Source organism: Nicotiana tomentosiformis, chromosome 7 (genome assembly GCF_000390325.3).
Source record: "Nicotiana tomentosiformis chromosome 7, ASM39032v3, whole genome shotgun sequence".
Taxonomy (NCBI): Eukaryota; Viridiplantae; Streptophyta; class Magnoliopsida; order Solanales; family Solanaceae; genus Nicotiana; species Nicotiana tomentosiformis.
Window position 1 is genome coordinate 75,225,620 of NC_090818.1, and position 72,089 is coordinate 75,297,708.

The 72,089-nt window shown below is 40.9% G+C and overlaps 2 protein-coding genes and 1 non-coding gene across 3 annotated transcripts; 1 reads left to right on the plus strand and 2 right to left on the minus strand.

Annotated features, from left to right (window-relative positions):
• Positions 1-40,976: 40,976 nt before the first annotated feature.
• Positions 40,977-41,669, minus strand: LOC138895826 (uncharacterized). Its single transcript, XM_070180563.1, has one exon. The coding sequence runs from the start codon at positions 41,667-41,669 to the stop codon at positions 40,977-40,979; it is 693 nt and encodes a 230-aa protein (XP_070036664.1).
• A 356-nt stretch (positions 41,670-42,025) lies between these two features.
• On the minus strand, positions 42,026-42,556 carry LOC138895827 (uncharacterized). The gene has a single exon (XM_070180564.1). The coding sequence runs from the start codon at positions 42,554-42,556 to the stop codon at positions 42,026-42,028; it is 531 nt and encodes a 176-aa protein (XP_070036665.1).
• Positions 42,557-49,227: 6,671 nt separating this feature from the next.
• LOC117277371 (small nucleolar RNA R71) lies at positions 49,228-49,334 on the plus strand. The gene has a single exon (XR_004507643.1). It is a non-coding gene; the product is annotated as a small nucleolar RNA R71 (small nucleolar RNA).
• Positions 49,335-72,089: the final 22,755 nt, after the last annotated feature.

Here is a 72,089-nt window from a genome sequence, read left to right on the forward strand (position 1 = left end):
ATTTGCAGCGGGACACCACAAGTAATAACACAGTATAGTAAGCTGGACACAGTTTAAATCCGGTAAAGAAAAACAAATAAAGGAAAGACAAGTAGCAGCTTGATAAGAATAACCACTTTCGCACCAGGTTTATTCAATAATCCTCACTAGGTACCAAGCCTCAAAACTCACACAACTCACGGGTCCCAATTCATGAACCCTAATCACTTAGCATCTTGTGCCCTCATTACAACTGATAACTGCACGGACGACTCATGTGCCAATAGAATAAATATCACATAGGGTGATAAAGTACGTGTATTCTTGTGCAAGTGTTCTATCACAGTTCGGGCCAACAAATAAGAGTAGAGAAAATGAACGACACATAAGGAACGTTCCCCACAATTTGCACCAAGTAAACCTCACACAGGTTAGGCACGCCACTACACAAATATCAACAACAACAATGATCCAAGGCCATTACAATTCATCACAAACCAATCCCCGACATATCCCACCTTGTCTCGCCATGCGCAATAATAAAGTAAATACCCGCCTTGTCTCACCGCACGCGTATAATAATATTCCCACCTTGTGTCGCCACATGTGCAAACCCACATGTATAACCCACCTTGTCACGCCAAATGTGCGTATATCAATAGTAATAACATCATGGCAGAAACCTCGTGCAAACACCCGAACAAAACCTCCCAACAATATCACGTGCCAAAAACATAACATCACAATAGAATGACATTCACAACCTTTCATCTAAGCAGTGTCAGTACCACCACCGTGCATAGCCCCGGTTCAACAAACTGAGTACAACAATAATAACAACAACAATAATAGCACGAGAATACGACAAGTAAATCAACTCAAGAGCTTTGGATCACTAAGAAGCGGTAGAACGAGCTCACAAATAATAAACGCAATAGAGAATACTAGCCTCAATAAGAATGGCTCAACAAGGGAGAAATAATATGTGACATACATATTATTTCTAAATAAGGATGAGGCAACTACGACAAAGGATAAGTCCAAAATCAGCATCCAGATCTTTTGGAACCGCCAAAATTCTGTTCCGGAGTCATGTACACAAAAGTGTCCCATTTCTATCAACTAAAGACTCCAACTTAGGGACTATGTGTCCCATTTCTCTTCACCCGAAACCAAAACAAAACACCCCGGAAAGTTACATAACTACAATATAATATAGAGGAGGCAATAAATAGGGGATTGGGGCTAAAATACGCAAAATAACTGGTCGGGTCGTTACATCCTGTCCCTCTTAAAACAAAAGTTCGTCCTCGAATGAGTATAGAGAAATATCTAAAATAATGAAAAGATGAGGATAACGGCTACGCATATCATGCTCGTTCTCCCAAGTCTCCTCCTCGACTGGTTGACCCCTACACTAAATCTTCACTGAAGCAATGTTCTTCGACCTCAACCGTCGGACATGCCTGTCCAAAATGGCCACCGACTCGTCCGCATAAGACAAATCCTTATCCAACTGGACTGGGCTGAAATCCAACAAATGAGATGGATCACCGTGATACCTCCGGAGCATAAAAACATGGAATTCTGGCTAAACTGCAGATAGGCTAGCTGGAAGTGCAAGCTTGTAAGCCACCTCTCCAATCCTCTCAAGAATCTCAAAATGTCCGATATACCTAGGGCTCAGCTTGCCCTTCTTCCCGAAACTCATAACACCGTTCATGGGCGAAACCTAGAGCAAGACCCGCTCCCTAACCATGAATGCAATGTCATGAACCTTCCGATCTGCATAACTCTTCTGTCTAGATTGGGCTGTGCGAAGCCGCTCTTGAATCAATTTCACCTTGTCCAAAGCATCATGAACCAACTCTGTACCCAATAGCCTAGCCTCACCCGGCTCAAACCAACCCACTAGAGACTGACACCGCCTCCCATACAAGGCCTCATACGGAGCCATCTGAATACTTGACTGGTAACTATTATTGTTGGCAAACTCCGCAAGCGGCAAGAACTGATTCAAGAACCCCCAAACTCCATGACACATGCACGAAGCATATCCTCTAATTTCTGAATAGTGTGCTCGGACTGCCCGTCCATATGAGGGTGAAATGTTGTACCCAACTCAACCCGTGTGCCTAACTTATGCTGTACGACCCTCCAGAGTCGTGATATAAACTGTGTACCCCGGTCAGAGATGATGGACACCAGCACGCCATGAAGTTTGACGATCTCGCTAATATAGACCTGCGCCAGCTGCTCTGAAGAATAAGTAGTCACCGCTGGAATGAAATGAGCCAACTTGGTCAACCTATCCTCAATGACTCATACTGCATCGAAACTTTCTCTGAGTCCATGAGAGCCCAACAACAAAATCCATAGTAACCCGCTCCCATTTCCACTCTGGAATCTCGAGCCTCTAAAGCAATCCACCTGGCTGCTAATGCTCATACTCCACCTGCTCACAATTTAGACACCGAGCTACGTACTCCACTATGTATTTCTTCATCCTCCTCCACTAGTACTGTTGCCTCAAGTCCTGATACATCTTAGCAACACCAGGATGAATGGAGTACTGCGAATTGTGAGCCTCCTGAAGAATCAACTCGTGCAACCCATCTACATTGGGCACACATAGCCTGCCCTGCATCCGTAACACACTGTCATCCCCGATAGTGACCTCCTTGGCATCGCCATGCTGAACCGTGTCCTCGATGACAAGCAAATGAGGGTCATCATACTAAGGCTCTCTGATACGATCATATAGAGAAGACCAAGAAACCACACAAGCCAAAACTTGACTCGGCTCTGAAACATCCAATCTAACAAACTGTTGGCCAAGGCCTGAACATCCAATGCTAATGGCCTCTCTGCTGCCGGTAGATATGCTAAACTGTCCAAGCTCTCCGTCTTTCAACTCAAGGCATCGGCCATCACATTGGCCTTCTCGGATGATATAGGATGGTGATATCATAGTCCCTAAGAAACTCTAACCATCTCCGCTGATGCAAGTTAAGATCCTTTTGTTTGAACAGATATTGTAGACTCCGGTGGTCGATATAGACCTCACAAGGGACACTGTACATATAGTGCCGCCAAATATTCAAGGCATGAAAAATAGCTGCTAACTCGAGGTCGTGGACATGACAGTTCTTCTGATGAACCTTCACCCGTCTAGACGCGTAGGCAATCACCTTACCATCTTGCATCAACACTGCACTACGGCCAACATGTGACACGTTACTGTACACAGTGTAATACCCTGAACCCTTAGGCAACACAAACACTTTGGTTTTAGTCAAAGAAGTCTTGAGCTTTTGAAAGATCTCCTCACACTCCTCGGTCCACCTGAATGGAGCACCCTTCTTGGTCAATCTGGTCATAGGTGTAGCAATAGATGAGAAACCCTTTACACATCGCCTGTAATATCATTCCAAACCAAGAAAACTCTGGATCTCAGTAGCTAAAGACAATCTGGGCAACTCTGAACTGCATCAATCTTCTTCGGATCTACCTTGATCCCCTCACTCGACACTACATGACCCAAAAATGCCACCAAATCAAGCTAGAATTCACATTTTGAAAATTTTGCATACATTTTCTTTTCTCTCAAGGTCTGGAGCACGTTCCTCAGGTGCTGCTCATGATCCTCTCAGCTCCGTGAGTACACCAAGATATCGTCAATAAACACAATGATGAATGAGTCAAGATAGGGATGGAATACAATGTTCATTAAGTCCATGAATGCTGCTGGGGCATTGGTCAGCCCAAATGACATCACAAGGAACTCGTAATGACCATACCAAGTCCTGAAGGCAGTCTTCGAAATATACGGCTCCCGAATCATCAACTGATGATACCCTGACCACAAATAAATCTTTGAGAAATCTCTGGCACCCTGTAGCTGATCAAATAGGTCATCAATGCGTGGAAATGGATACTTGTTCTTCACTGTTACCTTGTTCAACTGTCGATAATCAATATACATACGCATCGAACCATCCTTCTTCTTTAGAAACAAGACCGGAGCACCCCAAGGTGATACACTGGGCCGAATGAAACCCTTATCCAGTAACTCTTGCAATTGCTCCTTTAACTCCTTCAACTCTACTGGGGCCATACGATATGGTGGAATGGAAATGGGCTGAGTGCCCGGCAATAAATCAGTACCAAAATTGATATCCCTATTAGGCGGCATGCCCGGAAGATCCACCAAAAATTTATCCGGATAATCCCTCACTACCGGAACTGACTCAACGGTAGGAGTATCAATGCTGGCATCTCTCACATATGCTAGATACGCATCACATCCCTTCCCAACCATTCAATGTGCCTTAAGGAAAGACACCACCCTGCTAGGAACATAATCCAAAGTACCCCTCCACTCTAACCAAGGAAAACCTAGAATAGCCAACGTCACCATCTTGGAGTGACAATCAAGAATAGCATGATAGGGTGACAACCAGTCCATGCCCAAAATAACATCAAAATCTACCATACTGAGCAATAATAGGTTGGCTCTAGTCTCAAAACCACCAAGAATAACTAAACAGGACTGATACACACGGTCAACAATAATGGAATCCCCTACTGGCATGGACACATAGACATAAGATCTAAAGGAATCATAGGATACACCTAAGTATGGAGTAAAATAATATGACACATAGGAATAAGTGGAGCCTGGATCAAATAAGACTGATGCATCTTTATGACAAACCGGAACAATACCTGTGATAACTGAGTCGGATGCAACCGCCTTCGTCCTAGTTGGAAGAGCATAATATTTGGCTTGGCCTCCCCCTCTAGGGAGACCTCTACCCGCTCGACCTCCACCTCTGGCTGGCTGTGTAGGTGGAGTGGCAACTGGTGCGGTAACCACTGCCCGAGAAGCCTGAGAACTCTGTTGAATACGTGGGGCCTGAGTAGTCTGTGGAAGTACACCCTCCTGAGTCTGGGACAGTCCCTCACCATATGACGAGTGTCAATAGACTCAAAATAAGCTCTCAGAGGACGTGGCTACTGGAACTGGCTCAGGCCTAGTCGGATGGCCTGATCGCTGAAAGCACCCCGTGCAGGAGGTGCACTAGACAGTGACGGTGCATAATGGGCAACATGAGACCTGGGAGTGGCTGGAAAACTGTTGGAAGTTGGAAGTGCTGAATGAACAGGACAACTTACATAGCCTCTACCATGATGGGCTGCAACTAGGGCACGTGTACAGCTATATATGCCAGAATCTCAAGGCCTCTTGGCCTCCTTCTCCTCTCACTCCCGGGCCGACATACCCTCCAATCTCTGAGCAATCTCCATCGCCAGCTGGTATGGGATGTCAGTCTCCAACTCTCGAACCATATTGAATCTAATACCAGGGTTGATCCCCTCGATAAATCGGCGAACTCACTCTCTGACAGTGGAAACTAATGCAGGTACATGTCTGGACAACTCACTGAACCGGACTGCATACTCCGATAGGGTCATAGCACCCTGGCGCAACTACTCAAACTCTGCGCGCTATGAATCCCTAAGACTCTTGGGAACAAACTCCGTCATGAACTTCTCTGAGAACTGAGCCAAGGTGAGTGAAGCTACCTCGGCTGGGCTACCTAACTCATACGCTTGCCACCACTGATAAGCCGCTCCTTTAAGCTGGAACGTTGTGAAAGCAATCCTACTCGAATCCATAATACCCATAGTATAGATGATACAATGGCACTCCTCAAGAAAACCATGTGTGTCCGCTGAAGCCAAACCGCTGAATGTATAAGGTTGGTACTTCTTGTACTTCTCGAGCCTGAGCTACTCCCCCACAGAAGCTGATGCACTAAGCTTGGGCTGAACTGGATAACCGGCTATACTGATATGACCTATGGGACCTAGTCAACCTGGACTCGCTACTATGGGGTGTGGGTGGCGGGAGTCTATGCTCCTCCCCTTGCCTGGGATGTGGCAGGAGCAAGTGGAATCAACCTCGCCCTAGCTAAAGTGCCAAACATGCTCAAAAACTAGCCGAGAGTTTCCTAAAGTGCAAGGGTAGTAACATGCATCTCAAGTGTCTGCCCTCCACCTGGAGCTACTAGTGGCTCCTCTATAGCAGCTCGGGCAGGTGCTCTATCTGCACCACATGCCCGTCCTGGACCTCTGCCCCGGTCCCGGCCCCAACTTATCACTACCCTAAATTTCCCTCCGTAGGATGTCGTGATGGCACCTAGTCTCTAAGACTAGGTAAGCCTAACAAACATGCAAAAAATAACCGAAATAGCAAATAAACTATGAATACTCAAAAAGTTTAATAAAGAAAACTCCAAAACTCAGCATATACATTTTTCCCAAACCTGGTGATATCGAGTCACAAGCTCTACAACGGTGTCATAATCATCCCTATACAACTGTATCTAATAAAAGAAGGAAGGCATAGAACTAGGTAGAGGGAGACTCCGAGGCCTGCAGATGCCGACATGTGTACTTTGAAGTCTCTAAGTAAGAACTCAACTCACTGATGCCTGGATTGGTATGAGGTACCTGGATCTACATAATAAATGGGCAGAAGCGTAGCATGAGTACACCACAACGGTACCCAGTAAGTGCCAAGCCTAACCTCGGTAGAGTAGTGACGAAGTCAGGTCAAGGCCCTGTTGGAATAAATATGAAACATGACGAATAATTTAATGGTGCAATAATAATAACAACGGAAATGAAACAAGTAAGGAATACGAAAAATTAACTACACACAATAAAGGCAAATAATGCATCACGGAAGAAAACAAGAAATGTTAAGTCAATGAAACAAAACAATCAAACACAAGTGAAGTAATAGAGAAGTTCCAACAAGAGTCACTACCGAGGTACCGCCTCATAGTCTCAAATCACAAAAATAATCCACAATCTTTCCTTATATCACTATGGGAGCCTTGCATTTAGTTTTGAAAATAATTTTTCCGAAATAGCTTCCCGCATTTTAGCCCACCTTATCACACCGCGTGGCTTCTAGTAGTTCCCCTACTAGCCACGCGTATCAAGCTCACCTTATCTCACTGCATGCGTTTCAACCCCAAAACCTTATACCACCACATGCGTATCAATATCACAACGTATCACAAATCGCACCTCAAGTGCCCAATATCACAATTTGCCAAAGAAACAAACAACAACGGTGTTTTCACAATAAATAACCCTTGGCTCAACCACAATGTACACAAGAGTCTCAACAATAATAACCGGTAGTGAATAACTCAACAAGAATAGTATTTCACAACTTAACACTTTGCCTCAATGTGAATCACGACCTTTATAATGCAATACTAATTTAACAACAAAATATTCCAAGAATAGCAACTTCAAGTAGAGAGTTCAACGGTTAAATAATGAATATGGAATAAAAGAAACAAGAACTTCAACTAAACATTAGAGCAATTAGAAAGTAAGAAATAAGACAAGTAGATCATGTGAAAATAGACTAATGATGATGAATATAACATGTAAAGATAACTCAATTAAGGCATGAAAGGAATCTACATAGCTAAAACCGGTAAATTTCAACATTTAGCCCGTGTACACACTCGTCACCTTGTGTAGACGGCTTTCACACATTACAATTATCACAAAACAATACCAATCCTAAGGGGTAATTCCCCCACACAAAGTTAGGTAGGACACTTACCTCAAAACACGGTAACTCAATCCACTAGTAGGCCTTTCCCTCGATTATCCAACTCCGAACGACTCGAATCTAGCCAAAACAACTTCATACAATAAATATAAACTATAGGAAACTATTTCAAACAATATAATTACGATATTTGCAAAGAAATAAAAAGTCAACTCAAAATGGCAACCCGAGCCCGCGTCTTGGAACCGGACCAAAATTACAAAATCCGAACAGCCATTCCATAACGAGTCCAACCATACAAGAATTACTCAAATACGACTTCAAATCGCCTTTCAAATTCCCAAAATTTAGTGTAGGAAGTTTTTCACAAATTTCCAACTCAAATCACTAATTAAATGATAACATTAACAATAGATTCATGTAATTTAACCAAAACCGAGTTAGGTTTTTGTTACCCCAATGATTTCCTTGGAAATATCCCGAAATATCGCCACAAACCGAGCTCTCTAGGTCCAAAAATGGATTATGAAACACAAACCCTTGAAGACCCCTTTTCTGCCCAGTGATCCTCGCTTCTGCGGGCCTGGGGTCGAACCTGCGGAAAATCCATAACAGGTATGGTTCCCACTTAAACTCTGAGGTTCTGCTACTACGGACAATGGCTCGCACCTGCAAGCCGGCTTCTGCGGAGAAAGAGACCGCACCTGCGATCTTTCCCAAAGCCTTCTCCAAATTCCGTTTCTGTGAAGGCAAGTTCGTGCCTGTGGAGGCGCACATGCGAGCCCATACCTGGGCTGCCCACTCCTCTTCTGTGCTTCATCTCTCGCACCTGCGAGTCCGCACCTGTGGCAAATCCCTGCGCAGGTGCAATGACAACAGAAGGCTGATGCTTCAGCAACATGATCAAGTCCAATTTTGATTTGGATTCAATCTGAATCACACCCGGGGCTCCCGGGACCCCGTCTGAACATACCCACAAGTTCCAAAATATATAACAGACCTACTCGAGGCCAAAAATCACATCGATTCTACGAGTCGCAACCCAAATTCAAGCCTATGAAACTATGAACTTCCGAATTCCCAAACTAATGTCGATTCATACCAAAACAACTCTGATTGACTTCAAATTTTATACACAAGTCATAAATGACACGGGAGACTGATTCCAATTTCCAGAATCAGAATGCGACCCTGATATCACTAACGTCAACTCCCGGTCAAACTTTCCATCCTTCCAAACCTTCAACTTTCTAACTTCACAAATTCACGCCGGAACAACCTACTGACCTCCAAATCAATATCCTTATACGCTCCTAAGTCCAAAATTACCATACGGAGCTCTTGGAATTGTCAAAACTCCATTCCAGAGTCATCTACATAAAAGTCAAACTACGGTTAACTCTATCAACTTAAGACTCCAACTTAGGGACTATGTGTCCTATTTCACTTCGAAACTCACCCGAAACAAAAAATAAATACCCCGACAAGTTACATAACCACAATATATCATAAAGGAGGCAATAAAAAGGGGATCGAGGCTAAAATACTCACAACGACTGGCCGGGTCTTTACACAGGTATAAAAAGATGATTTCATCATCTTTCTTTTTAGCTCTATCTCTTGCCTGTGTTTATCATTTTTCCTTTTTGCTTCTACCTCCAGTTGAGGTACCAATCTTTCAAACACTTCTTTAGACACATGCTTTTTAGGTAGAACCTCCCCCAATGCTCTCCCACTTCATAGATTAATTACTTGAACTTGTTCAACGGGATTCTTCTCAGTACCACTCGGAAGTGTTCCATTAGGTCTAATATTCTGAGTGGAGGCGACTTGCCCAACTTGCCTTTCTAAATTTCTAAACTCTGTCCGAAGTTACTAATTGTCAAGATGGAGTTGTTGATTATATAGTATCCTCTGTCTGTTGTGGTGGCACCTGCGGTACGTTGAAATTTCCTTGAGGTCTGTTACTGTTCTAATTACCCACCAAGGGAATTTGGGATAGTTTCTCCAGTTTGGATTGCAAGTGTTCCCATACTAATTATTCTGGTTCATCGGACCCTACCGTGCTGCCCCACATAATGAATAGATTCATAATTCAATGGACAATGGTTACTCGTGTGGCCTTCTCCACATATCTCACAACATGTAGCTATATATTGCACCTACTACATTTGATGTGCTTGTTGCATCGTCATCTTATTCAGATGGTTGGCTAACTTTGCTATATATGCTCTTATGGCTGAGAAGTCATCAAGCTTAATAACACATGCTACCTTCTGTTTAAGTGTTTTTCGTGGTTCACCCTCACCTTGCCAGTTATAATTATTTGCAATGAAGTTGTTCAGTAGAGTCTGAATCTCACTGTATGGCTTTTGTATGCAACTACCTCTACAGGCTGAGTCTAGACTCAATTTGGAGGTCTTAACCATAAAAGTATGACCCAACACTTCATTAGTTTGACAGTGGTGTAGACAATCTCTTAGTAGCTTTTTATATCTCTCCTAGGCTTGACGTAGAGTTTCGCCAACTTTTTGTTGAAACCCTAAAATTTGGCTTCTCAGTGACTTTGTTTTCTTTGTGGGAAAGAATTTGATGAGGAATTTTCGTGCTAGATCATCCCATGTGCGGATAGAGTTTGTTGGCTCTTTGTTCAACCATTCCTTTGCTTCCCCCAATAGAGAAAACGAAAACAAGGCCAGTCTGACATAGTCCTTAGAGACGTTCGGATAGTTATATGTATCTGTAATCTCCAAAAAGGTTTGTATGTGCCATTGTGGATCTTCACTTGACAAACCCATAAATTTCCCAGTGGATTGAATTAGCTACACCATTTACTATTTTAGCTCGAAGTGACCAGTTATGTCAGGCTTCACGATAGCCTAAGTCATGTTTGCGAGTCTAGGACTTGCGGCCTCAATCACCGGTCTCTCATCATTTTCTTCCATCTCGATTAGCTGTGGTTGGACTACGATGCCCAACTCTGCATTTCTCGGGTCCTTATGCCTCCCTCCTTAACTTGTGAAAAGATCTTTCGGGTTCAGGTTCAGGGGAAGAAGATTGTTCAAACTATTACTTTTTCGTAGCATTCAAGGTGAACACATGTAGAGTTAGAAATAGTAAAACAAATTAGAACTCGAATAAAAATAATTAAAACCTTATTTCAGATAAGAAGCTAATTTCTAAATCCCTAGCAACGACGCCAAAAACTTGTTGGGTCCAAACACACACGCAAGTATACGCGGTCGACAAGTAATAAAGTGATAAAAAAGTATCGTCCCACGAGAATTTATGATTAATTGTTGTCCAGTCTAAACTACTTATAAGTTTATTGCTCAAGTGGTTGTGAAGAAGAAAATTGTGATTTTTACTACTAAAATTATTTTGAAAATACTAAACAAGCAAGAAATTCAAAGATGCAACTCAAACAAGCAAACACTTGGGAAGAATTCAATGAGATGGGAATATTCCGGGGTTATAGGACTAATATCTCCCCTATTATGTTCTTCCGGGTGATTTAAACACTTGATTTATCTAATTTATAACATGGTTTATTATGCTCGCGAAATTCTTTCGTTGCTTCGCTCACCTATTCAAGGAAACTCAATACTATATGTCTATAGAATTAGAATTAACACGAATGCATGAATATTCCTTCAAAATAAACCAAGTAAGGCAACTAGAATATGCCTATCATAATCGTGAATCTATTCTCCGATGCCCGAATTCAAGAACTTACTCTACTCAATCTTATATGCAATCTATAGTTCTACTTTCGAGTTCAACTATAAATTCATAGTTAGTGTCCTACTATTAGCTACACAATAGAATAATTAAGTGCAAGATTGAATAAACAAATTAATATGATAACTGAAGCAAAATAATCAGCCGTCAAACAACAATAGTCAAATACAACCCATAGCCCCAGAATAATGAGGCTTGTAGCCACTCATGTTCATACAAACAATCAAAATATTATTTTTAAACATAAAAGCTATGAATACTAGATGAAATATGGAAGAAGCAGTGCTCTATTAGTGTTTCTATGCCTTTTCCACCTTCAAAATTGACCAACCCCCTCAATAATCACGTTTAGGGGGTACTTATAAGCTAGGGTCGGAGTCTTCAAGTCCACAACTGAGTAGGAAACAAGTTATTCGCGTATCGGGGGACCAAGCCTCAGAGCTCATGAGGCCTGGTCTATAGCGTGCCATAGGCCAGGCGGGGCGAGGTCTAGGGAGAGGTTGAGCGCGCCTTAAGCCAGGTGGGCTAAGGCCTGGGGCAAGGTACCCTTGCCTTGGCCCGATTTTCTCACTTTCACCCTCTTTTCTTGTGGCTTCAACATCCTTTTCTAAAACTTTCATGCCTTTATGAATTCCCATGGTCCTGCACATAAAAATAACTCAATTAAGCTCAAGCATCGCACAATTAATCATTAAAATACCAAAATCTAAGGTAAGTAATATACTAAAAATATACATTTATAGCCAATTATCAATATGCTTGTAGGCTTTACATGATTTGCATGTCTTATTAGTTTAACTTATTGCATGGATACTTAGAATCTTCTCCATACTAGTATAATGTTATAAGTATCATTTACATGCTAGTTTAACATTTTTTTAGATATGTATGCCGAATTACATATAGTCTATCACAACCCAAACCACATGGCTGCGACGGGCACCTAGTGCCTTACTCAACCAAGTACCAATGTAACATATATTTATTATCATACTATCATGGGTAAGTGGTCCATAAGGTCCGTCGTGAGATAACTAGAATAAAATATAAGGGAGTACTAGACATAGGACGACCCAACATGGTATACAAACTCATATATGTGACATACGGGCCTATACGACCGAAATGATCATTTGTACACTCAAAACATAGGCCGACAAGGCCATACAATCATCCATATACATGACATATGTCTACAAGCCTCTTAGAGTATATAAACATCATAAAGGTTGGGACAACGCCCCACCATACCAATCTATACATGTCCAAAGCACACTGACCAAATAGGCAACTCAGGAGCAAGTAGAGTACACCAACAGCTTCCGCTGAGGTCATAACCTACTAGGAGGACTGTCAGCATATCTATCGGGACGTGCGAGTATAAAACACAGTGTCCCCAAGCAAAAGGGATGTCAGTACAAATAAAGTACCGAGTATGTAAGGCATAAAAAGCAGTATATAAAAGACATCGAAGAAACATGGAGTAATGAACTAACGTGTAAGTCTGAATAGCTCTGTGAATCATGAAACATTTATAATGTCATGCATATGCATATAAATGTAATATGATGCATAGGTATATATGTACAAACATCATAAAGCCTCTGAGGGAATCCCATCATATCATCTCGGCCTCTGTGAGGGAAATCATCAACGTATACCAACTGATCAAGTGGTGGTGCTTATATAATGCCTTGACCTTTCCCCATACTCTATGTACATATAATATACACGTATATAACACCATCTGGTCATGGGTCAATATACATGTATAAATAAAGGCAATGCATAATAAAGTAAGTCAATAAGATCTCTCGGAATGGCATAAGATCATTATGCCTTCGGATAAACTTTATCAACTTACGTATTTCTCGAAACCCATGAACATACAATATAATAATAGGACTCATGGGGAATCAAGAACACATGCAACCCTAGTACTTCTAAGAATAGAGTCACATGTGAATGTTGCGTGTTTGCTCATTTCGTTGTATCATACGGATCATGCCAAAAGGAAAGAAAGGATAGTCTTAACATACCTTAACTCTGTTGAGAGCTTAATACCTTCCAATCAATTATTCAAACAACTCAACTCAATCTACCATAGCATAAGGAGATTCAAAACCAGTGCTGAGTAAAAGCTAAGTCCGCAACTTAAACTAGTAGCTTGTTTATGTAAATTTGGGCAGCATCTCCCCTGTAACCTTACTTTACCAAGTTCATCAACCAACACAAACCCATACAACCTTCACCTATATACTTTAAGCATCACAACACAAATCAAACTACACAACAACAAGTGCATAAACATCACCAACGAAACTACTATTTAACACGACAAATGGCAAGCTCGGATTGAATACCTTTTGAACCCTTTAACCCAAAGTCATTCATTAATTAACATAATAACATATCCAGCATGATATTAAGTACAATGGGAGGACTTATTACCTCCTATTCATCTCCTAATTCGCCCTCAAACAGCCCAACAATCTAACAACAACAACAAGTACAACTTTCCATTGTTATGTTGTCCTTTCTCTTCATACTCACAGTACGAACAACAAGTTTGACATGTAGATAATATTTTATAATAAAAACATCATAAGATATTAATTTTCAAGGGTTTTCAACCATTTATAGTTCATGGAAACAACCTTTGCAAAATAGTCCATTAAAAACAATAACATTTCATACAATATAAAGTTTCCTCTTGTAGTATTTGCTCAAATAATACAACCAACACACAAAAATATTTGACCTATGTTTCAACATATTATGAATGTAACTTGTGATGACCTTTGCAAACTTTTGTTCCACGACTTGCTTGACTTCCAAAAATAACACACGACTATCATATGACTAAGGTAACTCATAACATAACTTCTTATCATGTTGAGAAACATAGTCTCACCCCTAAAGTATATGTTATAATATTCCCAACTTGTCGACTTTTGACAAAACTTATTTTCTTCAATTTGTGTAGCTTCTAAATTTTCCAACACCCTTGGTACTTGTTGCTGATCTTAAATATTTTTAGCCTCCAAAGTAACATGATTAACTTACTTTATGTATGTTTAAAGATGATCCCATTTTTGAGCTTACATCAATTGACTTACGACGTACTCTTACGTACGAAAACATGGGGTGTAACATCATTCCCCCCTTTGAAATATTTGTCCTCGATTGTTGATTGATGCGCTTATCAGTATCATAACATATAGCTCTTACGAATACTTTAATAATGTCCATGCCATTTAGGTAACTGTTCCATGAATAAATCAAAAGGCCAGGGTATTCCCCCCTTTATGCCTCTTTCTCTCACCACGACTTGTTGTCAGAATTTTTCTAATTTCTTAATTGTTGCTACCTTTTTTCATGCAGCCTGTACGATTTTGTCCTTGTATGTGTGCCTATGCAACTCTTCTCTCCTTTTTCCTCTAGCTTTTAGCCAATCTCTAGGCCATAATTTATGAACATATACAGAACTATGGCAAGTTGTCCCTCTGAGCATCTATAGGTGTACTAAAGTTCTTTGCTTTTGTACTTTGTCGAACTTACGACTATTGCTATATCTTGTTTCATAGCCTTAGTTATTTATGCTTATGGCTTTACTACATCTAGGTGAGTCATACTATACCATAACTCTTACTTCGATTTGTTATTACCGAGGTCTGCTTCCCAACTCACGGTTACTCTCTCGCTGCTTATCCTATATGTATAAATCTAAGTCCTTTAATGCTTCCTTATTACATTTTATCTTAATAATGTCGGCCTAATCTCATCCCATACTTTGTAACTTTTATCCATCCATTGTTGATTCACCTTAATGTTGATCCATAATCTACCACGGATAACTTTAAACCTCTTACGCAATACATTGTAACTAGGGCTCACGTTGCATCGGGGGACATTTGAAGTGATTTGCTTGATCCACCTAGAGACAATACTATACTTCAATAACCGTATTTCATAGCTTCCCAACATGATCCGTCTTGTTTTGATGGGTTTAATGCCGAGACTTACCTATTCTCATCACCTTCTCACTCATATTTTCTTATCCTTACTCATATCTACCTAAAACCTTGTCGCTCTATGATACTTTATCTTGCAACCTACACATATCTATTTATACCACTCGCAACCTTCCTTTAACATGCTAGCACCATAGATTTCCATTCGTGCCTTCTCAGTTGTCTTTAAATGTAAGAAAATACTTATCCTGGTCGTTCTGCTAGTTATTGCATGAATACTTGGCTTATCTTATTGCCCACGAATACTGCAATTTCTGTAGCTCATATGATCTCAAATATCACCTTTGATTTTTTTTTCCGTTCATTAGCCACGATAGGTGCCACTTTCTTATGGAGTGTATACAATATTGTAGTAAGGTTGTTGTTATAAGACCACTTCTTCTTCAAGTTACTATACTTAAGTTGAAGTCTTCTTCCTTATTTCCTCAGCTAGTCTTTCGTTGTAGTACTTAGGGAGACCCTCTGACTCTTGTAAAGTTGCGAGCTTATTACATCATATACCTGACGGAATTTTTGATGTTCTTGCTCGCCTATAATTATCCCTAGTTACTTACCTCCATGCCTTTGTGCTCTTAGGGTTGCTTCTGAACTTAAATTTTTTACTGTCTTCCCAGTGGCGCTCTCTTTTATTTCTGTAACACTTATACGGTACCTTTAACTACCCCAACTCCTATCTGAATATTTGTCATGTATCACGATCTCATATCTGCGAGACTGAATTCCCTATGTTGGGGTTCACTACGTTGATCTTGCATGATCTGTTGATTTATATGTATCCTCTTGTCTTGTCATGACTAGACTCTTCCTGAATCAACTACTAACTACTCATTGGTCCATTCTCATAGCTATATTCCGTGTAATCTCTCTTGGGATACGTCCTTTGTCTTAACTTACCTCTCGCACTGGCTCCTGATTTATCAAGTGTCAATTCACACTTATTTATCAATAACATCCTGGCCGAAAACTCTTACTGCCTCTTAATGTTCTAGAGTCGCGACATATCATATAGGATCTAAATAAAGGAAACCTCATTCCTTTCGCCTTTTTACCATATTCTTCCTTTACTATTACATAGTTACTTGAACCACTTAACTCCGACTTAATACCACATCACACTATCTTCCCCTCTTTAGGGGAGTACTAAGATTTAGTGCAACGATGATCTACCTATAGATGTTTTACCCCTTCATCTTTGGCGTCTTTTCACATCATCAATGACCCTTACTCACCTTACCGTAACCATTCTATACCAGGGATAACTGAATTCCTTACGTACAAGGGTGACACCTAGTGTAACTGGCACACTTAGTCCCTTAAGCTAGACTCTGCTCACAGTGCTTGCTTTAGGGAAGCTCCTTCCTCAATGAACATTAAAGGTTATTCTTTTGTTGTCCATTCTATTATTGTCGAGATGATATCTCTGAAATTCTCACGATGCTGACTATTATCAAATCTTCTGATCCCTAATTCACGTTCAGTTTATCTTGTTCACTAGCCCATACTCATTTCTATTACTCCGGGGGTTTAACTTAGCCTTTTGGTAATCACGTTGGGGTCACCAACTCATTTCTCGAAATGAGGATACGACTTTATGGCTTATACACTTTTATTGTCTTAAGGCATTCCACCTCTTGTATTTTTCTTCACTTCACTATAGACTATGTAATCCTATTATATTTTGATTTATCGTTATCATCCATTTATCACATCTTACTCATAATGCTTCAATTACTCTCTTCTTATTCTCTTGCTAATATTTCAGTCACATTATTCTGAAAACTTCAACAAAACGTTCTTTTAATTTTAGCTCCCCTTGCTTCATCTCACTGGGTCTTCGGGATGCCTAACATTCTCCCTTTTTTTTACAAGGGGCGGGAGTCATACTAAGGTAAATATTTATCCCTTCTATGATTCCATTGCCTATCTTCTTAAATTTCTGAATATTCTAGTATTCATATCTGACTGTACTATTATAGAGTTCACTATCTGGGTGTCTCACAAGGAGATCTATTACCAGGTTTGCTCTATCGTTCATAAATGTTAGGTAATGATAACAATCCATCCACCATTTTGGGTTACTCTAACCCCAACTGGATCCTGATATTCCATTCTTCTCTTAAACTATATTTGTTAGCTCGCATAGGGCATAACTAAGATGGGTGTGACCAATTGTATATATCTCTGTTACTTTTGAAAGTAACTCAAAATGCTTATATTTCTCTGTCTGAATTGTAAATATTGATAATCTTCACTAGATGGGCACCTCGTACCCTTATTCACCTTGCTTCTTTTACTTGTTGAAACTTGTATCTACCTTCTGATTCTCTTATTGCTTTTTACCATATGGGTGGATAGATATTCATGCCTTATGGCTCCTTATCAAGAACCTTACACGTCTTAGTACACACATGATCTGCTGAAGACCTCACATTTACTCATCATAAGCATGATGCAAAATTGAGTTCCTCTGACTCAACTCTTCCACAGCCACATTCAATCTCATACCAAATGTCTTTTTGGATTACGTATTGTTGTTTTACGAACAAAATAGAATTTAGGAGTTTGAATTCTTACAACTGAGCTCTACCACATGATCTAGAGTAAGAAGAAAGAGTAACAGTCATAAATGCCCTGTAGCCTCATGCTTATAAGTGTGGTGCACAACACACCCACACACAAGATTCTACTAGACACGACTTGTAGACTCCCTAGGATAGAACTGCTCTGATACCACTTTTGTCACGACCCAAACCGTAGGGCCGCAATGGGTACCCGGTGCCTTACTCAACAAAGTACCAACAGAACATATCTTTCTTATCATACCATCATGGGTAAGTGGGCCAGAAGGGCCGTATTGTGATAACTAGAATAAAACATAAGGGAATACTATACATAGGGCGACCCAACATAGTATAAAAACTAATGCATGTGACATACGAGCCTATACAACTGAAATGATTATTTGTACACTCAAAACATAGGCCGCCAAGGCAATACAATAATCCATATACATGACATATATCTACAAGCTTCTAAGAGTACATAAATGTCATAAAGGCTAGGCCGGGGCCACGCCATACCAATCTATGCATGTCCAAAGCATACTGACCAAATAGGAAACTCCGGAACAAGTGGAGTGCACCAACACCATTCGCTGAGCTGATAGCCTACTAGGAGGACTGTCAACTTGTCTATCGGGACATACGGTTATGAAACGCAGTGTCCCTAGGCAAAAGGAACGTGAGTACAAATAAAGTACCGAGTATGTAAGGCATTTAAAGTAGAATATAAAAGACATGAAAGATATATGGAGTAATGAACTCAACCTATAAGTTTGAATAGCTCTTTGAATCATGAAACATTTATAATGTCATGCATATGCGTATAAATGTCATATCATGCATATGTATATGCGTACATAACGTCATCAAGCCTCTGAGGGCATCCCATCATATCATCTCGGCCTCTATGGGCAAAATCATCAACTCATACCAGCTGATCAGGTGGTGGTTCGTATATAACCTTTCCCCATACCCCATGTACTTATAATATACGCGTATGTAACGCTATCTGGTCATGGGTCAATGTACATGTATAAATGAGTGCAATGAATAATGAAGTAAGTTAATAAGATCTCTCGGAATGTCATAAGATCATTATGCCTTCAGACAAACTTAATCAACTTACGTATTTTCTGAGACCCATGAACAGACGATATAATAATAGGACACATGAGGAATCAAGAACACATGCAACCCTAGTACTTCTAAGAATATAGTCACTTGTGAAAGTTATGTGTTTGCTAGTTTCATTGTATTATATGGATTATGCAAAAAGGCAAAAAAGGATAGCCTTAACATGCCTTAACTCTGTTGAGTCCTTAATACCTTCCAAGTAATTCCTCAAACAACTCAACTCAATCTACCATAGCATAAGGAGATTCAAAATCAGTGCCGAGTAAAGGCTAAGTCCGCAACTTAAACTAGTAGCTTGTTTATGTAAATTTGGGCTGCATATCCCCCGCAACCTTAATTTACCAAGTCCATCAACCAACACGAACCCATACAACCTTCACCTATATACTTTCAGCACCACAACACAAATCAAGCTACACATCAACAAGTGCATAAACATCACCAACGAAACTATTATTTAACATGACAAATGGCAAGCACAAATTTAATCCATTTTGAACCCTTTAACCCAAAGTCATTCATTCATTAACTTAAAAACATATCTAGGATGATATTAAGTAAAATGGTAGGACCTCTAACCTCCTATTCATCTCCTTATTCACCCTCAAACAGCCCAACAATCTAACAACAACAAGTACAACTTTCCATTGTTATGTTGTCCTTTCTCTTCATGCTCACAGTACCACAACAAATTCGACATGCAGAAAATATTTAATAATAACAACATCATAAGAGAGTCATACTCAAGGGTTTCCAACCATTTATAGTTCATGGAAACAACCTTTCCAAAACAGTCCATTAAAAGCAATAACATCTCATACTATTTAAAGTCTCCTCTTGTAGTATTTTGCTCAAATAATACAACCAACACATAAACAACTTCAAGAACATGTAGTAGGATGTTATACTCACCTTAACCAGAAGAAACAACAAGAAATTTCAGTCAAGCACATCCCACAACTATCATCTATGACACCACAACTTAGGTGTTGTATTCTCTTTTTGAATCAATTTTTGGTGTTCAAGTTGGTGTGTAAACACTTGTAGTTCGCCTTGAAAATCTAATATATATGAAGGAGGGACTGATTATTACCTTAATAAACAAGAAAAACACGAAACCTGAGGTTACTTCACTTGATGAATCCTCAAAAACATCCACAAGATGAAGGATTACGATCTAACAAGCACCATGGGATCTCTAGCATTGTATTCATGTTTTTCTCTTTGGTTTTCACTCTAGAATCGTGGATACTGTTTTGAGAGTGTTTTAGGAGAGTATAGGGTCTGGTTAGGTCGAACTATTACCCCAAATGAGCCTTGACCCGATCTTTAAAGGTTGGAGAATCATTCACCACCTAAGTGGGTCCCGTGGGAGCTGCTTGCACAGTCTCGCAAAAATATGAACATCTCTCTACTCCGACATTATATCGACAAACGGTTTAATGTGTTGGAAACTAGACCCGTAGAGCTTCAATTTGGTATGTGGATTATCCCTTAATTCCAAGTAAATTGGGAGAAAAGCTTATCTACATTTGACATAAGTTTCAGCATATTATGAATGTAACTTGTGATGACCTTTGCCAACTTTTGTTCCACGACTTGCTTGACTTCAAAACATAAAAAACGACAATCATAAGGCTAAAATAGCTGCTCGTGTGTGAAGTAACAGTCTGGTCATATTGAATGCTAATGTCGGATTTAGACTCTCATTCGAGGATGAATGATCTTAAGCAGGGGAGGATGTAAGGCCCTCAGAACCAGTTTGCAGGCCGTAGATCGTCCACATAATGAAGCAGAAAGATTTGCCAATTTTGAGGACCATTATGCGACCCATTATGCGTCCGCAGATCCCAAATGAGAAATTTTGGAAGGAGGTTCTGCGGTCCATTATGCGACCGCATAATTGGTTTGCGGACCGCAGACCTATTGCAGTGTAAAGAAAAAACTCCCAGTTCCTTAGGGACATTATGCGGTCTATTTTGCGGACCGCAAAAGTGTTATGCGGTCGCATATGCGATCGCAAAATTGCATCGGGGCTTCATTTTTTTCTAATTTTGAGACCCGGCCCTATTTTGATATATAGTCATTGAAAACTATTTCTAAGGTAAAAACCTGATAATTAGAGAGAGGGGAGTGAGAGGGGAAGTTACTAAGGTTATTGTTCATCAACTCTTGCTCAAAGTTGAAGAATTCACAAGAAAAAGTCACAAGGTCTTCATCCAAGAGGTAAGGCTCCATGCCCTAGTCTTCAATTTCGAGTTTAGGTTAGAAGGTAGATATAGGGGGAGTGTAATTCTTAGGTGTGGGGGTGTTATCTCTGCATGAATGTTCCAACAAAGTTGTAGGAAGGTTGTTGAGCTAGAAAAGGGTAGATATTGGGTTGGGGATCAAGGAATCTACCATAGAAGGACCTTGAAACCTTAATGCACACCTAGTGTTTGATAAAATACTCAAATGAGCTAGAACTATGAACTCGTTCCTAATGTGTGTTCAATTTTGCTATATCTCTAAATAGATCGAAGTGGCTAAGATTTCCGAAATATTGTAGTAATTTAAGGAAAGTTCAAGGTGAGGTATGTTGGCTGAAGTTCTCTCTTAGAATTTAACCCCACAATATCCTTGTACGTCCCGAGTTGTTCATTATAATTTGATTATTCCAAATAAGCCTTGTATCAAAAGATATATGTTCAATATGTATTCCAATGTTCTTGTTATGTTATATTCTATTTGAAAATGTGCTCGAAGCATGGATTGCATATCTAAATATTATAACTTTAAGTTGTGATTCAAATGAAAGCTGTCATGCCAAATTGTGTAAGAAATCTCAATGTGCTTAACATTCTTATTTGCTTATATGTGGACTTAAAGTCTGAAATAGAAATGCTTTGTTATTGATGATCCGGGATGATGTTTGAAAGTGAAAGAGATGAACATGAAATATGAAATACGGCCAACATGCCAAGAGTGAGATTATGTTATGGCCATCAGTGCCAATGAACTGAATGATATATAAAAGATAATGAAATGAGTTGTCAATCATTTAAATAAATAAACACCCTGGGGGTATCGTTAGTCACCGAGAAGGGTAGGTTGAAATAACCTAACCCCAAAACTACATGTCCTAGTGTAGGAGTGAATTGTGATTGTAACCCTTTATTAGGATGAGATTGATATGATGAGAATTGAGATGATTGCTAGAAAAGGGTGATGTCAATCCACACAGTATTGTGGTGAGACGGCCTAGTTGATCGGGTCGTGATTGGATGCCATGCCGCACACATGGTGATGATTGTGCTTGAGATTATGATTGAAACACTGATTGAGACTGAGATAATGACTGTGATTGTTGTTGATTTCTTTGGGTGAGACGGCCTAGCCGATCGGGCCGTGATCAGACTCCGTGCTAAAATCACAGTGGTATATCGGTGCTAAGATCTCCCAACCTAAAATATGGAAATTTACTTGAAAACTTGTCTTTCTCTTAACTTAATGTTGTGGTATTATTTGAGGCTCTCATTGATTTTATGATTGTCCTTCCTTGTGTTATCATTCGTTCTATTGAGAGGGTGTTTAGTCATTCATACTAGTACTATTCCATATGTACTAACGTCCCCTTTGCCGGGGGCGCTGCATCTTTGATGAATGTAGGTGGTTCCACAGCAGGCGGCTTTGATCTTTGATAGCGGTACACCCTCTTCCCAGCCGACTTGGTGAGCCCCACTTCCCATCGGTGTCGTATATCTTTTGTTCTTTGTGTATTATGTTTTAAGGTATAGCCGGGGCCTTATTGCCGGCACTATCATCGCACTCTTTTGTATCTATTAGAGGCTTCGTAGATATATTGTGGGTGGTATGTTGGTGTTGGGAAAGTCAAACTAGTAATGTTGTATTTGTATCACACGTTCCACTTCAAACTATGAAAGTGTATGTATTTTGAACTTTATAAATGATGTAACTAATGATAAGGAATTGGTGTTGTTCACATGATCCTCCTCGTTGTCTAATAAATGGAATAGATCTCCTCTTTCTTCATGACTAAGTTCGGGTAGAAGGTATTGTATAGGCTTGCTCGGCCAGGGTATCTCGGTTGAGTGCCGGTCGTGCTCAACGAGGTCGGGGCATGCCAAACTTGGTATCAAAGCCTAAGGTTTTAAAGTGTCATAGGATGTCTCGGATCCGTATCTAGTACAGTCCTTTTTATCGGTGTGTTGTCTACCACATCTATAGTTAGGAAGCTACTTGGAAATTTAGGAATAACACTCTTCTTTGATGTTCTAGATCGTGTGATAAAGTTGATTGTAAGATTGCTCCTCCTCTAACTCGTGCATTGCTATAATATTCAGTACACGGCACCTAGGAAGAAAGCAAGAACTTTCAAAGGAGCCAATGCCGCCCTAGGAGTGGCAGTTGATTATTTACTTGATGATGCGAGTGAGCACCTAAGGGGTGAGAATATTCCCCTGACTACTACACTTCCTGATTCTACTACACCTGATCAGACTGCGCCAGTTCCTACACCTACTGAGGGTGCAACGATCCCTCCAACTGATATTCTAGTTCCTCCTCCAGCCCCAGCTTACGATCCCGATGTTACCGAGGGTGATCTTAGGGGAGCCATACAGATGCTGGCTCAGATAGTGGCTTCTCATGACCGTAGATCAAATGTTGCGCCTACTTCTTCCAGTCAGCCAGGGGAATCTGCTAGTTCCAGGGTGAACAAGTTTCTTCAGTTAGATCCTCCAATGTTCACGGGTACTAATCCCGAGTAGGACCCCCAGGACTATATTGATGATATGCACAAGACTTTTAGGGTTATGCGTGCTACTGAGACGAAAGCAGTGGAGTTGGCTTCCTACCGCTTATAAGAGGTGGAATATTCTTGGTTTGAATTATGGGAGGAGTCCCGTGAGGAGGGGAGCCTTCCAGCGAGGTGGAATGAGTTCACCGATGCTTTCATTGATTATTTCTTGCCTTCCAAGACTAAGGTAGCCCGTGCCGCTGAGTTTGAGAGCTTAAGGCAAGGTAGCCTGAGTGGAGGCGAGAGTGCTCTGGTTTGTGCAGGGCCTTAGCCCCTTAGTTATTAATGAGGCCGCTACAGCTGCCTTGAATTCTGATATGAACTATAGAAAGATGGTGGCATTTACTCAAGCAACAGAGAATCGTAAATTGAAGAATAGGATGAAGCGAGAGAGTAGCAGCAAAGTCCGGTCCTTAGGCAACCTTGGAGGTTCTTTGGGTGGTGGTGATGGTAGGTCAGCATTCAGGGGAGGGTCATCAAGGCCATCCTAGGGAAACATGGGATCCTACCAGTAGGGACGGCTTGGTGGGAGATTCCAGCAGTAGAGGAGGCCCCCATGCCCTAGCTGCGAGAAGATGCACTTAGGAGTTTGCTACATGGACCTACCCATATGCTATGGGTGCAGATTGAGGGGTCACATCTAGAGAGATTTCCATTCGTCCCGCCAGGGTGTGGGAAGGGGTACAACATAACTAGCCAGTTCTTCAGCTACAACATCCACAACACCTCGTCTAGCTCGAGGCACTCCAGCCCCCACAGGGCGTGGTTCAGCTAGGGATGGTACACAGAGTTCGGGAGGACCCATCCATTTCTATGCTATGAAGGGTCGCCAGAGTTCAGAGGCTTCTCCAGATATTGTCGCAGGTATATTGATCCTGGTTCCACTTTGTCATATGTCACTCCTTATGTTTCTATGGAATTTGGGATATAATGGGAACAACTTCATGAGCCGTTCTCTGTATCTACTCCGGTTGACTAGTCTATTATGGAAGCGCGGGTTTATAGGGATTGTTTTGTCATGGTGCATGGTCAGGACACCATGGACGATCTCATCGAATTGGGGATAGTTGATTTTTATGTAATAATGGGGATGGATTGGCTGTATTCATGTTTCGCTAAGCTTGATTGTCGAACCAGAACCGTTAGGTTTGATTTTCAAAATGAGTTAGTGATTGAATGGAAGGGTGATGATGTGATGCCTAAGGGTAGGTGTTTTTCTTACCTTAAGGCCATGAAGATGATTAACAAGGGTTGTATCTACCATTTGGTCCGGGTTACGGACACCGATGCTGAGGCACCTACACTTGAGTCCGTGCCTATTGTGAATGAATTTTGGGGGTCTTTCCGGATGAGCTCCCTGGGATCCCACCAGACATGGAGATTAATTTTGGAATTGATGTGATGCCAGGCACACAAACTATATCTATTCCACCCTACAGAATGGCACCGGCAGAGTTGAAGGAGATAAAGGAACAATTGAAGTATTTGTTAGAGAATGTTTTCATCCGGCCGAGTCTATCGCCTTAGGGCGCACCTGTCCTTTTTGTAAGGAAGAAAGATGGGTCACTCAGATTGTGTATTGACTATTGATAGCTCAACAAGGTCACGATCAAGAATAAGTACCCACTACCAAGGATAGATGACTTGTTTGACAAATTGCAAGGTGCTAAGTACTTCTCCAAGATCGATTTAAGATCCGCGTATAAACAATTGAAGATCAAGGAACAGGATATTCTGAAAACAACTTTCAGGTGTCGGTATGGGCACTTTGAATTTCTGGTAATGTCCTTTGGGCTAACAAATGCCCCGGCAGCTTTCATGGATCTTATGTATCGAGTCTTCAAGCCTTTTCTTGACTCCTTCATGATATTGTTTATCGACAATATCATTGTATATTCGCAAAATCGAGAGGTACATGGCGATCATCTCAGGGCAGTTCTGCAGACCCTGTATCAGCACCAGTTGTATGCAAAGTTTATGAAATGTGAATTTTGGCTTGGATCTGTCTCGTTCTTGGGTCATGTTGTCTATAGAGAAGGAATTTTGGCACGGAGTACGATCACGACCCGATCGGCTAGGCTATCTCATTAGAGACATTAACCACAATCATTCTCAATATCAATACCACCATCTTTAACATAGAGTCCGATCATGACCCGATCGGCTAGGCTATCTCATTAGGGACATCGACCACAATCACAATTTCAATTATAACTTCCAGCATATTCACCACCATGTGTGTGGCATGGTGTCCGATCACGACCCGATCGGCTAGGCTGTCTTATTCGAGACATCAACCTTTTTATATCAATCATCGCATTTCATACTTCTTTCACATCTTTTTATTTCATTGGCACTAATGGCCATAATTATAAAATCATTCTTGGCACGTTGGCCGTATTTAGTATTTCATGCTCACCTTTTCACTTTCTAACATCAACATCCTCAACAACAACAATAACATTTCAAATCAAGGCATGTAGTACATATGTGAGCAATTAAGAATCTAAGGCATGTAGTACATATATGAGCAATTAAGAATCTAAGGCACATAGAGATTCTTCACAAAATTTGGCATAATAGCCTTCGTTTGAACTTGATTGAAGTCGAACATTTTTAATGCACAGCCCATATTTTTAACGCATCCTCAATTGATAACATAACATAAATAAAGCATTTGGGATACTTGTTGAACATATATCTTTCAACCCAATCTCACTCGGAATAGCCAATTTTATGACGAGCCACTCGGAACTTACAAAAATTACATGAATGTCGTGGGATTCAATTCTAAGAGAAGAGTTTAGCCAACATACCTCAATTGAGCTTCCTTAAACTCTAAAATATTCCGTAATTCTTATCAACTTCAATCTATTGTAGAAATATAACAAGCTGAACCGAAATTGGGAAGATGATCATGGTTGTAGCTCATTTAAGCATTTTGTCAAACACTAGGTGTGCATTAAGGTTTCAAGGTCCTTTTTATGGAGGATTCCATCATCCCACAACCCATTCCTTACCATGCTGAGTTCAACAAACTTCCTACACCCCTTGATATCACATGCATATAAAAATAACTACTCTCATGCCCAAAATTATCTTGCTAATTAACCAATTCTAGAAAAAATTCGAAATTGAGGGTTAGGGTGTAGAATCTTAGCTATAGGATGATGACCTTGTGGGTTATCCTTGTTAATCTTCCAAGATTAGAGCAAGAATTGAAGAACAATTATTGAAGAACACCTTCTCACTCTAGGGCACTCTCTCTCACTCTAAAATGTCAGATTTTAGCTCAAAAAAGGCCCAAAGCGTGTATTTAACGAAGTAGGGTGTGGTTTTAAAAACCCAAAAATGGAGCTCCGAAATAGGTTATGCGATCGCATAATTGATATGCGGTCTGCATATTGGCTGCATAATTTGGTATCCAAAACTGGGCGTGACTTACCCGGTCTGCAGAATTGGTATGTGATCGCATAATGCGCCTGTAAGGCCCCGTAAATGTTTTCCTAAAAACTCGAATTCTGTGATGCCAAAGTAGGCATAGAGGTTAATAGTAGTAGAAAGGGACGTAGACATAGAGGTTCGGAATTTTTGGATTGAACAGTGCCTGGGGAGTTGAAGGAAAATATTGGGCAGAAGTATGCATTTCTGCATCCCGTTCAATGGCCGCAGAACCACTATGCGGACCGCAGAATGGTCGCAGAGTGAGGCAGTTTTCAAGGGCATTTTTTATGTCAATTTCGAGGCAAATTACGCGACCGCAGAACCGTTTTGCGAGCCACACTTTGGTCACATATTCATCCTTAGACGTTTGCGAAGAGAGGTTCTGCGGCACATTATGCGACCGCAGAACAGGTCTGCGGGATGCATAATGGCCGCAGAGTGAAACAAGCCAGCCCAGTTCCCATAGCCACCTTTCGCGGTCATTTCGCGGACCGCATAATCATTATGCAGTCGCATATGCGACCACAAATCCTGTTCTGGAGCTTCATTTTGGGGGTTTTTAAACCCAACCCTATTCTGTTAAAACACATCCCATAGACCATTTTGAGCTTATTTTTGATATCTTTAGAGTGAGAGAGAGATAGTCCTAGAGGGAGAAAGTGATCTTCATCAAAACTTTCTCTTCAATTCTTGCTTAAACCTTTGAAGATTAGCAAGAGAAGCACCCTAGGTCTTCATCCCAAGATGTAAGATTCTATCACCAAGCTCTTAAATTCGAAATATAACTGGAATGGGCAATTAGTAGGATAGTTCATGGGAATGGGAGTGCTTACCTTACATGCATGTATTCTTAAGGTACGTGGGGAGGTTGTGACTTAAAGATAGAAAAGAATGGGGTGTGGGATGGTGAAGCCTTTCATAAAAGGGCCGTGGAACCTTAATACACACATAGTGTTTGATAAAATGCTCAAGTGAGCTAGAATCATGATCGTTTTCCTAATGTTTGGTTCAATATTTGCTATATTTCTAAAATAGATTGAAGTTGCCAATATTCCGGAACATCTTAGAGTTTTAATAAGCTCAATTGAGGTATGTTGGCTAAATCCCTTCTTCTTAGAATCGAATCCCATGGTGTTCGTGTAATTGGTGTAAGTCCCAAATTGATCATTATAGAATTGGCTATTCCTAATGTGTTTGTGTTGAAGGATGTATGTTCGATATTTATTCTAAATGCTTCATCATGTCATCTTGCCATTTGAGGATGTGTTCAAAATGTGGAATATGTGTTAGAAATGTTGATATTTCATATCAAGATCGAATAAAGGTTGTTATGCCAAATTATATGAAAAGCCTCTATGTGCGTAAGATTCCCAAATTGCTCATATGTGAATTTAATGTCTTGAATGGGAAGCCTTAATGTTGTTGACAATTATAAGGATGTTTGAATGTGGAAAAGAACCTGAATCACGAAATACGGCCAAGCGCCAAGAATAACGTTATGATTGGGGCCACTCGTGCCATTGTATGGAAAAGATGGGAAAGAAATATGAAGTGAGATGACTGATTGAAAAGGGATGATGTCTCGAATGAGATGGCTTAGCCGATCGGGCCGAGATCGGAATCTGTGTAAGAACACGGTGCTATTATGGATGAAATTATGAATATGGTTGATGTCTCAGATGAGATGGCCTAGCCGATCGCGCCGAGATAGGACTCCTTGTAAGAACACGGTGGTATTCTGGATTGTGGCATATTTGCACTAAAAACCATCCAACCTAATAATGCGGGAATTGACTTAAAAATCTATGTGATCCTTAACTTGATGTTTTAGTGTTATTTAAAGCTCATATCGCATTCTTGACTATTTCACCCTGTATTATTGTTCATTCTATTGAGACAGTGTTTTAGTTTTACATACTAGTACTATTTGACAGTACTAACGTCCCTTTCGCCGAGGGCGCTGCATCTTTAAATGGAGGCAGGTGGCTCCATAGCAGACAGTGTTGATCACAGATAGTGTTGCATCCTCTTCTCGGTAGACTCGGTGAGCCCCATTTCATTCTGAGGTCATGTATTGTACCTTTTGTTTATATTGTGGTCACTTTTTGAGGTATAGCAGGGGCCTTGTTGCCGGTACCATCTTTACTCTCTTTTGTATCTTTAGAGGATTCGTACACACTATGTGGGTTGTATATGGGGTGTTAGAAAGGTCAACAGATCATGTTGTATTTTGGGCTCTTGTTCCACTCAGTCATAAGGATGTATGTATTTTGAAACTTAACAATGATGTAACAAAATGAAACGACTTAGTAATGTATATATGTATGAACTTTCTACTACCTAACTAATAAGAGCATGCCTTCTCTGGATCATAGGTGAGTCGGGTAGATAGTGTCTAGCAGGCTTGCTCAACCGGGTCCACCCGGTTGAGCGCCGGTCGCGCTCCCCGACGTTGGGACGTGACAAACTTGGTATCAGAGCCTAAGGTTATAAAGTGTCCTAGGATGTCTCGGAGCCGTGTCTGGTAGAGTCCTTTTTATCGGTGTGTTGTCGACCACATCTATAAGTTGGAGGCTATTTGGACATTTAGGAACAATACCCTTCTTTGATATTCTGGATCGTGCGATGAAACTAATTGTGCAGCTGTTCCTCCTCTAACTCGTGCATTCCTTTAACTTTCAGTATATGGTACCTAAGAAGAGAGCAAGAACTGGCCAAGGGGCCAATGCTGCTTCAGGAGTGGTAGTTGACCCTCTATTTGATGATACGGGTGAATACCCAAGGGGTGAGAATAATCCCTCGACTGCTTCACTGCCTGATTCCACTACACCTGGCCAGGCCACACCAGTCCCTACACCTACTGAGGGTGCGATGGTTCCTCCACGTGATATTCCAGTTCCACTTCCAGCCTCAGCTTCCGGTTCTGGTATTTCTGATGGGGATCTTAGGGGAGCTATTCAGATGCTTCTCAGGCCGAAAGATCGAATGTTGCACCCACACCTTCTAGCCCACAAGGGGATTCTACTAGTTATAGGGTGAATAAGTTTCTGCAGTTGGATCCTCCGGTGTTCACGGGTGCTAATCCCGAGGAGGACCCGCATGACTTCATTGATGAGATGCATAAGACTCTCCGGATTATGCGTGCTACTAAGACGGAGGGAGTGGAGTTGGCCGCCTACCGCCTGAAAGAAGTGGCCTATTCTTGGTTCGAGCTGTGGGAGGACTCTCGGGAGGAGGGGAGCCCTCCTGCGAGGTGGAGTGAGTTTGCTGACGCTTTCATGGACCATTTATTGCCGGCGAGACTAGGGCAGCTCGTGCCGCAGAGTTTGAGAACCTTAAGCAAGGAAGTAAGAGTGTGTGGGAGTATCACATGGAGTTTGCGTGTCTATCTAAATATGCCATTCTCATATTTCCTACCATGGAGGCTAGAGTGCGCCAGTGTGTGCAAGGCCTTAGCCCCTTAGTTATCAATGAGGCCGCTACAACTGCCTTGAATTCAGATATGAACTATGGGAAAATGGTAGCATTTGCTCAAGCTACAGAGGACCGTATGTTGAAGAATAGAAGGGAGCGAGAGGGTACCAGCAAGGCCCGATCCGCGGGCAACCCTAGAGATTCATTTGGTGGTGGAAGATCAGTTTTTGGGGGAGGGTCATCAGGGCCATCCCAGTCTTATGCTCAGTCTTCAGCCAGTGCACCGCCAGCGGGGCACAGTCAGCAGTAGGGGAGTCGCTTCAGGCCCAATCAGGGCAGCAGGGGGCCACACAGTCAGGGCCAATAAGGAGGGAGATTGCAGCAACAGCGAAGGCCCCCATGCCCCAAGTGTGGAAGGATGCATATGGGGATCGGCTACCAGGACCTGCCGGTATGTTACGGGTGCGGAATGAGGGGTCATATTTAGAGGGAGTGTCATTTATCCCACAGGGTGCAGGCAGGGGCACAACACAGCCATCCAGTTCTACAGCTGCTACATCTTCAGCACCCCCTCAAGCTCGAGGTACTCCGTCACCAGCAGGGCGTGGTGCAAATAGGGGTGGTGCGTGCAGATAGGGGTGGTGCGTAGAGTTCAGGAGGACCCAGCCATTTTTATGTTATGAGTGGTCACTAGAGTGCAGAGGCTTCTCCAGATGTTGTCACAGATATATTGATTGTCCAAACTCATGATGTATATTCTCTTATTGATCCCAGTTCCACCTTGTCCTATGTTACCCCTTATGTTGCTATGGAATTTAGGATAGAACCGGAACAGCTTTATGAGTCGTTCTCTGTATCTACTTCGGTTGGCAAGTCTACTATGGCCGCACGGATTTATAGGGGTTGTATTGTCACGGTACGTGGTCGGGACACCGTTGCCGATCTCATTGAATTGGGGATGGTCGATATTGATGTAATTATGGGGATGGATTGGCTTTACTCATGTTTTGCCAAGCTCGATTGCCGAACTAGAACTGTGAGGTTTGAATTTCCAAGTGAGCTAGTTGTTGAGTGGAAGGGGGATAATGTGGTGCCAAGGGTAGGTTTAGTTCTTACCTTAAGGCCACGAAGATGATAAACAAGGGGTGTATCTTTCACTTGGTCCGGGTTACGGACACCGATGCGAATCTGTGCCAGTTGTGTGCCAGTTGAGTCTGTGCCAGTTGTGAATGAATTTCCCGAGGTCTTTCCTGATGAACTCCCTGGGATTCCGCCAGATAGGGAGATTGATTTTGGGATTGATGTGATGTCAGGCACACAGCCTATATCTATCCCTCCCTACGAGATGACACCAGCATAATTGAAGGAACTAAATGAGCAATTGAAGGATTTTTTATAAAAGGGTTTCATCCGACCGAGTGTGTCACCATGGGGTGCACCAGTCCTATTTGTGAGGAAGAAAGATGGATCACTGAGGATGTATATTGATTACCAACAGCTCAACAAAGTCACAATCAAAAATATGTACCCATTACCAAGAATAGATGATTTGTTTGATCAGTTACATGGTGCTAGATACTTCTCCAAAATTGATTTACGATCCGGGTATCACCAATTGAAGATCAGAGAGCAGGATATTCTGAAAATAGCTTTCAGAACCCGATATGGGCACTTTGAATTTTTGGTAATGTTTTTTGGGCTAACAAATGCCCCGGCAGCTTTCATGGATCTTATGAATCGGGTTTTCAAGCCTTTCCTCGGCTCCTTTGTGATAGTGTTCATCGATGATATTCTTGTGTATTCACGAGGTCGGGAGGACCATGCCGATCTTCTCAGAGCAGTGTTGCAGACTCTTCATCAGCACCAATTGTACGCAAAATTTTCAGTGTGAATTTTGGCTCGAGTCTGTCACGTTCTTAGGTCATGTTGTCTCTAGAAAGGGAATTAAGGTTGATCCTCAAAAGATTTTAACAGTAAAGAATTGGCCTAGACTACAATGCCAACCGCGATTCGCAACTTCTTGGGCTTAGCAGGGTATTACAAGAAGTTTGTGGAGGGGTTCTATACTCTTGCCTCTCCGTTGACTAAATTGACTCAGAAAGCGGTTATGTTCCAATGGTCCGATGCTTGTGAAAGGAGCTTCCAGGAGTTAAAATCGAGATTGACTATGGCGCCAGTGTTGACCCTGCCAGAGGGTACATAAGGGTTTATGGTATGTTGTGATGCTTCAAGGATCGGGCTTGGGTGTGTATTACTGCAACACGGCAAGGTTATAGCTTATGCTTCTAGGCAACTCAAGAATCATGAAAAGAACTATCCAACTCATTACTTAGAACTTGCGGCAGTGGTTTTTGCATTGAAGATTTGGCGTCATTATTTGTATGGGGTCCATGTGAATGTATTCATGGACCCCAATAGTGTCCAATATATTGTCAAGAAAAAGGAGTTGAATCTGAGGCAGAGAAGATGGCTTGAGTTACTCAAGGATTACGACCTCAATATTCTGTATCACCCGAGGAAAGCCAATGTTGTGGCGGATTCTCTTAGCCCGAAATATATGGGTAATTTGACTCACTTGGTGGCATGTCAAAGGCTGTTGGCCAGGGAGGTTCATCAGCTAGCCAGTTTGGGAGTTCGTCTTGCGGACTATAGTGAAGGAAGGGTAATTATGCAGTAGGGCTGAATCATCGCTTGTTGTGGAAGTCAAAGAGAAGCAATACAACGATCCATTGTTGGTACAGCTGAAGGAGAGGATTCATAAACATAAGACTATAGCTTTTGTGCTTGGCATGGATGATGGTACACTGAGGTGCCAAGGGCGACTATGTGTTCCGAATGTAGATGGTTTCCGGGAAAGAATCATGATCGAGGCTCACGCTTCTAGGTATTTTGTGCATCTGGGTTCTACAAAGTTGTATCACGATCTCAAGAAACTCTATTGGTGGAATGACATGAAAAGTAATGTGGCGTACTTTGTGGCAAGGTGTCCGAATTGTCAACAAGTGAAGGCTTCATCAACAGCCTGGTGGGTTGGCACAAAACATAGAAATTCAAATATGGAAGTGGGAAATGATTAATATGGATTTTTTGGTAGGATTACCATGCACTCCGCGCAAGTTTGACTCAATTTGGGTGATTGTGGATCGGCTCACGAAATGAGCTCACTTCTTGCCAGTTAAATCTACCGACACAGTGGGACAGTATGCTCAGTTGTATATAAAGGAAATAGTCAGGTTGCATGGCACTCCAGTTTCTATCATCTCCGATCGAGAGGCTCAGTTCATGGCAAATTTTTGGAAGAAATTTCAGCAAGGTTTGGGTACTCAGGTGAATCTTAATACAGCGTTCCATCCACAGACGGATGGGCAAGTAGAGCGGACTATTCAGACACTTGAGTACATGTTGCGTGCTTGTGTTCTTGATTTCAAAGGTAGCTAGGATGATCATTTTCCACTCATAGAGTTTGCTTATAACAACATCTTTCATGCTAGTATTCAAATGGCACCATTTGAGGCATTGTATAGTAGGAGATGTAGATCTCCCATTGGGTGGTTCGAACTGGGGAAGCAGAGTTGATAGGGCCAGACCTCGTGCATCAGGCTATGGAAAAAGTTAAGACCATTAAGGAGCGATTGAAGACTTCTTAGAGTCGTCAGAAGTCCTATTCGGATGTTCGTCATAGGGATTTGGAGTTCAAAGAAGATGATTGAGTATTTTTGAAAATTTCCCCCATGAAAGGCGTAATGCGATTTGGTAAGAAAGGGAAATTGAGTCTTAGGTATGTCGGACCGTACAGAATCATTCATAGGATCGGTGAGGTGGCGTACAAGCTTGAGCTACCATCCGAGATGTCATTAGTGCACCTGGTATTCCATGTGTCCATGTTGAAGAAGGTAGTTGGAGATCCGTCCGCTATTGTGCCGATTGAGACCACTGAGGTTAATGAAGAATTGTCATATAAAGAAATTCCAGTTGCCATTCTTGAAAGACAAGTCCAAAAGTTTAGAAATAAAGAAATTGCCTCCGTGAAAGTGTTATGGCGAAACCAGCAGGTTGAAGAGGCCACTTGGGAGTCCGAGGAAGAGAAGAAGAAGAAGTATCCTTACTTGTTTGAATAGCTGTGTAATCCTTTTTATGAACTTGTCGCCTATGAATTTTGTATCACTTGTTCAGTTAATGTAAAGGTGTTTCTTTTGATTATATGTTGTTTACATGAGGCCACGGTTGGTATTTTTATGATTTATGTTACATCGTTGGTTTATGTACATATTTTTAGGATGTGATTCTGGGGCTCTCTGACAGGTGGATAGGCCTAGTTACGAAGGAAACTCTAGCGAAATTTTCGAAAATTTGGGGAGTTATTTAAATTGGGGGCTATTGGAGTGGGCTATGAAAAACTGAGTTGCATAAGCTTCTAATAGTGGACCCTAATCCTCATTCAAGGACGAATGATCTTAAGTGGGGAGGATGTAAGGCCCCGTAAAAGTTTTCCTAAAAACCCGGATTCTATGATGCCGAAGTAGGCGTAGAGATTAATAGTAATAGCAAGGGATGTAGACATAGAGGTTCGAACTTTTAGGATTGAACAGTGCCTGGGGAGTTGAAGGAAAATGTTGGGCAGAAGTAGGCATTTCTGCGTCCCGTTCTGCGGCTACAAAACCACTCTGCGGACCGCAGAATGGTCGTAGAGTGAGGCAGTTTTCTGGGGCATTTTTTATGTCAATTTCGAGGCCAATTACGCGACCGCATAACCGTTTCATGGGCCGCACTTTGGTCACATAGTCATCCTTATACGTTTGCAGAGGGAGGTTCTGCGGCGCATTATGCGACCGCAGAACAGGTCTGCGGGACGCATAACGGCCGCAAAGTGAAGCAGGCCAGCCTAGTTCCCACAGCCACCTTACGCGGTCATTTTGCGGACTGCATAATCATTATGCGGTCGTATATGCGACCGCAAAACCTGTTCTGGAGCTTTATTTTGGGGGTTTTTAAACCCGACCCTATTCCGTTAAAACACATCCCATAGACCATTTTGAGCTTATTTTTGATATCTTTAGAGTGAGAGAGAGAGAGTCCTAGAGGGAGAAAGTGATCTTCATCAAAAATTCTTGCTTAAACCTTTGAAGATTAGCAAGAGAAGCACCCTAGGTCTTCATCCCAAGATGTAAGATTCTATCACCAAGCTCTTAAATTCGAAATATAACTGGAATGGGCAATTAGTAAGATAGTTCATGGGGATGGGAGTGCTTACCTTGCATGCATGTATTCTTAAGGTACGTGGGGAGGTTGTGAGTTAAAGATAGAAAAGAATGAGGTGTGGGATGGTGAATACTTTTATAAAAGGGCCATAGAACCTTAATACACACATAGTGTTTGATAAAATGCTCAAGTGAGCTAGAATCATGATCGTTTTCCTAAGTTTTAGTTCAATATTTGCTATATTTCTAAAATAAATTGAAGTTGCTAATATTCAGGAACATCTTAGAGTTTTAAGAAGCTCAATTGAGGTATGTTGGCTAAACCCCTTCTTCTTAGAATCGAATCCCACGGTGTTCGTGTAATTGGTATAAGTCCTAAATTGATCATTACAGAATTGGCTATTCCTAATGTGTTTGTGTTGAAGGATGTATGTTCAATATTTATTCTAAATGCTTCATCATATCATCTTGCCAATTGAGGATGTATTCAAAATGTGGAATATGTGTTAGAAATGTCGATACTTCATGTCAAGATCGAATAAAGGTTGTTATGCCAAATTGTATGAGAAGCCTCTATGTGCCTAAGGTTCCCAAATTGCTCATATGTGAATTTAATGTCTTGAATGGGAAGCCTAATTGTTGTTGATAATGATAATGATGTTTGAATGTGGAAAAGAACCTGAATCATGAAATACGGCCAAGCGCCTAGAATAACTTTCTGATTGGGGCCACTCGTGCCATTGTATTGAAAGAATGGGAAAAAAATATGAAGTGAGATAACTGATTGAAAAGGGGTGATGTCTCGAATGAGATGGCTTAGCCGATCGAGCCGAGATCGGACTTCATGTAAGAACACAGTGGTATTGTGGATGAAATTATGAATATGGTTGATGTCTCAGATGAGATGGCCTAGCCGATCGGGCCGAGATCGGACTCCGTGTAAGAACACGGTGGTATTGTGGATTGTGGCATATTGGCACTAAAAACCATCCTACCTAATAATGCGGGAATTGACTTAAAAATCTATGTGATCCTTAACTTGATATTTTAGTGTTATTTAAAGATCGTATTGCATCCTTGACTGTTTCCCCCTGTATTATTGTTCATTCTATTGAGACAGTGTTTTAGTTTTACATACTAGTGCTATTCGGCAGTACTAACGTCCCTTTTGCCGGGGGCGCTGTATTTTTAAATGGATGCAGGTGGTTCCATAGCAGACAATGTTGATCACAGATAGTGTTGCATCCTCTTCTCAATGGACTCGATGAGCCCCATTTCATTCTGGGGTCATGTATTGTACCTTTTATTTATATTGTGGTCACTTTTTGAGGTATAGCCGGGGCCTTATTGCAGGTACCATCTTTACTCTCCTTTGTATCTTTAGAGGCTCTATAGACACTATATGGCTTGTATATGGGTGTTAGAAAGGTCAACGGATCATGTTGTATTTTGGGCTCTTGTTCCACTCAGTCATAAGGATGTATGTATTTTGAAACTTAACAAATATGTAACAAAATGAAACGACTTAGTAATGTATATATGTATGAACTTTCTACTGCCTAACTAATGACAGCATGCCTTCTCTGGATCATAGGTGAGTCGGGTAGATAGTGTCTAGCAGGCTTGCTCGACCGGGTCCACTCGATTGAGCACCGGTCGCGCTCCCCGAGGTTGGTGCGTGACAGCGCCGCAAACCTGACCTCAAAAATGGCCCATCCCTGCCTCACTCTGTCTCACTCTACGACCCTTATGCGGTCCGTAGATTTATTCTTCGACCGCATAATGGGCCGCAGAAATGTCCTCTTTTGCAATAATTTTTCCTTTACTCTTCATTGCATTGTTCATCCCAAAAAGTCCGAGCCATTCAGCACCACGGAACATTATTTTCTTTATACAATCCTCAAACACATAAGTCTAATTCGGCACCACGAAACATTATTTTCTTTTGCAAAATTTTACTGGGCTTTACACTTAAGTGCTTCGAAATTGTCCGGGGTGTTACATTCTCTCCCGCTTAGGATCATTCGTCCTCGAATGAGGGTAAAAATCCGTTATTAGCATCCAATGTGGCCCAACTGTTAATTCACACTCACCAGTAGTATCAAAATTTGGCTAACTCCCTAAATTTCCAAATATTTTGCGAGAGTCTCCCTTGTAACGGGGCCTATCCACCCGTCAGAGAATCCCAGAAACCAATCCTAGCAACACATACACAATTCGATGATGCAATATAACATAAGAACAACACCAACCGTGGCCTCAGAAGCAATATATTACCAGAAATGGAACACCTTTAACATCAATTGTACCAATGACACATAATTCATAGAAAGTAACTCTAAGAATTTTCATAGATCACAACTTTATAAATACATGGCTATTCAAACAAATAAGGATACTTTTTCTTCATTTCTTCCTCAGCCTCCCAAGTAGCCTCTTCGAAATGTTGGTTTCGCCATAACACTTTCATGGAGGCGATTTCTTTATTTCTCAACTTTCGAACTTGCCGATCAATAATAGAAATTGGAATCTCTTCGTAAGTCAATTTCTCATTAACCTCAATAGTCTCAACCGGAACAATGAGAGTCGGGTCTCCTACTACATTCTTCAACATAGACACATGAAACACCGGGTATACTAATGACATCTCGGGTGGTAGCTCAAGCTTGTATGCCACCTCACTGATCCTCTGAATGATTTTGTACGGTCCGACATACCTCGGACTCAATTTCCCTTTCTTACCAAATCGTATTACACCCTTCATGGAGGAGACCTTCAAGAATACCCAATCATCTTCTTTGAACTCTAAATCCCTACGACGAACATCTGAATAGGACTTCTGACGACTCTGAGCAGTATTCAACCACTCCTTAATTATTTTAACTTTTTCCATAGCTTGATGTACGAGATCTGGCCCTATCAACTCTGCTTCCCCAATTTCGAACCACCCAATGGAAGATCTACATCTCCAACCATATAAAGCCTCGAACGGTGCCATCTAAATGCTAGCATGATAGCTATTGTTTTAAGCAAATTCAATGAGTGGTAAATGATCATCCCAACTACATTTGAAGTCTAGAACACAAGCATGCAACATATCCTTAAGCATCTGAATAGTCCGTTGTGCCTGCCCGTCAGTCTGCGGGTGAAAGGCTATACTAAGATTCACCTGAGTACCCAGAACTTGCTAAAATTTCTTCCAAAAATTAGTAGTGAATTGTGATCCCCGATCAGAAATGATGGAAACTAGAGTGCCATGCAACCTGACTATTTCTTTGATTGACAACTGAGCATACTGTTCCGCTGTGTCGGTAGCCTTAACCGGCAAAAAGTGTGTTGATTTCGTGAGTCGATCCACAATCACCCCAATCGAGTCAAAGTCCATATTAATCATTTCCCACTTCCACATTGGAATTTCTATGTTCTGTGCCAACCCACCGGGCCTTTGATGTTCGGCCTTCACTTGTTGATAATTTGGACATCTCTCCACAAAGTCCGCAACATTTCTCTTCATATCATTCCACCAATAGACTTCCTTAATATCATGATACATTTTTGTAGAACCCGGGTGCACGGAGTACCTAGAAGTGTGAGCTTCAGTCATAATTCTTTCACGGAGACCATCCACATTTGGAACACATAGTCGTCCTTGGTACCTTAGTGTAGCATCACCCATGCCAGGAGAAAAGGTCATGGTCTTATGTTTATGAATCCCCTCTTTCAATTTCACCAATAATGGATCGTTGTATTACTTCTCTTTGACTTCCATAATATGCACAATTACCCCTCCTTCACTAGAGTCCGCAAGACGAACTCCCAAACTAGCCAATCGGTGAACTTCCTTGGCCAATGACCGTTGATATACCTCCAAGTGTGCTAAACTACCCATAGATTTCCGGGTAAAAGCATACCCCACAATATTAGCCTTCCCCGGATGATATAGAATATCAATGTCATAGTCCTTGAGTAACTCAAGCCATCTTCTCTGCCTCAGATTCAACTCTTTCTACTTGAAACTATATTAAAGGCTCTTATGGTCCGTGAATATATCCACATGGACTCCATATAAATAATGACGCCAAATTTTCAATGCAAATACCATCGCCGCAAGTTCTAAGTCATATGTTGGATAGTTCTTTTCATGATTCTTAAGTTGCCTAGAAGCATAAGCTATCACCTTGCCATGTTGCATTAATACACAGCCACGCCCAATTTTTGAAGCATCACAATATACCACAAATTCATCTGCACCCTCTAGTAAGGTCAACACCAGTGCCGTAGTCAATCTCAATTTCAACTCTTGGAAACTCCTTTCACAAGCATCTAATCATTGGAACTTAATTGCCTTCTGCGTCAATTTAGTCAACGGAGAGGCAAGGGTTGAGAACCCTTCCACAAACTTTCTGTAATACCCCGCTAAGCCTAAGAAACTGCGGATCTCTATTGGAGTTGTAGGCCTCGGCCAATTCATCACAGCTGCAATTTTTTGAGGATCAACCTTAATTCCTTCACTAGAGACGACATGACACAAGAATGTGATAGATTCAAGCCAAAATTCACACTTTGAAAAGTTTGCATATAACTGGTGCTGATGTAGGGTTTGCAGAACTACCCTAAGATGATCAGCATGGTCCTCTCAACTTCGTGAGTATAAAAGAATATCGTCATTGAACACTATCACAAAGAGTCGAGGCAAGGTTTAAATACCCGATTCATAAGATCCATGAAAGCTGCTGGGTTATTTGTTAGCCCAAAAGATATTACCAAAAATTCAAAGTGCCCATATCGGGTTCTAAAAGCTGTTTTCGGAACATCCTGCTCCCTAATCTTCAATTGGTGATATCCGAATCATAAATCAATTTTGGAGAAGTACTTAGCACCCTGCAATTGGTCAAACAAGTCGTCTATCCCTGGCAGTGGGTACTTATTCTTGATTGTGATCTTGTTAAGCTACCGATAGTCAATACACTTTATCAGTGACCTATCTTTATTTCTTACAAAGAGGACCGGTACGCCCCAAGGCGACACACTTGGCCGGATGAAACCCTTTTCTAACAAATCTCCCAATTACTCCTTTATCTCCTTCAATTCTATCGGTGCCATTCTGTAGGGTGGAATAGATATAGGATGCGTTTCTGGCATCACATCAATCCCAAAATCAATCTCCCTTTCTGGTGGGATCCCAGGGAGTTCATCCGGAAAGACTCCCGAAAATTCATTCACAACATGCACAGACTCAAGTATAGGTGCCTCAGCATCGATGTCCGTAACCCGAACCAAATGGTAAATACACCCCTTGTTGATTATTTTCGTGGCCTTAAGGTAAGAAATGAACCTACCCTTCGGCACTACATCATCACACTTCCACTCAATAAATGGCTCATTTGGAAATTCGAACCTAACAGTCCTGGTTCGGCAATCAAGCTTGGCAAAACAAGAATAAAGCCAATCCATCCCGATTATCACATCAAAATCGACCATTCTCAATTCAATAAGATTGGCCATGGAGTCCCGACCACGCAACGTGACAACACAATCCCTATAAACCCGCACGACCAAAATAGACTCACCAACCGGAGTAGATACAAAGAACGGCTCAAGAAGATGTTCCGGTTCTATCCCAAATTCCATAGTAACATAAGGAGTTACATATGACAAAGTAGAACTTGGATCAATAAGAGCATAAACATCATGAGATTGGATAGTCAATATACCTGTGACAACATCTGGAGAAGCCTCTGAATTCTGGCGAACCCTCATAGCATAGAAACGGTCGGATACTCCCGAACTTTATGCTCCATCGCTAGCTACACCATGCCCTGCGGGTGTTGGAGTTCCTCGAGCTGGAGGAGGTGCTGTGGATGTAGTAGCTGCTGAACTGGATGGCTGTTACATGTCCCTACCGCCACCCTGGCGGGACGAACGACAATCCCTTTGAATATGACCTCTCAATCCGCATCTGTAGCGTGTGGGTAAGTCCATGTAGCATATTCGTAGGTGAATCTTTCCACACCTAGGGCACGGGAGCCTCCTTTGCTGCTGGAATCTACCACCATGACGACCCTACTGATGGATCCCATATTGCCCTGACTAGGCCTGAAACGACTCCATTGTTGCTACTGACTGAGCCCTGATGGCGGTGCACTAGCCGAAGACTGAGCAAAAGACTGTGATGGACCTGACGACCCGCCCCTGAAGGCTAACCTTCCGCCACCAGAAGAACCACCAAAGTTCCCCACAGACCGGGCCTTATTACTACCCTCTCGCTCTATTTTGTTCCTCAATTTGCGGGTCTTTATGGCTTGAGCGAATGCCACCATCTTTCCATAATTCATATTAGAATTCAAGGCAGTTGTAGCGGCATCATTAATTACCAAGGGACTGAGGCCTTGTACTAACCGGCGCACTCTAGCCTCCATAGTAGGCAACATGTAAATACCATACTTGGACAGGTACGTGAATCTCATGTGGTAATCCGGCACACTCAGGATACCTTGCCTCAGGTACTCAAACTCAGCAGCACGAGCTACCTCAGTCTCAGTAGGGGAGAAATGATCAATGAAGGCATCGGCAAACTCACCCCACCTCGCCGGAGGGCTCCCTTCTTCATAGGACTCCTCCCATAGTTCAAACCAATAATATGCCATCTCTTTCAGGCTAATTCCACTGCCTCCGTCTCAGTAGCACGCATAACTCGGAGAGTCTTGTGCATCTCATTCATGAAGTCATGGGGATCCTCCTTTGGGTTAGTACCCGTGAACACTGGAGGATCCAACTGGAGAACTGTTCACCCTGGAACTAGTAGAATCCCCTGGCTGACTGGAAGAAGTGGGTGTAACATTTGATCTCTGGGCTTGGGAAGCCACTATTTGAGCCAACATCTATATGGTTCCCCTAAGATCAATATCAGAAACACCAGAATTGGAAGCTGGAACTGGAGGTGGAACTGGTATATCAGTTGGAGGGACCGTTGCACCCTAAGTAGGTGTAGGGATAGGTGCGATCTGATCAGTTGTAGTAGAATCAGACAGTGTAGTAACCGGAGGAATATTCTCACTCCTTGGGTTCTCACCTACATCACCAAATATAGGATCAACTATCACTCCTGGGGTGACATTGGCTTTTTGGCCAGTTCTCGCCTTCTTCTTAGGTGCCATATACTGAAAGTTAAAGTAAAGCACGAGTTAAAGGAGGAACAATCTTACATCCAGCTTTATCGCACGATCAAGAACATAAAAGAAGGGTAATATTCCTAAATGCTCAAATAGCATCCTAATTATAGATGTGGTCGACAACACACCGATAAGAAGGAATGTACTAGACATGGCTCCGAGACATCCTAGGATACGTTAAAACCTTAGGCTCTAATACCAAGTTTGTCACGCCCTAAAACCGGGGAGCGCGACCGGTGCTCAACCGAGTGAACACGGCCGAGCAAGCCTATTAGATTTCCTTCTACCCCAAACTCATCCATGAATGGAGATAATACAAATGGACAAGTATTAGACAAAAGGTGTTTATGTCTACAATACCAATTCATTACCAATAGTTTCATCATTTTTAAAGTCTCAAATGGACAAGTAATACAACCACAACATAGCATAGTTTGACTTTCCCAGCACCAATACACAACCCACACTATGTCTATGGAGCCTCTATAGATAAAGAAGAGTACTATGATAATGCCAGAAATAAGGCTCCGGTTATAGCTCAAACACAATACGCAAAGAACAATAGATACATAACCCCGAAATAAAGTGGGGCTCACCAAATCAGCTGGGAAGAGGATGTACCACTATCACCGATCAATGTCTCCTGCTATGGAACCACCTGCATCAATTGAAGATGCGGCGCCCCGGCAAAAGGGATGTTAGTACATATGGAATATTACTAGTATGAATGACAAAACACTCTCTCAGTAGAATGATAAAAAATACAAACAAGAATATCATAATATCAATGGAAGCCTTAGACAACATCAAACCTCAATTTAGGATCAAGGCAATGTTCAAATAAATTTTTATATCTCACATTGGGAGATTTTTCGTACCGATATACCATCGCACTCTTAGCACGGAGTCAGATCACGACCCCATCGGCTAGGCTATCTCATTAGAGACATCAACCATAATTATTCTCAATATCAATACTACCGTCTTTAACACGGTGTCCGATCACGACCCAATCGGCTAGGCTATCTCAATAGGGACATCGACCACAATCACAATTTCAATTATAATTTCCAGCACAATCATCACCATATGTGCGGCATGGTGTCCGATCACGACCCGATCATCTAGGCTGTCTTATTCGAGACATCAACCTTTTTACATCAATCATTGCATCTCATACTTCTTTCACATCTATTCATTTCATTGGCACTAATGGCCATAATTATAAAATTATTCTTGGCACGTTGGCTGTATTTAGTATTTCATGTTCACCTTTTCACTTTCTAACATCAACATCCTCAACAACAACAACAACATTTCAAATCAAGGCATGTAGTACATATATGAACAATTAAGAATCTAAGGCATGTAGTACATATGTGAACAATTCAGAATCTAAGGCACATAGAGATTCTTCACAAAATTTGGCATAATAGCCTTCATTTGAACTTGACTTGAAGTCGATCATTTTTAATGCATAGCCCATATTTTTAATGCATCCTCAATTGATAACATAACATAAATAAAGCATTTGGGATACTTGTTGAACAATATATCTTTCAACCCAATCTTACTCGGAATAGGCAATTTTATGATGAGCCACTCGGAACTTATATAAATTACATGAATGTCGTGGGATTCAATTCTAAGAGAAGAGTTTAGCCCACATACCTCAATTGAGCTTCCTTAAACTCTAAAATATTCTGGAATTCTTAGCAACTTCAATCTATTGTATAAATATAACAAGTTACACCAAAATTAGGAGCGTAAATATAACAAATTGAACCAAAATTGTATAACAAGTAGAAATATGCAACGTCCTCTTTTGCCAGAATTTTTACTTTACTCTTCAGTGCATTGTTCATCCCAAAAAGTCCGAGTCGCAGCGAGCTTGCTCGCCGTGAAGAATTTATACAATCCTCAAACACGTAAGTCCAATTCGGCCCCATGAAACATTATTTTCTTTTGCAAAGTTTTACTGTGCTTTACACTTAAGTGCTTCAAAATTTTCCGGGGTGTTATAATAACGCCATAACCTTTTTCCATATACATATAATATATGCATATATAACGCCATCTGGTCATGGGTCAATGTACATATATAAATTCATGAAATACATAAGAAATACATTAATAAAATTTCTCGGAATGTCATAAGATCAATATGCCTTTCGGATAACTTTATCAACTATGTATTTTTCTGAGACCCATGAATAGAAGATATAATAATATGTCACGTGGAGAATCAAGAACATAGACACCCCTGGTACTTCTATGAATAGAGTCAATTATGAAAGTTGTGTGTTAGCTCGATTCGTTTGTGTCGTACGAATTATGCCAAAAAGAAATAAGGGATAGCATTAACATACCTGAGTCGATTCTCTTAAAAATCCTTCCCACATCCGTCAAACGCGACAAAACATGTAACGGCAGATCGAAGTAGGGAAAAATCCGTTTGATATTCTTGAGAAAGATTGTACCGTACTCTCTTAGAATCACAATTCCCACGTTCCTAAGTAGTCTTGTATGATTTTTGTAGCAAATCACGTTGCTATCATTTTGTATAAGTTTGCTGAAGCAATTTATATTGTATTGTAGAGATAATGTAATGAATTAGAGAGGTCTTTAACCTTTGGGTGTGGCCCCCACTTTTGGAGATTAACTTATCATAAATTCCCCTAAACATGCCACCTAATTATAAAGACCAAGGAGTCATTGATGCTTAAGTCCCTTGCTGCCACATTCCCATAGCCCCACTTAAATAATTATCCACAAACTTCTAATTTATTTGTTAACTTTCCACTCAAATCAATAATTAACCAATTATCCACATAATTAAGAATTATCTCAAATTACTTAAAATATTAATCACTTTTAACACACTTTATACACCTTACTATCATGATCATGTGGTACCTTGTATGGCACAAGTCTATTAATACCAGGTATTATAGCTTAGACCGTATTTTATTCCAAAATGACAAACTTCGACGAAACTCATTTTCTTCGATTCGTTCACCCTCTCACCTTCACGAATTTACTTATCACTTGTTTGAAATAGCATAATACTTATAATCTCAAAATAATCTCATTCATGTGTTTACGTCGATTAACTTATGACGAAACTTTAACGAACGAAAATGCGGGATGTAACATCTCATTTTCGAGCTTTGATCAATTTACTTATGGCGTACTTTCACGTATGAAAACATGGGGTGTAACATCAAGTAGAACTTTAATTGATTGTAATGTAGGCTGCGGGACGGGTAGGATACATTTAGATATAAGAGTGACTACACCTACCTAAGCACTTTAATACCTATATTTCATTGTTCAAAACCCCACATTTATGTCAAACCATAAATCCACCTTCACATCATATACACTAACTCCCTACTTCTTTAAGACAATTACATCAAGAGTTACCACTATCAATGAATACTTTTCACAATCATACATTTATTTTTTTTCTTTCTTTCTCAATTCAAGTGGCTCTTACTTTTTCAATACAGTGCACATTTCTCCTTATTTTATTAGTTCCACTCAAAAGCCAAACCAACCACCCCACACTTCAACAATTACAAAGTTCATAAAAAATTCAAGTGCTCACGAGAGGTAAAAGGTTCAAATAGATGGTCAATTCAAAACAAATGGGTAAGGTTTGTAATGTGGTTTCCAAAGAAAAATGATTATAGGCTCAAAGAGGTTAACTACGATACATAACAATTAGGTGGGTAAAAGCATATAACTGGCTCAATAAAGAAATGCCCATATTACTTCCAAGACTGAACAAAACTACTATTTTGCTTTGCAAACACACAAAAAAAGTTCTAGACATCAAATGCAATGCACAAAATAACACAAAACCTCGCATACACATGGCACACAACTCGCTCAAGATTGGATTATCAAGAGTCAAAAACTTAGGTACCATACACTTTAAGGTACTTATACAAGAGTCAAAAACTTAGCCTAAGCATCACAACTAAAGCACTTACCATTCTCAAGGCATAATAAAGTTAAGAGATATTGCTTTTAATTTAATTCATTGCACAAGGTTTCCTACTACTAACAAAAATAAAACTAACTACATCAGGTTCAAATAAAATCCTTGGAAAAGAACCGTAGCACAAATAAAACAAAGGGGTAATTAATACACTACCTAACAAAAGAAAATCTTTTTGTCGTTTTCTTTCTACTTTATTCCCTAGAGAAACCCGTCGAATGATATCAATCGTCGGGAAAAATCGAATTTTTTTCAATTTTTATGGTTTTTTCAGTTATTTTCTATCTCTAACTACTAAAAAAAAACTAAACTAATGCATATACATATAACATACAACATATCCCCCACCCCACACTTTAAGTTGTGGCATGTCCCCATGACACACAATTAAAAAGCATAAGGTAAAGAACACTTCCCTGAACATCTAGTCGAGGTCTGAGTCGAAGTCAGGATCCATTCCTCGCCTTCGGACTAATGCTCACATCAATGCAGACAACTTCTTCTCAGCCTTTTTGGGGTGCACCCCACAGTTATCTATTTCACTTGCCGCAACCTTCTCTTTTGAGCCCTTCACTTTCCACTCAACACTTGCAGCTGGTTTCTCTTTTTCACCCTCGTTTCTACATTAATCTCGAAAGTTACAGTCTCCTCACCCACTCGAAGCATGAGCTTTCTCTCGTGTATATCAAATATTGCTCTACCCGTTGCTAAGAATGGTCTTCCTAAGATAAGGGGACCTCCTTGTTCTCCTCCATATTCACTACTATTAAATCTACAGGAAACAAGAACTTATCTACTCGAACTAAGACATTTTCCACAATCCCCTCGGGTATCAGAGTCATTTGGTCTGTCAGCTGCAAAGATATTGGCAGTGACCTTATCTCTCCAATCTCCTTCTCCAGTTTCCTGTAAATAGATAGAGGCATTAAGTTAATTAAGGCACCAGAATCACATAAAGATTTATCAAAACTAATAGAGCCTGAAGATCAAGGTATAGTAAAACTCCCTGGATCTACACACTTTTGTGGGAGTTTGTTTTGCAATATAGCACTGCAATGCTCTGTGAGCTTCACCACTGAGGTCTCTTCTATCTTCCTCTTCTTTGTCAGGATCTCATTCGAGAATTTAGCATAAACTGGCATTTGGGAGAGCACTTCTGTGAATGAAAAATTTACATTAACCTATTTGTCCAACTTTTCTCTATATAGCTTTTGAGGAAAAGGTAGAGCAGGCATATGCTCGCTCTCATTAGATTCATCCCTTCTCAAAGTTTCCTCCTTTTTCTTTTTGTCAGCTCCCCTCTTGCCTTTCTTCTTCTTATCACTGTCATTCTTCAGTTGCTCCCCACTTTATTTTGCAATTATCACATCTTTTTGGTTTGGGGTGGGATCTTTCCACTCTTGTCCACTTCTCAATTCATTGTTTCTTTGGGAGTTCTCTCAGTATCAGCGAGGAGAGTTACTAGAATCCTCTCAGACAAAAGAGTGGCTAGCTGACCAACCTTTCTTTCCAAGTTTTGAAAACCAGTATCTATTTCTTTGATAGCTGCTCCATATTCCTGTATAGTTGCACTATGAGTTTCAAGCCTCTCATCAGTTTTGATAATGAAAGCCTTCATTAGATCCTCTAGACCGGGTTGAATGGGTTGTTGAGGCTGAAATTGCTGCCTTGCTGATTTTGGTACGCTAGAGCTTCTTGTCCCTACAGTCTGAAGTACCTCCAGGTGAACTCCATCAAAAAACGGGGGTGCCTCTGACCCATCACATTATAATTTCCCACAGCATTTACTTCCTCAGTCGAGGCTTGACACTCATGAGTAGGTTGTCCTCTTTCACATATATCACAAGATGCGTGAGGCTCACTTTGTATCGAGGCTAAGGTCAGCTTCCTTATCTCTTTGGCCATAACGTAAAGTTGTACCTGCACAGATGTCGTAGCATCAACTTGGTGAACACAAGTTGTTCTTATTTTAGCACTCTCATAGGGCCACTAATTTGCATCTTCAGATAACTCGTCAAGAAATGTGACTATCTCCTCTAGAGTCTTCTTCATCAACAGAGCTTCAGCTGCATTGATGAATACTCTACGTGAGGCTGGTGTCAATCAATCCCAAAAGTCCTGGATTTGCATCCAGAGTTCAATTCCACTATGTTGACACTTTCTAACTATCTCCTTAAACCTCTCCCATGCTTCAAAAATAGTTTCCGTCTCTTTCTGGCAGAAGGTATGGATTTCTCTTCTAAACTTGCCAGTCTTAGCCGATGAGAAAAATTTATCAAGAAATGTTCTGGTCATCTCATCCCATGTTCGAATCGATCCATTAGGTAAGCTTCGAAGCCACTGCTTTGCATCATCTTTGAGTGTGAAGGGGAATGCCCTTAAGTAAACTGCATCTTGTGATACACCATTGTATTGAAAGGTGTTCATAATCTCCTCAAAGTGCATTAGATGTGTAAGGCCCCGTAAAATTTTGTAAAGAAATTTATGGTTTCGTGGTGCCGAGGTAGGCTTATGTGTTTGAAGATTGTTAAACAGTGCATTGGGGAGTTGAAGAAAATCTTCAGAAATGTAAGGCATTTTTGCGGTTCATTCTGCAGTCACAGAATTGATCTGCGGACTGCAGATCTGCCGCGAATTGAAGCAGAGATATTGTTGAATTTGTAGGTCATTTCTCCGGTCCATTATGTGATCGCATATGCACTTTGAGGACTGCATTTCAGTTGTAGACTTGGCATGAGGAAATCTAGAATATGATTCTGCAGTCCAGTCTGCGGTCGCTGAATAGGTCTACAGACCGCAGAACTGTCGCAGGCTCGGTCAGGCGAGTCCAGTTTTTTGGCATCATTTTCACGGCCATTATGCGGGCTATATATCGATTATACATCATGGTCTGCGATCGCAGACCCGGTTACGGCAAGTTTAAGTTTTGGAAATTTTACCCGATCCCATTTTTATAAAAAGACTTTGGGGGTCATTTTTAAGGGTTTCATCTGATATTTTTAGAGAGAGGTAAGAGTATTTTAGAGAGAGAAGGAGGAAACCTAACATTATAATCATCCATTCTTGCCCCAATCTTCAAGAATCAAGGAAGTCAATCACAAGATCTTCATATAAGAGGTAAGGTTCTAACCCTAGTCTTCAATTTTGAATTTGGGGTGGAAGTTGGTTAATGGAAGTATGAATCATGGGTGTGGGAGTGTTATGTATGTATACATGTACTATCAAGGGTTGTGGATAGATCATTGACCTAGTATGGGTGAACTCTTGGTGTTGAGTTGGTTGTGGGGTAAAGGAAATCTTGTAAAAGGACCTTGCAACAAATTTGCACACATAGTGTTTGATAAAATTCTCAAATGAGCTGGACCATGAACTTCTTCATAATTTGTGTTCAATTTTGCTATATCTCTAAATAAATCGAAGTGGCTAGGATTTCCGGAACATTGGAGTAAAGTAAAAGGCTCGAAGTAAGGCATGTTGGCTAAACTTCTCTCCTAGAATTGAATCTCATGAAGTTCTTGTAAGTCCCGAGTTATTCTTTACAGATTGATTATTTCGAATAAGCCTGGTGTCCAAAAGATATATTCTCAATATGTATTCCAAATATTCCTATTATGTTATGTGCTATTTGAAAATGTATTCAAAGCATGGGTTGCATACCTAATTGTTATAACATCAAGTCGTTGCCCAAATGAAAGCTATTATGCCAAGTTGTATAAGAAATCTCAATGTGCTTAACGTTCGTATTAAAGTCTTGAATATAAATGCTTTACTAGTGATGACCCGTAATGATGTTTGTAAGTGAATGAAGCGAGTATGAGATGTAGAAATGTGGCCATCATGCCTTAAGAATGAGAATTACATTTGTGGGCAATTCTGCCAATGAAATGAAAGAATGTGTGAAATAGTATGAGATGAGTTTTGACTCATTTATATAATAATGTCCTATGCTCATCATGACTAGTACAAGTAGGTGGTAGTATGAACATGAATTGTGGCGGTTGCCAAAACGAGAATCATGAACTTAGCTAGGGACCCAAGATGACAAAGAGGTATATAATGAGGTGTAAAAGAGGCCTCCTATGCTAAATGATGATGAACCTTAAGGAAAAAATTGGGTCTATGTACCATTGAAATCTACTTAATGATTGGTCATGCATGTGTTAATGTAATGAGCTATGTCTTTCCATGATGAGCATGAACATGAAGTGTTCCAATGATCCGGGATCTTACGACCTTAAAAGTAGCGTTAGTCATGTCGCTTGAGTTTATACATAGTTGTGTGCATAATGATGTGTTATGAACCCTATGGACGGTCTATGAAATGCATAGGTATAATGTGTTATGAACCCTATGGACGGTCTATGAAACGCATAGGTGCATTGTGTATGGAGTCCTATGGATGGTCTATGAAATGCATAGGTATATTGTATATTGAATCCTATGGACGGTCTATGAAATGCATAGTCATATTGGGTATGGAATCCTATGGACGGTCTATGAAACGCATTGGTATATTGTGTATGGAACACTATGGATGGTCTATGAAATGCACAGGTGTATTGTGTATGAAATGTATAGGTTACGGTATGAATAAACACTAGGATGGTCTATGAGACGCATAGGTATATAATATGACATGTGAACACTAAGAATGGTCTATGAAATGTATGGTCGTAAAATAAGAGAGGGATATGGACAGTTTAGTGAGACGCATTATTAACGCAGGCAATAGGTGCCACTTTCATTGGTGTTGTTTGTACATGTTGTTTCAATTGCATTATATTATGTATTCCACGTATAGTTCATATGGCTCAGTTGATCCTAAAAGAGGTTTAAAGTGATATAAGTATAATAAGACTTGAAATTTGAATATATGGAATGTTTCATAGTTCCTTGATGTCCTTTATTTACCTCTCATTGAAGTTACCGTATTTTCATATGTTATTATGCCTGCCTTACATACGAGTACTATTCAACATGTACTCACATCCCTTTTGCCGGGGGCGCTGCATCGTTTAATGGATGCAGGTGGTTCCACAGCAGGCGGCATCGATCAGTAACAACAGTATATCCTTCTCTCAGCTACTTGGTGAGCCCCATTTCATATCGGGGTCATGTACCTTTTGGTTTCGCATATATTGTGTTTTGAGGTATAGCCAGGGCCTTGTTGCCGACACTATCCTAGCACTCTCTTGTACCCGTTAGAGGCTCCGTAAACATGGTGTGGGTTGTACGTTGGTATTGGGAAGGTCAAACTAATGATGTTGTAATTGTATCACATGTTCCATTTCTAAACTATGAATATGTAATGTAACATTTTGGGGACTTATGAATGAAGTAGCTAATAGTAATGAATTGATGTTGTATACACGATCTCCTTAATGTCTTATTAATGAAAAGATATCTTCTCGTTATTCATGGGTAATTTTGTGTAGAAGGCATCTAGTAGGCTTGCTCGGCCGGGTTCACTCGGTTGAGAGCCGGTCACGCTCCCCGAGTTTGGAGCGTGAAAAGATGTGTGTTTGGATCTTCGGTCATCTTTCCTCTGAAGACATAACAATTCTGAAGGGATTGAAGTAACCCTTGGTTCAACTCGAAATTGTTAGCTGCAATTGGGGGTGGTCTCACACTTGATAAGCCTTGATTGTAGACCGGTCTAGCATAATTGCCAAGTGGTCTCCCAGGCATGGAAGCTATATTTCCGAACTAGTCTGCACCCAAACGTTGATTTTGAGCAATTCTTCGACCCCTCTCTTTTTCGTAGATAATTTGTGCATCTCTAAAAGCTGCTTCCTCAGCATCCTATGTAGCTTATTCTCGTCGTTGTGCTGCCTCTCTTGCAGCCAATTCTACATTATCTCACTATTTCCAGCTATAGTTTCCTTGGTTAAGGATTGCCCAACCTTTTCTAACGTCTCGGTGAGATTTCTTTCCTTCCTCAACTGTCGCAGTTGTTTTTCTATCTCGGGCTCGTATGGTAGCACTTCTTTTGCAGAAGCTCGAGTCATGCACTGATCTAACCTATACCCTACGCATAGTCAAAGAACACCAAACGTAAAAAGTGAAAAATAAAATAAAAGAAAAAAGAAAAATTCCTGAGTTAGCACTACAAACTATTTCAAACACTATTGATTGCCAATCCCCGGCAACGGCACCAAAATTTGACGTGCGCAAAACACCACTTTAATTATGTTCGCTAGTCAAGGATAGTATAGTATAATATCATATCCACAGGGATTGAAGTTAAACAGTATTTTCGTAGTTTGTAGCTTGATTGCTACCCAGCAGAATCCACAATCAAGATTTATATGATTAATAATTAAACTTAACTAAGAATCTAAAGTTATTGACTAATGACAATCGCAACAATGGTAAGCAAGAAAGTTATCAATGAGAGAAAATAGGGGTTGATTGGATAGGTGCAAGATAATTATTTGGGATCTAACTCTAGATAATTCAATTCTAATGTTTAAGTGAGTCTCTCGAATTCACTCAATTATCAGTTCAATCGTTTAGCAAAAACTCCTCTCTCGATTAAGTTTTAACCTCACAAGATGAATCAATTTAAGCACGTGAAGATATGCAAGAATGCATAGTGGATTGGTCTTTTAGGAGAACCTCTCTCGATTATCCTCCTAACTAAGTTTAATCAATGATTCAACTAGCTCTTTCGATTACTAAGAAGAATTAATGAACTCAACCAACAATATAATGCAAAGATATCACAAGTTATGCCTTTCTCGATTACATGAACTGGTGACTATAGATGCAACAACTAAATCATCCTAAAATGCTTCAATACATAAAACTAGAGTTATAATCCACAAAAAATCATCAATACACCAAATCCATCAAACCCTAAAGGGAACTACTCTATAGATATGGGGAAATTCATCACAAATATGTTTAAAGTAAAGGAAAACATAAAACGATCTAAACTCGGGTCTTGAGTGAGGATTGAATAATGAACTCCTTGTACTTTTGCTTCTCCAACTCCTACTTAGCCTCCCCCTGTCTTCAATATGTCAAATGTCTAAAAAATAACGCTTTTTCATGTATTTATACCAAGTAGGGTCGGACCCAAATGAAATTACCTTTTCGTACACGAAATAGGACAATTACTCGATAAAATTTGCACATGCGTATTACATGGGGCGACGCACCATGTGGGGCATTAGTGGGGAAATCCAGAGAGTTGAAATATGTTAGACAGTAGGAAAATAGGCAGTCGCGGCATGCCACGCACCGCACTAGTGAAGTTTTCTCAGAGTATGGATTTTTATTGTGTTTTGACGTCCAGACTTGCTCCACGGCCCCCGAACATGATCTCGAATTAATCCCTTTGGCTTTTACTCAGACTTCAAATCTCCAAATAGCTCAAATTCATTCCTTACATCTAAATAGCTCGGAATTACTCCTACATGGCATAAAACACACAATAAGTACACAACACCATCAATTAAAGCTCAAAACCAATAAAGTGCAGTAAATTAGAGTGCAATAAGCGACTAAAACATGAGATTATAGTCTACCATCATGCATGGTTGGGACACCATGTCCGATCTCATTGAATTAGGAATGGCCAATTTTGACGTAAGAATGGGGATGGACTAGCTTTATTCATGTTTTGCCAAGCTTGTCTGACAAACTAGGACCGTTAGGTTTGAATTCCCAAATGAGCTAGTTATTGAATAGAAGGGGGATGATGTAGTGCCGAAGGGTAGGTTTATTTCCTACCTTAAGGCCATGAAGATGATCAACAAGAGGTGTATTTACCATTTGGTCTGGATTACGGATACCGATGCTGAGGTACCTACACTTGAGTCCGTGCCAGTGGTGAATAAATTTCCCGAGGTGTTTGCTGATGAGCTCCCTGGGATCCCACCAGATCTATACAATAATCATGAGAAGAACTATCCAACACATGACTTAGAACATGTTGCGGTACTGTTTGCGTTAAAGATTTGGCGCCATTATTTGTATGGTGTCCATGTGGATATATTCACAGACCATAAGAGCCATCAACATATTTTCAAACAAAATGAACTGAATCTGAGGCAGAGAAGGTGGCTTGAGTTACTCAAGGACTACGACATCGATATTCTATATCATCCGAGGAAGGTTAAAGTTGTGGCGGTGGGTCTCCGGAAAAGAATCATGACCGATGCTCACACTTCTAGGTATTCCGTGCAACCAAGTTCTACAAATATGTACCATGATCTTAAGAAAGTCTACTAGTGGAATGATATGAAGAGGAATGTAGCGGACTTTGTGCCAAGATGCCCAAATTATCAACAAGTAAAGGTCGAGCATCAAAGGCCTTGTGGGTTGGCACAGAACATAGAAATTCCGATGTGGAAATGGGAGATAATCAATATGGACTTTGTGGTAGGTCTACCTTACACTCCTTGCAAGTTCGACTCGATTTGGGTGATTGTGGATCGACTCACGAAATCAACACACTTCTTATCTGTTAAGGCTACCGACATAGCGGAACAGTATGCTCAGTTGTATATCAAGGAAATAGTCAGGTTTTATGGCACTCGTGTTTCTATTATCTCTGATCGAGGGGCACAGTTCAAGTCTTAATTTTGGAAGAAATTTCAGCAAGGATTGGGTACCCAGGTGAATCTTAGCACAACATCCATGCACAGACCGACAAGCAAGCAGAGCGGACCATTCAGACACTCGAGGATATGTTGCGCGCTTGTGTTTTTGACTTCAAGGGAAGCTGGGATGATCAATTTGCCACTCATAGAATTTGCCTACAACAATAGTTATCATGCTAGCATTTAGATGTTACCGTTCGAGGCTCTATATGGCAGGAGATGTAGATCTCCCATCGGGTGGTTCGAGGTTAGGGAAGCGGAGCTATAGGGCCAGACCTCATGCATCAGGCTATGGAGAAGGTTAAGATCATTAAGGAACAGTTGAAAACTGCCTAGAGTTGTTTGATGTCCTATTCAGATGTACGTCGTAGGGATTTGGAGTTCCAAGGGGATGATTGGGTATTCTTGAAGGTTTCCCCCATGAAGGGTGTAATGCGGTTTGGTAAGAAAGGAAAATTGAGTCCGAGGTATGTCGGACCGTACAAAATCATTCAGAAGATTGGTTAGGTGGCGTACATGCTAGAACTACCTCTACAGATGTCTTTAGTGCACCCGGTGTTTCATGTATTGATGTTCAAGAAGGTGGTTGGAGATCCGTCACTTATTGTTCCGGCTGAGACTATAGAGGTTAATGAGGAATTGAATTATGAAGAGGTTACCATTGCCATTCTTGCCCGAGTTCAGCTTTATCGTTAAGTTCCATGTCCTTCAGAATTGTTGGGTCTAGAGTTTTGTGTACATCTTGTGTATATATGTATATAGGTTATGGATAGGTTGGGGCCCTGTTCCGATCACAATACATCCATCAGTAGAGGCTTGTAGACATATCCTGTCAGTTAGTGCAGTATGTTGGTCTTGTAGGCCTTTTATGTATATTTTGTTGGTTTGCTAGCCGTAGTAGTTATGACGGCATTGTCGGCCCAGCTTTATATTGATGCTTAGTCAGCATTCGCAATTGTCTTACAATGTGGCCCATGGCCAAAGTATGACATTATATGTTCAGAGTCCCTTAGTCGCAAGTTGGTACGCAAGGATAGGTGAGGCACCGGATGCCGGTCTCGCCCCTCAGGTTCGGGGCATGACAAAAGTGGTATCAGAGCAGTTCTATCCTAGGGAGTCTACAAGTCGTTTCAAGTAGAGTTTTGTTTATAGGTGTGTCGTGCACCACACTTATAAGTAGGAGGCTACACGACATTTAGGACTGTCACTTTTTCTTCTTGCTCTAGATCGTGTGGTAGAGCTCACTTATAAGAATTCACATTCTTAAATTCTATTTTATTCGTAATACAATGATACCTACATCCAGAAGGACAGTTGGTAAGGGATTGAATGCGGCTGTGGAAGAGTTGAGTTGGAGGAACTCGAATTTGCATCATGCTTATGATGAGTAAATGTAGGGTCTCCAGCAGATCATGTGTGTACTAAGACGTGTGAGCTTCTGGAAAAAGAGCCATAAGGCATGAATATCTATCCACCCATATGGTAAAAAGCAATGAGAGATTTAGAAAGGTGGTAAAAAGCAATGAGAGATTTAGAAGGTAGATAGAAGCTTTAACAAGTAAAAGGAACAAGATGAGAAGGGTACGAGGTACCAAGTTAATGAAGATTATCGGTATTTACAACTCAGGCAGAAAAATATAAGCATTGTGAGTTACCTTCAACAGTAACAGAGGTATGTATAATTGGCCACACTCATCTTAGTTATTCCATATGGGGGATAACAGGTGTAGTTTAAGAAAAGGACGGGATATCAGGATTCGGCTGGGTTAGAGTAACCCAAAATGGTAGATGGATTGTTTGTGTTAGTTGACATTTCTGAAGGATATTACAAAGATAGGCACTAGAAACCTGGAAGGGATAAATATTATCTTAGTGTGGCTCCTGTCCCTAGTAAAGAAAGATAGTTAGGCAACCTGAAGAGCCAGTAGGTGGAGCAAGGGGAGCTAAAAGTAAAAGAATGTCCTGTTGAAATTTTCAAAATAAAGTGATAGATAAAAATGTTAGCAGTAAATGAGAAGAGAGTTAATGAAGCATTATGAGTAAGATGTGATGCATGGATGACAACGGTAGAAAACAAAATAACAGTATTACAGAATATATAGTCAAGTGAAGGAAAAGACGAGAGGAGCTAGGCCTTGAGACAACAAAAGAGTATAGGCCATAAATTCATATCCTCATTTTGAGAAATAAGTTCGTGACTCTAACGTGATTACCAGGAGGAAAATTTAGACCCCGGAGTAATAGAAATCAGTATGGACTAGTGAACAAGATAAACTAAGTATGAATTAGGGACTGAGTGATTTGATAATAGTCAAAGATTGGAGTCTCAATTATGGGTGTGTTGCGCGCCACATTTATAATTGAGAGGCTATAGGGCATTTAGGAAATGTTACCCTTCTTTTGTTTCCAGATCGTGCCATAGAGCTGAGTCGTAAGAAGTCAGTATGAAGCTTTCACCAGATATTGTATGCACCAGAGGTTCAGGTATCATAGTAGAGCTTTAATGCGTAATTTCCACCTATGTGGAAGGGAGGTTATGAAAGAAACAGAAGATACGATGCTAGATTGAAAATTAAGTAAGGTAAATGTAAAGAATATACGAGATACTCAAGTATAAAAGGTTGTGAATAGTCCATACATCAGATAGAGGTTGGGTTTTAGCTTAGTTTACAAAGGAGAGAAGAGTCCCATAGGCGCATTTAAAAGGTCAGAGACAGTTACGAGGTTGGAAGGATTCCGACCACAAGTCGTGGTGTGAGAAATAGGCCTAAAGGGGAGAATGTCGTGGCCTTTGGAATTATTCACAGAACAGTTTTCTAGAGGGCAAGGAGAGTACTAAAGTATTCAGAAGACATAAGTTATGGAAATGATAAGTGCATCAATCAGCAGTCGAGGACGAATGTTCCAAAGGGGAGGAATAATGTGACACCCCATGTTTTCGTACGTAAAAGTACGCCATAAGTAAATTGAGGAAAGCTCGAAAATGAGATGTTACATCCCGCATTTTCGTATGTTAAAGTTTCGTCGTAAGTTAATCGACGTAAGTTCAGGAATGAGATTATTTTGGGATTATAAGTATTATGCTATTTCAAACAAGTGACGAGTAAATTCGTGAAGGTGAGAAGGTAAGCGAATCGAAAAAAATGAGTTTCGTCGAAGTTTGACAATTTGGGATAAAATACGGTCCAAGCTATAATAGCCTGTATTTATGGACTAGTGCCATACAAGGTACCATATGACCATAATAGTAAGGTGTACAAAGTGTGTTAAAAGTGAGTAGTATTTTAAGTAATTTCAGATAATTCCTAATTATGTAGATAATTGGATAATTATGAATTTTTAGTGGGAGATTAATTAAGTAATTAAGCTAATTGGGTAATTAAGCATAAAATGGATAAGACTAAGTGCCCTTAACGTGGCAGCCCAAGGTTGTCTTGATCAATCCAAGAAATGACTCTTAATTTATGTATAAAGGTGGCACATTTTAAGAGTTTTATGGCCTAATCATCCTAAAGTGGGGCCCACAAAAACCAACAAATTTAGAGATTTCCTTATCTCATTAAGATGCTAAGCTTGAACGGAGGGAGCTCACAAACGTGACTATTTAATGATTTGCTTCAACATTTTAACATTCTAGTAAAGAGATGTATCATACAAAGAGAGGTATCATTATGGCAACATGATTTTCTTCAACATTTCATACAAAGACTACTTAATACTATAGCATCGTGGGATTTGTGATTCTAAGGGAGTACGGCGCAATCTTTCTCAAGAATATCATACGGATTGTTCCCTATTTCGATCTCGCTGTTACGTGTTTCGTTGCGATTGGCATGTGTTAAAAGAATTGTCAAGAAAATCGGCTCAGATATGTTAAGGCTATCCCTCCTTTTCTTTTGGCATGATCCAAGTAACGATACGTAAGCATAATACTATTCTATAAGTGGTTCTACTCTTAACAGTTAAGGATGCCTATGTTATTCATTCCTGTAAAGTTATATTCAAGTATGTCTAAGTACGTTCCTAAGTCTCTATTGAAGTATTTAATAAAGATACTATTGTTTATAATATAGTGATACATGCATCTTTATTCATTTACCACCGTGCTACGACCGATTGGGCAGTCATGCATATTCATTTACCACTGTGCTATGGTTGGTTGGGCAGACATGCATATTCATTTACCATCGAGCTACGGCCGGTTGGGCAATTATATATTTACCACCGAGCTACGGTCGGTCGGGCAGTCATGCATTTACCATCGAGCTACGGCCAATTGGGCAGTTATACATTTACCACCGAGCTACGGCATGTCGGGCAGTCATGCATTTACCACCACGCTACGGCCGGTCGGGCAGTTACCACTGATCAGTTGGGCAGTCATGCATCATACGATATGGATAATAGAAATAGTCTCAAAGAGAAGCATTATATATGTAAGTATAATAAGTATGCATATACGGTGGCACTACAGATATTCAGGATTCTTATATGTCTTTAATTAATGTTGACTTATTGTTATGTTTTAGTTCTACCTTATATACTCAGTACATTATTCGTACTGACGTCCTTTTGTTGGGAAAGATGAATTCATGCCTGCAGGTATAGATAATCAATTTGACGAGCCCTCATAGTAGACGAGATTGGTATTTAGCAAAGGATCGGTAAGACTCCACCTCATTTGGAGTGCTACCGAGTCTATGAGTCATCGTGTCAGAGTTTTGCTACAGACTTATGGGTGGGCCGTTACCCTGTCCCATTTGATGTCAAATAATCTTAGAGGCTTTGTAGACAGAGGTTCATTTTGTACAGTATGTTAGAGGCCTTGACGGCCCATACGTATTCATGTTTTAAGAAAGATAATTCATTGATACAGTGTTTTCCCACTTACAGTTGTACATTATGAGTTGTGGCCATTTAAGCCCATGATAGTTACAAAAAGAATGAGTTCAGCTAATTGACATATGTATGTTCTAGTTTTGGTCGAACGATCATGAGTTACAGAGTGGTTCGCTCGGGCCAGCACAGTACCGGGTGCCAGGCACGCCTCCCCAGGTTTGGGGCGTGACAAAGTGGTATCAGAGCAGGTCGTGTCCTAGGGAGTCTACAAAGCTGTGCCTAGTAGAGTCTCAATTATGGGTGTGTTGCATGCCACATTTATAATTGAGAGGCTATATGGAATTTAGGAAATATTACCCTTCTTTTGTTTTCAAATCGTGCCATAGAGCTGAGTCGTATGAAGTCAGTATGAAGCTTTCACCAGATTTTGTATGCACCAGAGGAGCAGGTATCACAGTAGAGCTTTAAGGCGTAATTTCCACCTATGTAGAAGGGAGGTTATGAAAGAAGCAGAAGATACGATGCGATATTGAAAAGTAAGTAAGGTAAAGGTGAAAAAGATACGAGATACGCAAGTACAAAAGGTTGTGAATAGTCCATACATCAGATAGAGGTTGGGTTTTAGCTTAGCTTACAAAGGAGAGAAGAGTCGCATAGGCGCATTTACAAGGTCAGAGACAGTTACGAGATTGGAAGGATTCTGACCACAAGTCGTGGTGTGAGAAAGAGGCCTAAAGGGGGGAATGCCCTGGCCTTTGGAATTATTCACAGAATAGTTGCCTAGAGGGCAAGGAGAGTACTAAAGTATTCAGAAGACATAAGTTATGGAAATGATAAGTGCATCAGTCAGCATTCGAGGATGAATATTCCAAAGAGGGGGAATGATGTTACACCCCATGTTTTCTTTTGTAAAAGTACGCCATAAGAAAATTGATGAAAGCTAAGAAATGAGATGTTACATTCCGCATTGTCGTACGTTAAAGTTTCGTCGTAAGTTAATCGACGTAAGTTCAGGAATGAGATTATTTTGGGATTATAAGCATTATGCTATTTCAAACAAGTGACGAGTAAATTCGTGAAGATGAGAAGGTAAGCGAATCAAAAAAAAAAAAGAGCTTCGTCGAAGTTTGACAATTTAGAATAAAATACGGTCCAAGCTATAATACCCCGTATTTATGGACTAGTGTCATACAAGGTACCACATGATCACAATAGTAAGGTGTACAAAGTGTGTTAAAAGTGAGTAGTATTTTAAGTAATTTGAGATAATTCCTAATTATATGGATAATTGGGTAATTATGAATTTTTAGTGGGAGATTAATTAAGTAATTAAGATAATTGGGTAATTAAACATAAAATGGATAAGACTAAGTGCCCTTAACATGGCAGCCCAACGTTGTCTTGATCAAGCTAAGAAATGACTCTTAAGTCATGTAAAAAGGTGGCACATTTTAAGAAGAGTTTTATGGCCTAATCATCCTAAAGTAGGGCCCACAAAAACCAACAAATTTAAAGATTTCCTTATCACATTAAGATTCTAAGCTTGAACGGAGGGAGCTCACAACATTTAAAGATCTCTTTACTTCACTAAATAGAGGTATCTACTTATTTGCAATTCATACAAACGTGACCACTTAATGATTTGCTTCAACTTTACAACATTCTACTAAAGAGATGTATCGTACAAAGAGAGGTATCATTCTGGTAACATGATTCTCTTCAAGATTTCATACAAAGACTGCTTAATACTATAGCAACGTGGGATTTGCGATTCTAAGGGAGTATGGCATAATCTTTCTCAAGAATATCATACAGATTGTTCCCTATATCGATCTCGTCGTTACGTGTTTCATCGCGATTGGCGTGTGTTAGAAGGATTGTCAGGAGAATTGGCTCAGGTATGTTACGGCTATCTCTCCTTTTCTTTGGGCATGATCCAAATAACGATACGTAAACATAATGCTATTCCACAAGTGGTTCTACTCTTAACCGTTAAGGATGCCTATGTTATTCATTATTGTAAAGTTATATTCAAGTATGTCTAAGTATGTTCCTAAGTCTCTATTGAAGTATTTAATAAAGATGTTAATGTTTATAATATAGTGATACATGCATCATTATGCATTTACCACCGTGCTACGGCCGGTTGGGCAGTCATGCATATTCATTTACCACCGTGCTACGACCTGTTGGGCAGACATGCATATTCATTTACGATCGAGCTACGGTCAGTTGGGTAGTTACACATTTACCACCGAGCTACGGCCGGTCGATCAGTCATGCATTTACCGCCGCGCTACGGCCAGTTAGGCAACTATACATTTACCACCGAGCTACAGCCGGTCGGGCAGTCATGCATTTACCATCACGCTACGGCCGGTCGCACAGTTACCACTGATCAGTTGGGCAGTCATGCATCATACGATATGGATAATAGAAATAGTCTCAAAGAGCAGCATTATATATGTAAGTATAATAAGTATGAATATATGGTGGCAATTTAGAGATTCGATTTGATTCTTATATGCCTTTAATTAATGTTGACTTATTGTTATGTTTCAGTTCTGCCTTACAAACTCAGTACATTAATCTTACTAATGTCTTTTTGTTGGGGATGCTTCATTCATGCCTGCATGTATATATAATCAATTTGACGATCCCTCATAGTAGACGAGATTGGCATTAAGCAAAGGATCGGTAAGACTCCACCTCATTCGGAGTGCAGCCGAGTCCATGAGTCATCGTGTCAGAGATTTGCTAGAGACTTATGGGTGGGCCAGTACCCTATCCCATTTGATGTCAAATAATCTTAGAGGCTTTGTAGAACGAGGTTCAATTTGTACAGTATGTCAGAGGCCTTGACGGCCCATATATATTCATGTTTTAAGAATGATGATTCATTGATACAGTGTTTTCTCACTTACAGTTGTACATTATGAGTTGTAGCCATGTGGGCCCATGATAGTTATAAAAGGAATGAGTTCAGCTAACTCGACCTATGTATGTTCTAGTTTTAGTCGAATGATCATGTGTTACAGCATGATTGTTCCCTAAATTTACACCGGGTGCCAGCCACACACCAACATTCCCAAATTTGACTAACTTCCTAAATTTCCAAAATTTCACCAGAGTTTCCCCTATAACTGGGCCTATCCACCTGTCAAAGAGCCCCGGAACCACATCCTAACAGCATATACATAATCCAACGACGTAACATAATACAAAACAATACCAATTGTGGCATCACAAGCAATGTATTACCAGAAAGGAACACCCTTAACGCCAATTGTACAATTGATACAACATTCATAGAAAGTAAGTCTTATAATTTTCCTAGATCACAACTTTATAAATACATAGTTATTCAAACAAATAAGGGTACTTTTTATTCATTCCTTCCTCGGCCTCCCAAGTAGCCTCTTCAACCTGTTGGTTTCGCCATAACACTTTCGCGGTGGTAATTTCTTTATTTCTCAATTTTCGGACTTGCCGATCAATAATAGAAATCGGAATCTCTTCGTAAGTCAATTTCTCATTTACCTCAATAGTCTCAACCGGAACAATGAGTGTCGGATCTCCAACTACTTTCTTCAACATAGACACATGAAATGTCGGGTGTACTTATGACATCTCAAGTGGTAGCTCAAGCTTGTACGCTACCTCACTGATCCTCTGAATGATTTTGTATGGTCCGACATACCTCGGACTCAATTTCCCTTTCTTACCAAATCGCATTACACCCTTCATGGGAAAAACTTTCAAGAATATCCAATTATCTTCTTTGAACTCCAAATTCCTACGACGAGCATCCGAATAGGATTTCTGACGACTCTGAGCAGTCTTCAACCACTCCTTAATGATTTTAACCTTTTCCATGGCATGATGCATGAGGTCTGGCCCTATCAACTCTGCTTTCCCAATTTTGAACCTTCCAATGGGAGATCTACATCTCCTACCATATAAAGCCTCGAATGGTGCCATCTGAATGCTATCATGATAGCTATTGTTGTATGCAAGTTCTATGAGTGGTAAATGATCATCACAGCTACCTTTGACGTCTAGAACACAAGCGCGCAACATATCCTCAAGTGTCTGAATAGTCAGATCTGCCTGCCCTTCAGTCTGCGGGTGAAAGGTTGTACTAAGATTAACCTGAGTACCCAAACCTTGCTGAAATTTCTTCCAAAAATTATCAGTGAATTGTGCTCCCCGATCAGAAATGATGGAGACTGGGGTGCCATGCAACCTGACTATTTATTTGATATACAACTAAGCATATTGTTCTGCTGTATCGGTAGCCTTAACCGACAACAAGTGTGCTAATTTCATGAGCCGATCCACAATCACCCAAATTGAGTCAAACTTGCATGGAGTGCGTGGTAATCCTACCACAAAATCCATATTAATCATTTCCCACTTCCACATTGGAATTTCTATGTTCTGTGCCAACCCACCGGGCCTTTGGTGTTCGGCTTTCACTTTCTGACAATTTGGACACTTCGCCACAAACTCCGCTACATTCCTCTTCATATCATTCCACCAGTAGACTTCCTTAAGATCATAATACATTTTCGTAGAACCCGGGTGCACGGAATACCTAGAAGTGTGATCTTCAGTCATAATTTTTTCCCGGAGACCATCCACATTTGGAACACATAGACACCCTTGGTACCTTAGTTTAATATCGTCCATGCCAAGAGAAAAGGCCATGGCCTTATGTTTATGAATCCTCTCTTTCAACTGCGCCAACAATGGATCATTGTATTGCTTCTCTTTGACTTCCACAACATGCGATGATTTAGTCCTATTTTGCATAATTACCCCTCATTCACTAGAGTCCGCAAGACGAACTCCCAAACTATCCAATCAGTGAACTTCCTAGTCTAATGGCCTTTAATATGCCTCCAAGTGAGTCAAACTACCCATGGATTTCCGGTTAAGAGCATCTGCCACAACATTGGCCTTTTCCGGATGATATAGAATATCAATGTCGTTGTCCTTGAGTAACTCAAGCCATCTTCTCTGCCTCAGATTCAATTCCTTCTGCTTGAAAATATATTGAAGGCTTTTATGGTCCGTGAATATATCCGTATGGACCCCATATAAATAATGACGCCAAATTTTCAATACAAATACCACTGCCGCAAGTTCTAAATCATGTGTTGGATAGTTCTTTTCATGATTCTTGAGTTCCCTAGAAGCATAAGCTATAACCTTTCCATGTTGCATTAATACACATCCAAGCCCAATTCTTGAAGCATCACAATATACCACAAAACGATCTATACCCTCTAGTAGAGTCAACACCGGAGTCGTAATCAATCTTGCTCTTAACTCCTGGAAACTCTTTTCACAAGCATCTGACCATTGGAACTTAATTTCCTTCTACATCAATTTAGTCAATGGAGAGGCAAGAGTAGAAAACCCCTACAAATATTTTCGGTAATATCCAGCTAAGCCTAAAAAACTGCAAATCTCTGTTGGAGTTGTAGGCCTCGGCGAATTCTTCACAGCTGTAATTTTTTGAGGATCAGCCTTAATCCCCTCACTAGAGACAACATGACCCAAGAATGTGACCGATTTGAGCCAAAAATCACACTTTGAAAACTTTGCATATAACTTGTGCTGATGTAGGGTTTGCAGAACTATCTTGAGATGACCGGCATGGTCTTCTAGACTTTGTGAATATATAAGAATATCGTCAATAAACACTATCACAAAAGAGTCGAGGAATGGCTTAAAAACTAGAAACTCAAAATGCCCATATCGGGTCCTAAAAGCTGTTTTCGGAATATTCCGCTCCCTGATCTTCAATTGGTGATACCCAAATCATAAATCAATCTTGGAGAAGTACCTGGCACCATGCAATTGATCAAATAAGTCATCTATCCTTGGAAGTGGGTACTTATTCTTGATTGTGACCTTATTAAGATGACGATAGTCAATACACATTCTTAGTGAACCATCATTCTTTCTTACAAAAAGGATCGGTGCGCCTCAAGGCAGTACACTTGGCCAGATAAAACCCTTTTCTAACAAATCTCTTAATTGTTCCTTTAGCTCCTTCAATTCTGTCGATGCCATTCTATACGGTGGAATAGATATAGGATGCGTGTCTGGCATCACATCAATCCTGAAATCAATCTCCCTGTCTGGTGGAATCCCAGGGAGTTCATTCGGAAAGACTCCCGGAAATTCATTCACAACAGGCACGGACTCAAGTGTAGGTGCCTCAGCATCGGTGTCTGTAACCCGGACCAAATGGTAAATACACCCCTTGTTGATCATCTTTGTGGTCTTAAGGTAGGAAATAAACCTGCCCTTTGGCACCACATCATTACCCTTCCACTCAATAACTGGCTCATTTGGAAATTCGAACCTAACAGTTCTGGTTCGGCAATCCAGATTGGCAAAACAAGAATAAAGCCAGTCCATCCCCATTATCAAATCAAAATCGACCTTTCTCAATTTAATAAGATCGGCCACGGTGTCCCGACCACGTAACAGGACAACACAATCCCTATAAACCCGCACGGCCAAAATAGACTCACCAACCGGAGTAGATACAGAGAACGGCTCATGAAGCCGTTCTGGTTCTATCCCAAATTCCATAGCAACGTAAGGAGTGACATATGACAAAGTGGAACCGGGATCAATAAGAGCATATACATCATGGGATTGGACAGACAATATACATGTGACAACATCTGGAGAAGTCTCTAATTCTCGACGCCTCCGCATAGCATAAAATCTGTTGGGTCCTCCCAAATTCTGTGCACCACCCCTAGCTGCACCAAACCCTGCGGGTGCTGGGGTGCCTCGAGCTGGATGTGTTGTGGATGTAGTCACTGCAGAATTAGTTGGTTTTGCCGCACCTCTGCCCATAATTCAGCGGGACGAGCGGCAATCTCTGTGAATGTGACCCCTCACACCACACCCATAGCATATTGGTAGGTCCATGAAGCAGGACCCAAAGTGCATCCTCCCACACCTAGGGCATGGAAGCCTCCGCTGCTGAAACCTTCTGTCGGGCCGACCCTGCTGGTGGGGTCCCCTGTTGCCCTGACCGAGTCCAAATGACAGTGCACCCATCGAATACTGGGCGAATGATTGGGATGGTCCTGATGACCCTCCCCTGAATGCCGACCTACCACCACCACCACCGTAAGAACCACCAAAGTTGCCCGCGTGCCGGGCCTTGCTGCTACTCTGACACTCCATTCAATTCTTCAATTTGCGGGTCTATGTGGCTTGAGAAAATGCCACCATCTTACCATAGTTCATATAGGAATTTAAGGCAGCTGTAGCGGCCTCATTATTAACCAAGGGGCTAAGGCCTTGAACAAACCGGCGCACTCTAGCCTCCATAGTGGGCAACATGTGAATAACATACTTGGACAGGCACACAAACTCCATATGGTACTCCCACACATTCATACTACCTTGCTTCAGGCTTTCAAACTCAGCGGCACGAGATGCCTTAGTTTTGGCAGGCAAGAAATGATCCATAAAGGCATTTGTGAACTCACCCCACCTTGACGGAGGGCTTCCCTCCTCATGGGATTCCTCCCACAACTCAAACCAAGAATAGGCCACCCCTTTCAGGCGGTAGGAGGCAAACTCCACTCCCTCCGTCTCTGTAGCATACATAACCCAAAGAGTCTTGTGCATCTCATCAATGAAGTCCTGGGGGTCTTCCTCGGGATCAGTACCCGTAAAAATTGGAGGATATAACTGAAGAAACTTGTTCACCCTGGAACTAGCAGATTCCCCTGGCTGACTGGAAGAAGTAGGCCCAACACTCGATCTCTAGGCCTGAGAAGCCACTATCTGTGTCAACATCTGTATGGATCCCCTAAGATCAACATCAGACACACCAGAATTGGAAGCTGGAGGTGGAGGTGGAACTGGAATATCAGTTGGAGGAACCGTTGCACCTTCAATAGGTGTAGGGACAGGTGAGGTCTGATCAGTTGTGGTCGAATCAGGAAGCGTAGTAACTGGGGGAATATCCTCACCCCTTGGGTGCTCACCCGCATCATCTAATATAGGATCAACTGCCACTCCTGGGGTGACATTGGCTCTTTGGCCAGTGCTTGCCTTCTTCTTAGGTGCCATGTACTGAAAATTAGAGCAACTCAGGAGATAAAGGAGGAACAATCTTACAACTAACTTTATCGCACGATCAAGAACATGAAAGAAGGGTATTATTCCTAAATGCCCATGTAGCATCCTAATTATAGATGTGGTCGACAACATACCGATAATAAGGACTCTACTAGACACGGCTCCGAGACATATTAGGACACTTTAAAACCTTAGGCTCTGATACCAAGTTTGTCACGCCCCAAAACCGAGGAATGCGACCAGCGCTCAACCGAGTGAACCTGACCGAGCAAGCCTGTTATATTTCCTTCTACCCAAACTCATCCACAAATGAAAATAATACACATTTCCATTAATTAGACAAAAACGTGATCATGTCTACGATATCAATTCATTACCAATAGTTTTCATCATTTTTAAAATCTGAAATGGGGCAAGTAATACAACCACAATATAACATAGTTTGTCTTTCAAGAACCAATACACAACCCACACTATGTCTACATAGCCTCTATAGATAAAGAAGAGTATAATGATAATGTCGGCAATAAGGCCCCAGCTATACCTCAAACAGAATACACAAAGAACAAAAGATACATGACCCAGGATGAAGTGGCGCTCACCAAGTCAGCTGGGAAGAAGGTGTACTGTTATCACTGATCAATACCTCCTGCTGTGGAACCACCTGCATCCATATAAAGATGCAGTGCCCCCGGCAAAAGGGGCGTTAGTACCGTCGAATAGTACTAGTATGAAAACCAAACACCAATTTAAGAATTCAGAAATACAATATGAATATGATGAATCAGGGCGGCAATAGAATAATATAGATAACAGTTCAAACCAGAGCAAGCTTATTAAGAGCTATCAATCACATTCATAGGATTTAAGATGAGATTCTCTGTAACTATCTTCACACAAAACAGCCTCGCCGCCTCACCCGATGTATTGCAGGTGGAGGTGTAAGTACAATACCACAACTCTACTTAAGCGGCCCTGCTGCCTCACTCCAATGTATGCGGGTGGATATATAAACACAGTACCAAGAACCTACACAAAGCGGCTATGCCGCCTCACCCCAATGTATGCGGGTGGAAATTCATCAACGATACCAATACCAACAGAAAGCGGCTATGCCGCCTCACCCCAATATATATATATATATATATATACGTGGGTGGTGGTGCCACAACACTACCAAAACTATACACAAAGCGGTCGTACCGCCTCACCCCAATGTATGCGGATGGAGGTGCAGTCCCACAATACCATAATCCCTACACAAAGCGGTCATGCCGCCTCACCCCAATATATGAGGATGGAGGTGTATCACAATCACAATCTCTACACATCTTGTCATAATAACCTTCGCATAAATCACGACTTGAAATTATAACATGTGGATACACAATCCATAGTTTGGAACACATCCTCAATTTATAATGCAATATGATAAGAGCATTTGAAACACGAATTGAACATATATCTTTATCACAAAACTTATCAGAATACCCGATTTGTAATCAACATCTTGATACCTACAAGGATAATAGGAATTCCAATTCTTAAAGAAGGGTTTAGCCAACATATCTCAATGGAGCTTCCTTAAACTCTAAAATGTTTCGGAATTCTTAGCAACTTCAATCTATTTTAGAAATATAATAAGTTGAACCAAAATTAGGAAGATGATCATGGTTCTAGCTCATTTAAGCATTTTATCAAACACTACGTGTGCATAAGGTTTCAAGGTCCTTTTATGGAGAATTCCATCATCCCACAATCCAATATTTACCATGCATAGTTCAACAATCTACCTACACCCCATGATATCACATGCATCTAAAATAAACAACTCTCATGCCCAAAATATTATCTTGCTAATTATCCATTTTCAGATAATTTCGAAACTAGGGGTTAGGGTGTAGAATCTTAACTCTAGGATGAAGACCTAGTGAGTTTCCCTTCTTAATCTTCCAAAATTTGAGCAAGAATTGAAGAAATATTATTGAAGAATACCTTCTCACTCTAGGGCACTCTTTCTCACTCTAAAATGTCAAATTTTAGCTAAAAATGGCCTAAAGCGTGTATTTAATGAAGTAGGGTCGGGTTTTAAAAACCCAAAAATGAAGCTTCGGAACATGGTCTGCTATCGCATAATCGATATGCGGACCGCATATCGGTCGCATAAATACCATCTAGAACCGGCAAAAATTTATCTCTGTCTGCGGTCACTATGCGGCCCGTAGACCTGTTCTGCGGTCGCATAATGAATCGCAGAACAATTATGCGGTTGCATAGTCGACCGCAGAATTGCATCCAAACTGGCCCTCTCCCGCCTCACTTCTGCGGCCATTATGCGGCCCGTAGAGTGATTCTGCAGTCGCATAATGAACCGCAGAAACGCATTTCGCTGCCAAAATTTTTCCTTTACTTTCTAGTGCATTGTTCAACCCAAAAGGTCCGGCACCATTGTCACGCCCCAACCTCGGGGAGCATGACCGGCGCTTAACCGAGTGAACCCGGTCGAGCAAGCCTTATAAACCTTTCCTACCCGACTCATTCATAATCCAAAAAGGAATCGCATCACCATTTGTAAAACAGATGAGAGATCAGTTATATAAATATATAAACGTTGCTAGTTCATTTTTCCTTATATAGGTACATTATACCATAGTTGAGTTTTCAAAATACAACCCGATCCAACGACCACCCCAATACACATACATGACCCACATAAATGTCTACGAAGCCTCTAGGGATACAAAAGAGCAACATGACAATGCCGGTAACAAGGCCCCAGCTATACCTCAAAATATGAAAACTTATACAAAAGAAGGACTACATGACCCCTGGGAGAAATGGGGCTCACCAAGACTGCTGTGAGGAGAGAAAGAGAGCACCACTATCTGCGATCGGCACTATCTGCAATGGAATCACCTACATCCATTCAAAGATGTAGCGCCCCCGGTAAAAGGGACGTTAGTACTGTCGAATAGTACTAGTATGTAAAGCAAACACCAATCTTAGTAGAATGAACAGTGAAATAAAGACAAGGCAGCCATAATAATCAATAAGTACTTCACAAAAATACAAAGAAACACCAAGTAAGGATCACATAGTTTCCCATTCAATCTTTCCATCTTTTTAGGTTAATAATCTTTAGTGCCAAAGCCACAACTCACAATGCCACCGTATTTTTATACGGAGTCTGGTCTCGGCCCGACTGGCTAAGCCATCTCAAGTGAGACATATCCATATCCACATTGTAAATCAATGATTCCAACACAAATGCCACCATGTGTACAGCATGGCGTCCGATCTCGGCCCGATCGGCTAAGCCATCTCACTTGAGACATAACCTCTTTCAATTGTTCACTCAATTCACAACTCTTTCCCATCTTTCGTTACATGGCACAAACAGCCTCATTTATTAAGTAGTTCTTGGCAC

Coding starts and splice junctions, on each gene's coding strand:
- LOC138895826 (XM_070180563.1), bottom strand. CDS start 41,669: ATGAGGGTTCGCCAGAATTCAGAGGCTTCTCCAGATGTTGTCACAGGT.
- LOC138895827 (XM_070180564.1), bottom strand. CDS start 42,556: ATGGCATATTATTGGTTTGAACTATGGGAGGAGTCCTATGAAGAAGGG.